Below are 72,089 nucleotides of genomic sequence, written 5' to 3' on the forward strand. Positions count from 1 at the left end.
TCATCAGACTCGTCTAATTTGTCTTGGAAACATTGTGTCCGTGAAGGGGGATGCCAGGACCACCTCGAGTTTGGAGTTTGTGACCTCAGGATGGCAAACCAACCCAGATGACGACGTGTTCCCAGTGCTTAGTTTGACCCAGGCTAGGACAGCAAAGACTCCTTCAAGTGACCGGTGCAAATTCAAAGACAACAACCAAGAGTCACGAAAGCACTCACACCTCGGCCTAGAGAACATACGGTGATTCCAGAAATGCAAAATGAATCACTTGGAATGAAGGGGAACGGACTGATAAGCATGTCTAAGGGGGATAGCTGAGAAATACCATGACGATTCTCCTATGGAAAAGAGACAAAGGTCCCAGAAAATGGAAGGCGAACAGAAATCACCCCTGGATAATCCACAATGAAAGATGATGTCCGTCTTTAGACAGACTCTGCTGGAACGTTTGAAAGGCAGAGAAATTCACAAGCCAAAAGACGGCAGCGAAGGTCAAGGCTGGGCTAAGTGGGAAGGGTGAGCTATGAGACTGCTCCGAGCGGGCCAGGAAACCGTGTGTCCGTGAAGCTTGCCGGGACAGCAGAGACACGATTATGACCAATCCTCTGACATCGCAGTGGACCCGAAAAACAACCTGGCCTCATCTACACAGTGCCAGAGTTGGGCTCAAGTAGCATATTCAAGTCCCATTGCCCTCAACTGCAGGTTGCCAACGGAACATGAAAGGGGCCGGCCGGTGGTGCAGCGGTGAGGTCCGCACCTTCTGGGTCGGTGGCCCGGGGTGGGCCGGGTGGACCCTCGGGTGGGCCTGCTCACCACTGCTTCAGGCATTCTGGGGCAGGCGTCCGAGGTAGTGTAGAGGCAGATGGGAAGGGACGTTAGCCAGGGCCAGACTTCCACAGCAAATACAGGAGCATTGCCAGCAGATGTGAGCTCAGCGATGCACTTCTGCCAGAGCAAAACCGATTCAAAGTTGCAAAGCATAGAGAAACTGAAGCTGAAAAGAAAAAGTGAACAACTGCATGCCAGTGAGAAGGATGAGATCTCTATGAAGAAACTTAGCAAAACAGGTGAAAGCCATGGCAATGGAAAACTAACAAACGTTGGGGGAAAGAAATTCAAGAAGACACAAGGAGAAAGAAGGAGATTCCAGGATCTAGGAGTGGAAGCAGCAACACACTGGAAACGTCCCTACCGGAGCAAGGAATCTCTGGATTCCATGCAATCCCAGTCAAAGTTGCAGCAATGTTTCCCACAGAGACAGAAGAGGGCATCCTAAAGCTTCTAGCCAGCAACAAGAGACCCTGACTAGGCAAAGGAATCCTCAGGAAAACGAAAAAAGCAGGACGTGGCACACTTTCCGATTTCAACATATAGGACGAAGCACTAGGTACCGAGACGGCACAGTCTGGGCCCCAAAACAGGCACACAGACCCATGCAACAGAATCGAGAACCCAGAGCCCAACTCAAACGTACATGGACAGCCCATTTTCGACCAGGGAGCCAAGAGGAGACAGCGGAGAAAGGAGAGTCTCTACCATAAACGGTGCTGGGAAGCCTGCAGAGCCACCTGGAACACAACGACAGTACACCATGATGTTACACCTGGCACACACACCACCTGAAATGGATCAAAGCCTTGAATGGCAGACTTGAAGCCGTGAACCTTGTAGCAGAAGACCTAGGCAGAGTGCTCTTTGCCATCGGTCTGAGCCGCCTGTTTGGAAGAAGCAAGTCCGGCTGGGCCAGGGCAACCAAGTCAACAAGAAACCAACGGGACCACGTCAAATGCGGACGCTTCTGCCCAGTGAAGGAAACCATCGACTGAATGCAAAGATAGCACAACGACTGGGGGAGGATGTTTGCAAACCCCACATCGGACAAGGGGTGAAAAGCCCAAAGATGCAATCAACTCGCACGTCCCCACAAGAAAAAAAAAACAACAAGCCAATGAAAACCTGGGCAGAAGATGGAAACAGAGATTTCTGCCAAGAAGATCGAAAGAGGGCCAACGGGTGCATGAACGCTTGTTCACCGTCATGAAGTCTCAGGCCAATGCAAATGCAAACTGCAAGGGCACAGCAGCTCACTGTGGTCAGAATGGCTATAAGGAAGCAGACAGGAAGCCACAGGTGTCAGAGAGGAGGTGGAGAGAAGGGAAGCCTCCTGCACCGTTGGTGGGAGTGCAGACCGGTGCAGCCACTACGCCAAGCGGTGTGGAACTGCCTCAGAACTTTAAGAATCCATGTCCCATATGATCCAGCTATTCCTCTGCGGCGTGTTGATCCAAAGAACTCGGAAACACTCCTGCCTAAAGACATGTGCACCGCTGAGTTCACCACAGCGTCGCTCCCACTACCCAAGACTTGGAAGCCTCCCTGGAGCCCAGCAAGGGACGAGTGCAGAAGGAAGATGGGCTATAGCCACGCAATGGCATACCAGTCAGCCGGAACCAAGGATGCAATCCAGCCACTTGTGACCACCAGAATGGCTGTGAGGGTTTTAGGGAAGTGAAACAAGCCCCAGGGAGCAAGGCAAGTACCGTAGGACCTCACTTAAGAGGAGAAGGAAAAACAAGCGGTCAGGAACAGGTGGCACGGGACATTTGATTGGGGGTTCCCAGAGACAAAGCGGGGAGGTGTGAGAGGGTGAAACAGATGATGAGGCACAAGTGTGTGGTGAGGGCCTGCTATTAGGCTTACGCAGGGGAAGATGATGTAAGCTACACGGAAGTCTACATCGATGAGGATGCAAATCGGAAAGATATAGGATGTTCTAATGCAGGGTTGCGGCAATAAATTCACCTAAAAGCAAAAAAAATCCAAAATGGGGTCCAGAATGACGGCATAAAGCTTTGGGGCTGAAAGAGATTAGAGAGGGTGAACTTCCAAGGCTGGAAAATCACCTCAAAATGCGTACTGATGCTACAGAAAGGTAGACCCTTCCAAATAGATGAAGAGGAATACTACCCACAGAACATGCTGCCTGCTAAACCCATGCACCAACGGAAAAGGTTACCGTCCAGGATGTTACTACCAATCACCTTCACGAATAATGCAAACAGGCCCACGTGTTCCCAAGCTCAGGCAAAAGGTTGGTCCAAAAGTCCAATTCAGGGCCGGCCCTGTGGCGGAGCGGGTAAGTGCCCACGTTCCGCTTGGCCGGCCCAGGCCTCACTGTTTCACATCACGGGTGCAGATCACATTGGCAGTGTTAGGACATACAGATTTCATGGTACGGTGCGGACAGGGTTCATAAACTAAGTAGCAATGGTGAGGTCACCTTATCAATACGCACCAGAAAAAGAACCGTGAGGCTTTTACAATCCATGAACGCATCTGGTACACTTCCCCAGAGGAAGAAGGAAGGAAAACATGGGACCTGCCAAGGTGGAATCGGCAGAGTGCTAGGAGATGGCACGATCACTGCGCATCAGAGGACTGCCCGGGCAACTTCAACTTGGGAGGGAGTCCAGGACTTTCTCTGGGGAACGTCCACCCACTTGGCCATCTACATAAAATGTAAGAGGTAAAACCCAGGATAATCTTACAGGACAGAAACCAGTGTCTAGAGAGAATGTAGCAGGCCTTCCAAAGTTCGAGGAGCAAGACAGAAACCGACAAGAAATCGAGAAAAAGGAAAACTATCCTACCAGGAAAGGGTGAGGAGTCGGACTGGCCTGAGATGGCTCTGAAACTCTGTGTGCACGCAGGTTGTCAGGACAACTTCGAATTTTGAGGTTGTTTATGACATCACGAGGATCCTGTCCGCCAAGATGGCCGCACGGTTACAGACCGAGGATTGGCCTAGGCTAGGCTATTACAGGGAGGGATACCCAGAAACAGCTTTGAGAAACAGAAAGCGGACACAGAAACTGGAAGACATAAAACAGACGCTGATTCGAGGGGTAAGAAAGGGATCCTTGGCAAGAAGCGAGAATAGAGGGACAAGCCCCGAGAGGAGAACGTTGTCATCTATTCAAGTCTATGGGGAGGCCATGCTGATTCAAGCTTGCAACTTGATTGGAAGCAAGAGGCCGGACTTGGGCCTTATCAGACCTACGTGGTCCTTCTGCCTTAAGCATAAGCCAAAGTCAAGAATGAGGGCTTGAGGACGTTGAAGAGAAGACTCGATGCCTCCTTTCCTAGGCCCCTGGCATTCTTTGCAGATCAGTCTCACTTTCCATAGCTCTGGCGTCACGGGGGCCCACCGGGTACATGCTAATGTGTCCCAAGAGATGTCTTGGAAGCCTTGAAGGAATGGAGCCCCGTCACGCTTGGGCTACGTCTCTTTGTTTGGAAGTGCTCTACAAGGGTGCTGAAAAGCACCCTTTTCCACAGGGCTTCGTTCCTTCGTGAAGGCTGCCCGCCCAGGCTAGTGTGCTCAGTTTGCCTCCATCGAAATTCTCTCCCCCTACCTCTTGCCGTAGAAGGATTATTGATTATGTGTTTTGACACCACATGTAAGGAAGTGGGCTGAAAATGAGAACATTACAATTCTGTTTCAAGAAAAATAAACAGGCCAGGGCTGAGGATGTAAGGCAAACAAATGGCACAGCCTATAGAAATAAAGTAAGCCCGTATCTAGACGGCACCTGGGGGAACGTCCCAGGATCAGGGGTGAAGTTCGAAACTTCCCAAATCCGGAAAGGAGACAGAAAACTATCTTTCCTGGAGAGAGGGATTCATCAGACTCGTCTAATTTGTCTTGGAAACATTGTGTCCGTGAAGGGGGATGCCAGGACCACCTCGAGTTTGGAGTTTGTGACCTCAGGATGTCAAACCAACCCAGATGACCACGTGTTCCCAGTGCTTAGTTTGACCCAGGCTAGGACAGCAAAGACTCCTTCGAGTGACCGGTGCAAATTCAAAGAAAACAACCAAGAGTCACGAAAGCACTCACACCTCGGCCTAGAGAACATACGGTGATTCCAGAAATGCAAAATGAATCACTTGGAATGAAGGGGAACGGACTGATAAGCATGTCTAAGGGGGATAGCTGAGAAATACCATGACGATTCTCCTATGGAAAAGAGACAAAGGTCCCAGAAAATGGAAGGCGAACAGAAATCACCCCTGGATAATCCACAATGAAAGATGATGTCCGTCTTTAGACAGACTCTGCTGGAACGTTTGAAAGGCAGAGAAATTCACAAGCCAAAAGACGGCAGCGAAGGTCAAGGCTGGGCTAAGTGGGAAGGGTGAGCTATGAGACTGCTCCAAGCGGGCCAGGAAACCGTGTGTCCGTGAAGCTTGCCGGGACAGCAGAGACACGATTATGACCAATCCTCTGACATCGCAGTGGACCCGAAAAACAACCTGGCCTCATCTACACAGTGCCAGAGTTGGGCTCAAGTAGCATATTCAAGTCCCATTGCCCTCAACTGCAGGTTGCCAACGGAACATGAAAGGGGCCGGCCGGTGGTGCAGCGGTGAGGTCCGCACCTTCTGGGTCGGTGGCCCGGGGTGGGCCGGGTGGACCCTCGGGTGGGCCTGCTCACCACTGCTTCAGGCATTCTGGGGCAGGCGTCCGAGGTAGTGTAGAGGCAGATGGGAAGGGACGTTAGCCAGGGCCAGACTTCCACAGCAAATACAGGAGCATTGCCAGCAGATGTGAGCTCAGCGATGCACTTCTGCCAGAGCAAAACCGATTCAAAGTTGCAAAGCATAGAGAAACTGAAGCTGAAAAGAAAAAGTGAACAACTGCATGCCAGTGAGAAGGATGAGATCTCTATGAAGAAACTTAGCAAAACAGGTGAAAGCCATGGCAATGGAAAACTAACAAACGTTGGGGGAAAGAAATTCAAGAAGACACAAGGAGAAAGAAGGAGATTCCAGGATCTAGGAGTGGAAGCAGCAACACACTGGAAACGTCCCTACCGGAGCAAGGAATCTCTGGATTCCATGCAATCCCAGTCAAAGTTGCAGCAATGTTTCCCACAGAGACAGAAGAGGGCATCCTAAAGCTTCTAGCCAGCAACAAGAGACCCTGACTAGGCAAAGGAATCCTCAGGAAAACGAAAAAAGCAGGACGTGGCACACTTTCCGATTTCAACATATAGGACGAAGCACTAGGTACCGAGACGGCACAGTCTGGGCCCCAAAACAGGCACACAGACCCATGCAACAGAATCGAGAACCCAGAGCCCAACTCAAACGTACATGGACAGCCCATTTTCGACCAGGGAGCCAAGAGGAGACAGCGGAGAAAGGAGAGTCTCTACCATAAACGGTGCTGGGAAGCCTGCACAGCCACCTGGAACACAACGACAGTACACCATGATGTTACACCTGGCACACACACCACCTGAAATGGATCAAAGCCTTGAATGGCAGACTTGAAACCGTGAACCTTGTAGCAGAAGACCTAGGCAGAGTGCTCTTTGCCATCGGTCTGAGCCGCCTGTTTGGAAGAAGCAAGTCCGGCTGGGCCAGGGCAACCAAGTCAACAAGAAACCAACGGGACCACGTCAAATGCGGACGCTTCTGCCCAGTGAAGGAAACCATCGACTGAATGCAAAGATAGCACAACGACTGGGGGAGGATGTTTGCAAACCCCACATCGGACAAGGGGTGAAAAGCCCAAAGATGCAATCAACTCGCACGTCCCCACAAGAAAAAGAAAACAACAAGCCAATGAAAACCTGGGCAGAAGATGGAAACAGAGATTTCTGCCAAGAAGATCGAAAGAGGGCCAACGGGTGCATGAACGCTTGTTCACCGTCATGAAGTCTCAGGCCAATGCAAATGCAAACTGCAAGGGCACAGCAGCTCACTGTGGTCAGAATGGCTATAAGGAAGCAGACAGGAAGCCACAGGTGTCAGAGAGGAGGTGGAGAGAAGGGAAGCCTCCTGCACCGTTGGTGGGAGTGCAGACCGGTGCAGCCACTACGCCAAGCGGTGTGGAACTGCCTCAGAACTTTAAGAATCCATGTCCCATATGATCCAGCTATTCCTCTGCGGCGTGTTGATCCAAAGAACTCGGAAACACTCCTGCCTAAAGACATGTGCACCGCTGAGTTCACCACAGCGTCGCTCCCACTACCCAAGACTTGGAAGCCTCCCTGGAGCCCAGCAAGGGACGAGTGCAGAAGGAAGATGGGCTATAGCCACGCAATGGCATACCAGTCAGCCGGAACCAAGGATGCAATCCAGCCACTTGTGACCACCAGAATGGCTGTGAGGGTTTTAGGGAAGTGAAACAAGCCCCAGGGAGCAAGGCAAGTACCGTAGGACCTCACTTAAGAGGAGAAGGAAAAACAAGCGGTCAGGAACAGGTGGCACGGGACATTTGATTGGGGGTTCCCAGAGACAAAGCGGGGAGGTGTGAGAGGGTGAAACAGATGATGAGGCACAAGTGTGTGGTGAGGGCCTGCTATTAGGCTTACGCAGGGGAAGATGATGTAAGCTACACGGAAGTCTACATCGAGGAGGATGCAAATCGGAAAGATATAGGATGTTCTAATGCAGGGTTGCGGCAATAAATTCACCTAAAAGCAAAAAAAATCCAAAATGGGGTCCAGAATGACGGCATAAAGCTTTGGGGCTGAAAGAGATTAGAGAGGGTGAACTTCCAAGGCTGGAAAATCACCTCAAAATGCGTACTGATGCTACAGAAAGGTAGACCATTCCAAATAGATGAAGAGGAATACTACCCACAGAACATGCTGCCTGCTAAACCCATGCACCAACGGAAAAGGTTACCGTCCAGGATGTTACTACCAATCACCTTCACGAATAATGCAAACAGGCCCACGTGTTCCCAAGCTCAGGCAAAAGGTTGGTCCAAAAGTCCAATTCAGGGCCGGCCCTGTGGCGGAGCGGGTAAGTGCCCACGTTCCGCTTGGCCGGCCCAGGCCTCACTGTTTCACATCACGGGTGCAGATCACATTGGCAGTGTTAGGACATACAGATTTCATGGTACGGTGCGGACAGGGTTCATAAACTAAGTAGCAATGGTGAGGTCACCTTATCAATACGCACCAGAAAAAGAACCGTGAGGCTTTTACAATCCATGAACGCATCTGGTACACTTCCCCAGAGGAAGAAGGAAGGAAAACATGGGACCTGCCAAGGTGGAATCGGCAGAGTGCTAGGAGATGGCACGATCACTGCGCATCAGAGGACTGCCCGGGCAACTTCAACTTGGGAGGGAGTCCAGGACTTTCTCTGGGGAACGTCCACCCACTTGGCCATCTACATAAAATGTAAGAGGTAAAACCCAGGATAATCTTACAGGACAGAAACCAGTGTCTAGAGAGAATGTAGCAGGCCTTCCAAAGTTCGAGGAGCAAGACAGAAACCGACAAGAAATCGAGAAAAAGGAAAACTATCCTACCAGGAAAGGGTGAGGAGTCGGACTGGCCTGAGATGGCTCTGAAACTCTGTGTGCACGCAGGTTGTCAGGACAACTTCGAATTTTGAGGTTGTTTATGACATCACGAGGATCCTGTCCGCCAAGATGGCCGCACGGTTACAGACCGAGGATTGGCCTAGGCTAGGCTATTACAGGGAGGGATACCCAGAAACAGCTTTGAGAAACAGAAAGCGGACACAGAAACTGGAAGACATAAAACAGACGCTGATTCGAGGGGTAAGAAAGGGATCCTTGGCAAGAAGCGAGAATAGAGGGACAAGCCCCGAGAGGAGAACGTTGTCATCTATTCAAGTCTATGGGGAGGCCATGCTGATTCAAGCTTGCAACTTGATTGGAAGCAAGAGGCCGGACTTGGGCCTTATCAGACCTACGTGGTCCTTCTGCCTTAAGCATAAGCCAAAGTCAAGAATGAGGGCTTGAGGACGTTGAAGAGAAGACTCGATGCCTCCTTTCCTAGGCCCCTGGCATTCTTTGCAGATCAGTCTCACTTTCCATAGCTCTGGCGTCACGGGGGCCCACCGGGTACATGCTAATGTGTCCCAAGAGATGTCTTGGAAGCCTTGAAGGAATGGAGCCCCGTCACGCTTGGGCTACGTCTCTTTGTTTGGAAGTGCTCTACAAGGGTGCTGAAAAGCACCCTTTTCCACAGGGCTTCGTTCCTTCGTGAAGGCTGCCCGCCCAGGCTAGTGTGCTCAGTTTGCCTCCATCGAAATTCTCTCCCCCTACCTCTTGCCGTAGAAGGATTATTGATTATGTGTTTTGACACCACATGTAAGGAAGTGGGCTGAAAATGAGAACATTACAATTCTGTTTCAAGAAAAATAAACAGGCCAGGGCTGAGGATGTAAGGCAAACAAATGGCACAGCCTATAGAAATAAAGTAAGCCCGTATCTAGACGGCACCTGGGGGAACGTCCCAGGATCAGGGGTGAAGTTCGAAACTTCCCAAATCCGGAAAGGAGACAGAAAACTATCTTTCCTGGAGAGAGGGATTCATCAGACTCGTCTAATTTGTCTTGGAAACATTGTGTCCGTGAAGGGGGATGCCAGGACCACCTCGAGTTTGGAGTTTGTGACCTCAGGATGGCAAACCAACCCAGATGACGACGTGTTCCCAGTGCTTAGTTTGACCCAGGCTAGGACAGCAAAGACTCCTTCAAGTGACCGGTGCAAATTCAAAGACAACAACCAAGAGTCACGAAAGCACTCACACCTCGGCCTAGAGAACATACGGTGATTCCAGAAATGCAAAATGAATCACTTGGAATGAAGGGGAACGGACTGATAAGCATGTCTAAGGGGGATAGCTGAGAAATACCATGACGATTCTCCTATGGAAAAGAGACAAAGGTCCCAGAAAATGGAAGGCGAACAGAAATCACCCCTGGATAATCCACAATGAAAGATGATGTCCGTCTTTAGACAGACTCTGCTGGAACGTTTGAAAGGCAGAGAAATTCACAAGCCAAAAGACGGCAGCGAAGGTCAAGGCTGGGCTAAGTGGGAAGGGTGAGCTATGAGACTGCTCCGAGCGGGCCAGGAAACCGTGTGTCCGTGAAGCTTGCCGGGACAGCAGAGACACGATTATGACCAATCCTCTGACATCGCAGTGGACCCGAAAAACAACCTGGCCTCATCTACACAGTGCCAGAGTTGGGCTCAAGTAGCATATTCAAGTCCCATTGCCCTCAACTGCAGGTTGCCAACGGAACATGAAAGGGGCCGGCCGGTGGTGCAGCGGTGAGGTCCGCACCTTCTGGGTCGGTGGCCCGGGGTGGGCCGGGTGGACCCTCGGGTGGGCCTGCTCACCACTGCTTCAGGCATTCTGGGGCAGGCGTCCGAGGTAGTGTAGAGGCAGATGGGAAGGGACGTTAGCCAGGGCCAGACTTCCACAGCAAATACAGGAGCATTGCCAGCAGATGTGAGCTCAGCGATGCACTTCTGCCAGAGCAAAACCGATTCAAAGTTGCAAAGCATAGAGAAACTGAAGCTGAAAAGAAAAAGTGAACAACTGCATGCCAGTGAGAAGGATGAGATCTCTATGAAGAAACTTAGCAAAACAGGTGAAAGCCATGGCAATGGAAAACTAACAAACGTTGGGGGAAAGAAATTCAAGAAGACACAAGGAGAAAGAAGGAGATTCCAGGATCTAGGAGTGGAAGAAGCAACACACTGGAAACGTCCCTACCGGAGCAAGGAATCTCTGGATTCCATGCAATCCCAGTCAAAGTTGCAGCAATGTTTCCCACAGAGACAGAAGAGGGCATCCTAAAGCTTCTAGCCAGCAACAAGAGACCCTGACTAGGCAAAGGAATCCTCAGGAAAACGAAAAAAGCAGGACGTGGCACACTTTCCGATTTCAACATATAGGACGAAGCACTAGGTACCGAGACGGCACAGTCTGGGCCCCAAAACAGGCACACAGACCCATGCAACAGAATCGAGAACCCAGAGCCCAACTCAAACGTACATGGACAGCCCATTTTCGACCAGGGAGCCAAGAGGAGACAGCGGAGAAAGGAGAGTCTCTACCATAAACGGTGCTGGGAAGCCTGCACAGCCACCTGGAACACAACGACAGTACACCATGATGTTACACCTGGCACACACACCACCTGAAATGGATCAAAGCCTTGAATGGCAGACTTGAAACCGTGAACCTTGTAGCAGAAGACCTAGGCAGAGTGCTCTTTGCCATCGGTCTGAGCCGCCTGTTTGGAAGAAGCAAGTCCGGCTGGGCCAGGGCAACCAAGTCAACAAGAAACCAACGGGACCACGTCAAATGCGGACGCTTCTGCCCAGTGAAGGAAACCATCGACTGAATGCAAAGATAGCACAACGACTGGGGGAGGATGTTTGCAAACCCCACATCGGACAAGGGGTGAAAAGCCCAAAGATGCAATCAACTCGCACGTCCCCACAAGAAAAAAAAAACAACAAGCCAATGAAAACCTGGGCAGAAGATGGAAACAGAGATTTCTGCCAAGAAGATCGAAAGAGGGCCAACGGGTGCATGAACGCTTGTTCACCGTCATGAAGTCTCAGGCCAATGCAAATGCAAACTGCAAGGGCACAGCAGCTCACTGTGGTCAGAATGGCTATAAGGAAGCAGACAGGAAGCCACAGGTGTCAGAGAGGAGGTGGAGAGAAGGGAAGCCTCCTGCACCGTTGGTGGGAGTGCAGACCGGTGCAGCCACTACGCCAAGCGGTGTGGAACTGCCTCAGAACTTTAAGAATCCATGTCCCATATGATCCAGCTATTCCTCTGCGGCGTGTTGATCCAAAGAACTCGGAAACACTCCTGCCTAAAGACATGTGCACCGCTGAGTTCACCACAGCGTCGCTCCCACTACCCAAGACTTGGAAGCCTCCCTGGAGCCCAGCAAGGGACGAGTGCAGAAGGAAGATGGGCTATAGCCACGCAATGGCATACCAGTCAGCCGGAACCAAGGATGCAATCCAGCCACTTGTGACCACCAGAATGGCTGTGAGGGTTTTAGGGAAGTGAAACAAGCCCCAGGGAGCAAGGCAAGTACCGTAGGACCTCACTTAAGAGGAGAAGGAAAAACAAGCGGTCAGGAACAGGTGGCACGGGACATTTGATTGGGGGTTCCCAGAGACAAAGCGGGGAGGTGTGAGAGGGTGAAACAGATGATGAGGCACAAGTGTGTGGTGAGGGCCTGCTATTAGGCTTACGCAGGGGAAGATGATGTAAGCTACACGGAAGTCTACATCGAGGAGGATGCAAATCGGAAAGATATAGGATGTTCTAATGCAGGGTTGCGGCAATAAATTCACCTAAAAGCAAAAAAAATCCAAAATGGGGTCCAGAATGACGGCATAAAGCTTTGGGGCTGAAAGAGATTAGAGAGGGTGAACTTCCAAGGCTGGAAAATCACCTCAAAATGCGTACTGATGCTACAGAAAGGTAGACCCTTCCAAATAGATGAAGAGGAATACTACCCACAGAACATGCTGCCTGCTAAACCCATGCACCAACGGAAAAGGTTACCGTCCAGGATGTTACTACCAATCACCTTCACGAATAATGCAAACAGGCCCACGTGTTCCCAAGCTCAGGCAAAAGGTTGGTCCAAAAGTCCAATTCAGGGCCGGCCCTGTGGCGGAGCGGGTAAGTGCCCACGTTCCGCTTGGCCGGCCCAGGCCTCACTGTTTCACATCACGGGTGCAGATCACATTGGCAGTGTTAGGACATACAGATTTCATGGTACGGTGCGGACAGGGTTCATAAACTAAGTAGCAATGGTGAGGTCACCTTATCAATACGCACCAGAAAAAGAACCGTGAGGCTTTTACAATCCATGAACGCATCTGGTACACTTCCCCAGAGGAAGAAGGAAGGAAAACATGGGACCTGCCAAGGTGGAATCGCCAGAGTGCTAGGAGATGGCACGATCACTGCGCATCAGAGGACTGCCCGGGCAACTTCAACTTGGGAGGGAGTCCAGGACTTTCTCTGGGGAACGTCCACCCACTTGGCCATCTACATAAAATGTAAGAGGTAAAACCCAGGATAATCTTACAGGACAGAAACCAGTGTCTAGAGAGAATGTAGCAGGCCTTCCAAAGTTCGAGGAGCAAGACAGAAACCGACAAGAAATCGAGAAAAAGGAAAACTATCCTACCAGGAAAGGGTGAGGAGTCGGACTGGCCTGAGATGGCTCTGAAACTCTGTGTGCACGCAGGTTGTCAGGACAACTTCGAATTTTGAGGTTGTTTATGACATCACGAGGATCCTGTCCGCCAAGATGGCCGCACGGTTACAGACCGAGGATTGGCCTAGGCTAGGCTATTACAGGGAGGGATACCCAGAAACAGCTTTGAGAAACAGAAAGCGGACACAGAAACTGGAAGACATAAAACAGACGCTGATTCGAGGGGTAAGAAAGGGATCCTTGGCAAGAAGCGAGAATAGAGGGACAAGCCCCGAGAGGAGAACGTTGTCATCTATTCAAGTCTATGGGGAGGCCATGCTGATTCAAGCTTGCAACTTGATTGGAAGCAAGAGGCCGGACTTGGGCCTTATCAGACCTACGTGGTCCTTCTGCCTTAAGCATAAGCCAAAGTCAAGAATGAGGGCTTGAGGACGTTGAAGAGAAGACTCGATGCCTCCTTTCCTAGGCCCCTGGCATTCTTTGCAGATCAGTCTCACTTTCCATAGCTCTGGCGTCACGGGGGCCCACCGGGTACATGCTAATGTGTCCCAAGAGATGTCTTGGAAGCCTTGAAGGAATGGAGCCCCGTCACGCTTGGGCTACGTCTCTTTGTTTGGAAGTGCTCTACAAGGGTGCTGAAAAGCACCCTTTTCCACAGGGCTTCGTTCCTTCGTGAAGGCTGCCCGCCCAGGCTAGTGTGCTCAGTTTGCCTCCATCGAAATTCTCTCCCCCTACCTCTTGCCGTAGAAGGATTATTGATTATGTGTTTTGACACCACATGTAAGGAAGTGGGCTGAAAATGAGAACATTACAATTCTGTTTCAAGAAAAATAAACAGGCCAGGGCTGAGGATGTAAGGCAAACAAATGGCACAGCCTATAGAAATAAAGTAAGCCCGTATCTAGACGGCACCTGGGGGAACGTCCCAGGATCAGGGGTGAAGTTCGAAACTTCCCAAATCCGGAAAGGAGACAGAAAACTATCTTTCCTGGAGAGAGGGATTCATCAGACTCGTCTAATTTGTCTTGGAAACATTGTGTCCGTGAAGGGGGATGCCAGGACCACCTCGAGTTTGGAGTTTGTGACCTCAGGATGGCAAACCAACCCAGATGACGACGTGTTCCCAGTGCTTAGTTTGACCCAGGCTAGGACAGCAAAGACTCCTTCGAGTGACCGGTGCAAATTCAAAGACAACAACCAAGAGTCACGAAAGCACTCACACCTCGGCCTAGAGAACATACGGTGATTCCAGAAATGCAAAATGAATCACTTGGAATGAAGGGGAACGGACTGATAAGCATGTCTAAGGGGGATAGCTGAGAAATACCATGACGATTCTCCTATGGAAAAGAGACAAAGGTCCCAGAAAATGGAAGGCGAACAGAAATCACCCCTGGATAATCCACAATGAAAGATGATGTCCGTCTTTAGACAGACTCTGCTGGAACGTTTGAAAGGCAGAGAAATTCACAAGCCAAAAGACGGCAGCGAAGGTCAAGGCTGGGCTAAGTGGGAAGGGTGAGCTATGAGACTGCTCCGAGCGGGCCAGGAAACCGTGTGTCCGTGAAGCTTGCCGGGACAGCAGAGACACGATTATGACCAATCCTCTGACATCGCAGTGGACCCGAAAAACAACCTGGCCTCATCTACACAGTGCCAGAGTTGGGCTCAAGTAGCATATTCAAGTCCCATTGCCCTCAACTGCAGGTTGCCAACGGAACATGAAAGGGGCCGGCCGGTGGTGCAGCGGTGAGGTCCGCACCTTCTGGGTCGGTGGCCCGGGGTGGGCCGGGTGGACCCTCGGGTGGGCCTGCTCACCACTGCTTCAGGCATTCTGGGGCAGGCGTCCGAGGTAGTGTAGAGGCAGATGGGAAGGGACGTTAGCCAGGGCCAGACTTCCACAGCAAATACAGGAGCATTGCCAGCAGATGTGAGCTCAGCGATGCACTTCTGCCAGAGCAAAACCGATTCAAAGTTGCAAAGCATAGAGAAACTGAAGCTGAAAAGAAAAAGTGAACAACTGCATGCCAGTGAGAAGGATGAGATCTCTATGAAGAAACTTAGCAAAACAGGTGAAAGCCATGGCAATGGAAAACTAACAAACGTTGGGGGAAAGAAATTCAAGAAGACACAAGGAGAAAGAAGGAGATTCCAGGATCTAGGAGTGGAAGAAGCAACACACTGGAAACGTCCCTACCGGAGCAAGGAATCTCTGGATTCCATGCAATCCCAGTCAAAGTTGCAGCAATGTTTCCCACAGAGACAGAAGAGGGCATCCTAAAGCTTCTAGCCAGCAACAAGAGACCCTGACTAGGCAAAGGAATCCTCAGGAAAACGAAAAAAGCAGGACGTGGCACACTTTCCGATTTCAACATATAGGACGAAGCACTAGGTACCGAGACGGCACAGTCTGGGCCCCAAAACAGGCACACAGACCCATGCAACAGAATCGAGAACCCAGAGCCCAACTCAAACGTACATGGACAGCCCATTTTCGACCAGGGAGCCAAGAGGAGACAGCGGAGAAAGGAGAGTCTCTACCATAAACGGTGCTGGGAAGCCTGCACAGCCACCTGGAACACAACGACAGTACACCATGATGTTACACCTGGCACACACACCACCTGAAATGGATCAAAGCCTTGAATGGCAGACTTGAAACCGTGAACCTTGTAGCAGAAGACCTAGGCAGAGTGCTCTTTGCCATCGGTCTGAGCCGCCTGTTTGGAAGAAGCAAGTCCGGCTGGGCCAGGGCAACCAAGTCAACAAGAAACCAACGGGACCACGTCAAATGCGGACGCTTCTGCCCAGTGAAGGAAACCATCGACTGAATGCAAAGATAGCACAACGACTGGGGGAGGATGTTTGCAAACCCCACATCGGACAAGGGGTGAAAAGCCCAAAGATGCAATCAACTCGCACGTCCCCACAAGAAAAAAAAAACAACAAGCCAATGAAAACCTGGGCAGAAGATGGAAACAGAGATTTCTGCCAAGAAGATCGAAAGAGGGCCAACGGGTGCATGAACGCTTGTTCACCGTCATGAAGTCTCAGGCCAATGCAAATGCAAACTGCAAGGGCACAGCAGCTCACTGTGGTCAGAATGGCTATAAGGAAGCAGACAGGAAGCCACAGGTGTCAGAGAGGAGGTGGAGAGAAGGGAAGCCTCCTGCACCGTTGGTGGGAGTGCAGACCGGTGCAGCCACTACGCCAAGCGGTGTGGAACTGCCTCAGAACTTTAAGAATCCATGTCCCATATGATCCAGCTATTCCTCTGCGGCGTGTTGATCCAAAGAACTCGGAAACACTCCTGCCTAAAGACATGTGCACCGCTGAGTTCACCACAGCGTCGCTCCCACTACCCAAGACTTGGAAGCCTCCCTGGAGCCCAGCAAGGGACGAGTGCAGAAGGAAGATGGGCTATAGCCACGCAATGGCATACCAGTCAGCCGGAACCAAGGATGCAATCCAGCCACTTGTGACCACCAGAATGGCTGTGAGGGTTTTAGGGAAGTGAAACAAGCCCCAGGGAGCAAGGCAAGTACCGTAGGACCTCACTTAAGAGGAGAAGGAAAAACAAGCGGTCAGGAACAGGTGGCACGGGACATTTGATTGGGGGTTCCCAGAGACAAAGCGGGGAGGTGTGAGAGGGTGAAACAGATGATGAGGCACAAGTGTGTGGTGAGGGCCTGCTATTAGGCTTACGCAGGGGAAGATGATGTAAGCTACACGGAAGTCTACATCGATGAGGATGCAAATCGGAAAGATATAGGATGTTCTAATGCAGGGTTGCGGCAATAAATTCACCTAAAAGCAAAAAAAATCCAAAATGGGGTCCAGAATGACGGCATAAAGCTTTGGGGCTGAAAGAGATTAGAGAGGGTGAACTTCCAAGGCTGGAAAATCACCTCAAAATGCGTACTGATGCTACAGAAAGGTAGACCCTTCCAAATAGATGAAGAGGAATACTACCCACAGAACATGCTGCCTGCTAAACCCATGCACCAACGGAAAAGGTTACCGTCCAGGATGTTACTACCAATCACCTTCACGAATAATGCAAACAGGCCCACGTGTTCCCAAGCTCAGGCAAAAGGTTGGTCCAAAAGTCCAATTCAGGGCCGGCCCTGTGGCGGAGCGGGTAAGTGCCCACGTTCCGCTTGGCCGGCCCAGGCCTCACTGTTTCACATCACGGGTGCAGATCACATTGGCAGTGTTAGGACATACAGATTTCATGGTACGGTGCGGACAGGGATCATAAACTAAGTAGCAATGGTGAGGTCACCTTATCAATACGCACCAGAAAAAGAACCGTGAGGCTTTTACAATCCATGAACGCATCTGGTACACTTCCCCAGAGGAAGAAGGAAGGAAAACATGGGACCTGCCAAGGTGGAATCGCCAGAGTGCTAGGAGATGGCACGATCACTGCGCATCAGAGGACTGCCCGGGCAACTTCAACTTGGGAGGGAGTCCAGGACTTTCTCTGGGGAACGTCCACCCACTTGGCCATCTACATAAAATGTAAGAGGTAAAACCCAGGATAATCTTACAGGACAGAAACCAGTGTCTAGAGAGAATGTAGCAGGCCTTCCAAAGTTCGAGGAGCAAGACAGAAACCGACAAGGAATCGAGAAAAAGGAAAGCTATCCTACCAGGAAAGGGTGAGGAGTCGGACTGGCCTGAGATGGCTCTGAAACTCTGTGTGCACGCAGGTTGTCAGGACAACTTCGAATTTTGAGGTTGTTTATGACATCACGAGGATCCTGTCCGCCAAGATGGCCGCACGGTTACAGACCGAGGATTGGCCTAGGCTAGGCTATTACAGGGAGGGATACCCAGAAACAGCTTTGAGAAACAGAAAGCGGACACAGAAACTGGAAGACATAAAACAGACGCTGATTCGAGGGGTAAGAAAGGGATCCTTGGCAAGAAGCGAGAATAGAGGGACAAGCCCCGAGAGGAGAACGTTGTCATCTATTCAAGTCTATGGGGAGGCCATGCTGATTCAAGCTTGCAACTTGATTGGAAGCAAGAGGCCGGACTTGGGCCTTATCAGACCTACGTGGTCCTTCTGCCTTAAGCATAAGCCAAAGTCAAGAATGAGGGCTTGAGGACGTTGAAGAGAAGACTCGATGCCTCCTTTCCTAGGCCCCTGGCATTCTTTGCAGATCAGTCTCACTTTCCATAGCTCTGGCGTCACGGGGGCCCACCGGGTACATGCTAATGTGTCCCAAGAGATGTCTTGGAAGCCTTGAAGGAATGGAGCCCCGTCACGCTTGGGCTACGTCTCTTTGTTTGGAAGTGCTCTACAAGGGTGCTGAAAAGCACCCTTTTCCACAGGGCTTCGTTCCTTCGTGAAGGCTGCCCGCCCAGGCTAGTGTGCTCAGTTTGCCTCCATCGAAATTCTCTCCCCCTACCTCTTGCCGTAGAAGGATTATTGATTATGTGTTTTGACACCACATGTAAGGAAGTGGGCTGAAAATGAGAACATTACAATTCTGTTTCAAGAAAAATAAACAGGCCAGGGCTGAGGATGTAAGGCAAACAAATGGCACAGCCTATAGAAATAAAGTAAGCCCGTATCTAGACGGCACCTGGGGGAACGTCCCAGGATCAGGGGTGAAGTTCGAAACTTCCCAAATCCGGAAAGGAGACAGAAAACTATCTTTCCTGGAGAGAGGGATTCATCAGACTCGTCTAATTTGTCTTGGAAACATTGTGTCCGTGAAGGGGGATGCCAGGACCACCTCGAGTTTGGAGTTTGTGACCTCAGGATGGCAAACCAACCCAGATGACCACGTGTTCCCAGTGCTTAGTTTGACCCAGGCTAGGACAGCAAAGACTCCTTCAAGTGACCGGTGCAAATTCAAAGACAACAACCAAGAGTCACGAAAGCACTCACACCTCGGCCTAGAGAACATACGGTGATTCCAGAAATGCAAAATGAATCACTTGGAATGAAGGGGAACGGACTGATAAGCATGTCTAAGGGGGATAGCTGAGAAATACCATGACGATTCTCCTATGGAAAAGAGACAAAGGTCCCAGAAAATGGAAGGCGAACAGAAATCACCCCTGGATAATCCACAATGAAAGATGATGTCCGTCTTTAGACAGACTCTGCTGGAACGTTTGAAAGGCAGAGAAATTCACAAGCCAAAAGACGGCAGCGAAGGTCAAGGCTGGGCTAAGTGGGAAGGGTGAGCTATGAGACTGCTCCAAGCGGGCCAGGAAACCGTGTGTCCGTGAAGCTTGCCGGGACAGCAGAGACACGATTATGACCAATCCTCTGACATCCCAGTGGACCCGAAAAACAACCTGGCCTCATCTACACAGTGCCAGAGTTGGGCTCAAGTAGCATATTCAAGTCCCATTGCCCTCAACTGCAGGTTGCCAACGGAACATGAAAGGGGCCGGCCGGTGGTGCAGCGGTGAGGTCCGCACCTTCTGGGTCGGTGGCCCGGGGTGGGCCGGGTGGACCCTCGGGTGGGCCTGCTCACCACTGCTTCAGGCATTCTGGGGCAGGCGTCCGAGGTAGTGTAGAGGCAGATGGGAAGGGACGTTAGCCAGGGCCAGACTTCCACAGCAAATACAGGACCATTGCCAGCAGATGTGAGCTCAGCGATGCACTTCTGCCAGAGCAAAACCGATTCAAAGTTGCAAAGCATAGAGAAACTGAAGCTGAAAAGAAAAAGTGAACAACTGCATGCCAGTGAGAAGGATGAGATCTCTATGAAGAAACTTAGCAAAACAGGTGAAAGCCATGGCAATGGAAAACTAACAAACGTTGGGGGAAAGAAATTCAAGAAGACACAAGGAGAAAGAAGGAGATTCCAGGATCTAGGAGTGGAAGAAGCAACACACTGGAAACGTCCCTACCGGAGCAAGGAATCTCTGGATTCCATGCAATCCCAGTCAAAGTTGCAGCAATGTTTCCCACAGAGACAGAAGAGGGCATCCTAAAGCTTCTAGCCAGCAACAAGAGACCCTGACTAGGCAAAGGAATCCTCAGGAAAACGAAAAAAGCAGGACGTGGCACACTTTCCGATTTCAACATATAGGACGAAGCACTAGGTACCGAGACGGCACAGTCTGGGCCCCAAAACAGGCACACAGACCCATGCAACAGAATCGAGAACCCAGAGCCCAACTCAAACGTACATGGACAGCCCATTTTCGACCAGGGAGCCAAGAGGAGACAGCGGAGAAAGGAGAGTCTCTACCATAAACGGTGCTGGGAAGCCTGCACAGCCACCTGGAACACAACGACAGTACACCATGATGTTACACCTGGCACACACACCACCTGAAATGGATCAAAGCCTTGAATGGCAGACTTGAAACCGTGAACCTTGTAGCAGAAGACCTAGGCAGAGTGCTCTTTGCCATCGGTCTGAGCCGCCTGTTTGGAAGAAGCAAGTCCGGCTGGGCCAGGGCAACCAAGTCAACAAGAAACCAACGGGACCACGTCAAATGCGGACGCTTCTGCCCAGTGAAGGAAACCATCGACTGAATGCAAAGATAGCACAACGACTGGGGGAGGATGTTTGCAAACCCCACATCGGACAAGGGGTGAAAAGCCCAAAGATGCAATCAACTCGCACGTCCCCACAAGAAAAAAAAAACAACAAGCCAATGAAAACCTGGGCAGAAGATGGAAACAGAGATTTCTGCCAAGAAGATCGAAAGAGGGCCAACGGGTGCATGAACGCTTGTTCACCGTCATGAAGTCTCAGGCCAATGCAAATGCAAACTGCAAGGGCACAGCAGCTCACTGTGGTCAGAATGGCTATAAGGAAGCAGACAGGAAGCCACAGGTGTCAGAGAGGAGGTGGAGAGAAGGGAAGCCTCCTGCACCGTTGGTGGGAGTGCAGACCGGTGCAGCCACTACGCCAAGCGGTGTGGAACTGCCTCAGAACTTTAAGAATCCATGTCCCATATGATCCAGCTATTCCTCTGCGGCGTGTTGATCCAAAGAACTCGGAAACACTCCTGCCTAAAGACATGTGCACCGCTGAGTTCACCACAGCGTCGCTCCCACTACCCAAGACTTGGAAGCCTCCCTGGAGCCCAGCAAGGGACGAGTGCAGAAGGAAGATGGGCTATAGCCACGCAATGGCATACCAGTCAGCCGGAACCAAGGATGCAATCCAGCCACTTGTGACCACCAGAATGGCTGTGAGGGTTTTAGGGAAGTGAAACAAGCCCCAGGGAGCAAGGCAAGTACCGTAGGACCTCACTTAAGAGGAGAAGGAAAAACAAGCGGTCAGGAACAGGTGGCACGGGACATTTGATTGGGGGTTCCCAGAGACAAAGCGGGGAGGTGTGAGAGGGTGAAACAGATGATGAGGCACAAGTGTGTGGTGAGGGCCTGCTATTAGGCTTACGCAGGGGAAGATGATGTAAGCTACACGGAAGTCTACATCGATGAGGATGCAAATCGGAAAGATATAGGATGTTCTAATGCAGGGTTGTGGCAATAAATTCACCTAAAAGCAAAAAAAATCCAAAATGGGGTCCAGAATGACGGCATAAAGCTTTGGGGCTGAAAGAGATTAGAGAGGGTGAACTTCCAAGGCTGGAAAATCACCTCAAAATGCGTACTGATGCTACAGAAAGGTAGACCCTTCCAAATAGATGAAGAGGAATACTACCCACAGAACATGCTGCCTGCTAAACCCATGCACCAACGGAAAAGGTTACCGTCCAGGATGTTACTACTAATCACCTTCACGAATAATGCAAACAGGCCCACGTGTTCCCAAGCTCAGGCAAAAGGTTGGTCCAAAAGTCCAATTCAGGGCCGGCCCTGTGGCGGAGCGGGTAAGTGCCCACGTTCCGCTTGGCCGGCCCAGGCCTCACTGTTTCACATCACGGGTGCAGATCACATTGGCAGTGTTAGGACATACAGATTTCATGGTACGGTGCGGACAGGGATCATAAACTAAGTAGCAATGGTGAGGTCACCTTATCAATACGCACCAGAAAAAGAACCGTGAGGCTTTTACAATCCATGAACGCATCTGGTACACTTCCCCAGAGGAAGAAGGAAGGAAAACATGGGACCTGCCAAGGTGGAATCGGCAGAGTGCTAGGAGATGGCACGATCACTGCGCATCAGAGGACTGCCCGGGCAACTTCAACTTGGGAGGGAGTCCAGGACTTTCTCTGGGGAACGTCCACCCACTTGGCCATCTACATAAAATGTAAGAGGTAAAACCCAGGATAATCTTACAGGACAGAAACCAGTGTCTAGAGAGAATGTAGCAGGCCTTCCAAAGTTCGAGGAGCAAGACAGAAACCGACAAGAAATCGAGAAAAAGGAAAACTATCCTACCAGGAAAGGGTGAGGAGTCGGACTGGCCTGAGATGGCTCTGAAACTCTGTGTGCACGCAGGTTGTCAGGACAACTTCGAATTTTGAGGTTGTTTATGACATCACGAGGATCCTGTCCGCCAAGATGGCCGCACGGTTACAGACCGAGGATTGGCCTAGGCTAGGCTATTACAGGGAGGGATACCCAGAAACAGCTTTGAGAAACAGAAAGCGGACACAGAAACTGGAAGACATAAAACAGACGCTGATTCGAGGGGTAAGAAAGGGATCCTTGGCAAGAAGCGAGAATAGAGGGACAAGCCCCGAGAGGAGAACGTTGTCATCTATTCAAGTCTATGGGGAGGCCATGCTGATTCAAGCTTGCAACTTGATTGGAAGCAAGAGGCCGGACTTGGGCCTTATCAGACCTACGTGGTCCTTCTGCCTTAAGCATAAGCCAAAGTCAAGAATGAGGGCTTGAGGACGTTGAAGAGAAGACTCGATGCCTCCTTTCCTAGGCCCCTGGCATTCTTTGCAGATCAGTCTCACTTTCCATAGCTCTGGCGTCACGGGGGCCCACCGGGTACATGCTAATGTGTCCCAAGAGATGTCTTGGAAGCCTTGAAGGAATGGAGCCCCGTCACGCTTGGGCTACGTCTCTTTGTTTGGAAGTGCTCTACAAGGGTGCTGAAAAGCACCCTTTTCCACAGGGCTTCGTTCCTTCGTGAAGGCTGCCCGCCCAGGCTAGTGTGCTCAGTTTGCCTCCATCGAAATTCTCTCCCCCTACCTCTTGCCGTAGAAGGATTATTGATTATGTGTTTTGACACCACATGTAAGGAAGTGGGCTGAAAATGAGAACATTACAATTCTGTTTCAAGAAAAATAAACAGGCCAGGGCTGAGGATGTAAGGCAAACAAATGGCACAGCCTATAGAAATAAAGTAAGCCCGTATCTAGACGGCACCTGGGGGAACGTCCCAGGATCAGGGGTGAAGTTCGAAACTTCCCAAATCCGGAAAGGAGACAGAAAACTATCTTTCCTGGAGAGAGGGATTCATCAGACTCGTCTAATTTGTCTTGGAAACATTGTGTCCGTGAAGGGGGATGCCAGGACCACCTCGAGTTTGGAGTTTGTGACCTCAGGATGGCAAACCAACCCAGATGACCACGTGTTCCCAGTGCTTAGTTTGACCCAGGCTAGGACAGCAAAGACTCCTTCAAGTGACCGGTGCAAATTCAAAGACAACAACCAAGAGTCACGAAAGCACTCACACCTCGGCCTAGAGAACATACGGTGATTCCAGAAATGCAAAATGAATCACTTGGAATGAAGGGGAACGGACTGATAAGCATGTCTAAGGGGGATAGCTGAGAAATACCATGACGATTCTCCTATGGAAAAGAGACAAAGGTCCCAGAAAATGGAAGGCGAACAGAAATCACCCCTGGATAATCCACAATGAAAGATGATGTCCGTCTTTAGACAGACTCTGCTGGAACGTTTGAAAGGCAGAGAAATTCACAAGCCAAAAGACGGCAGCGAAGGTCAAGGCTGGGCTAAGTGGGAAGGGTGAGCTATGAGACTGCTCCGAGCGGGCCAGGAAACCGTGTGTCCGTGAAGCTTGCCGGGACAGCAGAGACACGATTATGACCAATCCTCTGACATCGCAGTGGACCCGAAAAACAACCTGGCCTCATCTACACAGTGCCAGAGTTGGGCTCAAGTAGCATATTCAAGTCCCATTGCCCTCAACTGCAGGTTGCCAACGGAACATGAAAGGGGCCGGCCGGTGGTGCAGCGGTGAGGTCCGCACCTTCTGGGTCGGTGGCCCGGGGTGGGCCGGGTGGACCCTCGGGTGGGCCTGCTCACCACTGCTTCAGGCATTCTGGGGCAGGCGTCCGAGGTAGTGTAGAGGCAGATGGGAAGGGACGTTAGCCAGGGCCAGACTTCCACAGCAAATACAGGACCATTGCCAGCAGATGTGAGCTCAGCGATGCACTTCTGCCAGAGCAAAACCGATTCAAAGTTGCAAAGCATAGAGAAACTGAAGCTGAAAAGAAAAAGTGAACAACTGCATGCCAGTGAGAAGGATGAGATCTCTATGAAGAAACTTAGCAAAACAGGTGAAAGCCATGGCAATGGAAAACTAACAAACGTTGGGGGAAAGAAATTCAAGAAGACACAAGGAGAAAGAAGGAGATTCCAGGATCTAGGAGTGGAAGCAGCAACACACTGGAAACGTCCCTACCGGAGCAAGGAATCTCTGGATTCCATGCAATCCCAGTCAAAGTTGCAGCAATGTTTCCCACAGAGACAGAAGAGGGCATCCTAAAGCTTCTAGCCAGCAACAAGAGACCCTGACTAGGCAAAGGAATCCTCAGGAAAACGAAAAAAGCAGGACGTGGCACACTTTCCGATTTCAACATATAGGACGAAGCACTAGGTACCGAGACGGCACAGTCTGGGCCCCAAAACAGGCACACAGACCCATGCAACAGAATCGAGAACCCAGAGCCCAACTCAAACGTACATGGACAGCCCATTTTCGACCAGGGAGCCAAGAGGAGACAGCGGAGAAAGGAGAGTCTCTACCATAAACGGTGCTGGGAAGCCTGCACAGCCACCTGGAACACAACGACAGTACACCATGATGTTACACCTGGCACACACACCACCTGAAATGGATCAAAGCCTTGAATGGCAGACTTGAAACCGTGAACCTTGTAGCAGAAGACCTAGGCAGAGTGCTCTTTGCCATCGGTCTGAGCCGCCTGTTTGGAAGAAGCAAGTCCGGCTGGGCCAGGGCAACCAAGTCAACAAGAAACCAACGGGACCACGTCAAATGCGGACGCTTCTGCCCAGTGAAGGAAACCATCGACTGAATGCAAAGATAGCACAACGACTGGGGGAGGATGTTTGCAAACCCCACATCGGACAAGGGGTGAAAAGCCCAAAGATGCAATCAACTCGCACGTCCCCACAAGAAAAAAAAAACAACAAGCCAATGAAAACCTGGGCAGAAGATGGAAACAGAGATTTCTGCCAAGAAGATCGAAAGAGGGCCAACGGGTGCATGAACGCTTGTTCACCGTCATGAAGTCTCAGGCCAATGCAAATGCAAACTGCAAGGGCACAGCAGCTCACTGTGGTCAGAATGGCTATAAGGAAGCAGACAGGAAGCCACAGGTGTCAGAGAGGAGGTGGAGAGAAGGGAAGCCTCCTGCACCGTTGGTGGGAGTGCAGACCGGTGCAGCCACTACGCCAAGCGGTGTGGAACTGCCTCAGAACTTTAAGAATCCATGTCCCATATGATCCAGCTATTCCTCTGCGGCGTGTTGATCCAAAGAACTCGGAAACACTCCTGCCTAAAGACATGTGCACCGCTGAGTTCACCACAGCGTCGCTCCCACTACCCAAGACTTGGAAGCCTCCCTGGAGCCCAGCAAGGGACGAGTGCAGAAGGAAGATGGGCTATAGCCACGCAATGGCATACCAGTCAGCCGGAACCAAGGATGCAATCCAGCCACTTGTGACCACCAGAATGGCTGTGAGGGTTTTAGGGAAGTGAAACAAGCCCCAGGGAGCAAGGCAAGTACCGTAGGACCTCACTTAAGAGGAGAAGGAAAAACAAGCGGTCAGGAACAGGTGGCACGGGACATTTGATTGGGGGTTCCCAGAGACAAAGCGGGGAGGTGTGAGAGGGTGAAACAGATGATGAGGCACAAGTGTGTGGTGAGGGCCTGCTATTAGGCTTACGCAGGGGAAGATGATGTAAGCTACACGGAAGTCTACATCGAGGAGGATGCAAATCGGAAAGATATAGGATGTTCTAATGCAGGGTTGCGGCAATAAATTCACCTAAAAGCAAAAAAAATCCAAAATGGGGTCCAGAATGACGGCATAAAGCTTTGGGGCTGAAAGAGATTAGAGAGGGTGAACTTCCAAGGCTGGAAAATCACCTCAAAATGCGTACTGATGCTACAGAAAGGTAGACCCTTCCAAATAGATGAAGAGGAATACTACCCACAGAACATGCTGCCTGCTAAACCCATGCACCAACGGAAAAGGTTACCGTCCAGGATGTTACTACCAATCACCTTCACGAATAATGCAAACAGGCCCACGTGTTCCCAAGCTCAGGCAAAAGGTTGGTCCAAAAGTCCAATTCAGGGCCGGCCCTGTGGCGGAGCGGGTAAGTGCCCACGTTCCGCTTGGCCGGCCCAGGCCTCACTGTTTCACATCACGGGTGCAGATCACATTGGCAGTGTTAGGACATACAGATTTCATGGTACGGTGCGGACAGGGTTCATAAACTAAGTAGCAATGGTGAGGTCACCTTATCAATACGCACCAGAAAAAGAACCGTGAGGCTTTTACAATCCATGAACGCATCTGGTACACTTCCCCAGAGGAAGAAGGAAGGAAAACATGGGACCTGCCAAGGTGGAATCGGCAGAGTGCTAGGAGATGGCACGATCACTGCGCATCAGAGGACTGCCCGGGCAACTTCAACTTGGGAGGGAGTCCAGGACTTTCTCTGGGGAACGTCCACCCACTTGGCCATCTACATAAAATGTAAGAGGTAAAACCCAGGATAATCTTACAGGACAGAAACCAGTGTCTAGAGAGAATGTAGCAGGCCTTCCAAAGTTCGAGGAGCAAGACAGAAACCGACAAGAAATCGAGAAAAAGGAAAACTATCCTACCAGGAAAGGGTGAGGAGTCGGACTGGCCTGAGATGGCTCTGAAACTCTGTGTGCACGCAGGTTGTCAGGACAACTTCGAATTTTGAGGTTGTTTATGACATCACGAGGATCCTGTCCGCCAAGATGGCCGCACGGTTACAGACCGAGGATTGGCCTAGGCTAGGCTATTACAGGGAGGGATACCCAGAAACAGCTTTGAGAAACAGAAAGCGGACACAGAAACTGGAAGACATAAAACAGACGCTGATTCGAGGGGTAAGAAAGGGATCCTTGGCAAGAAGCGAGAATAGAGGGACAAGCCCCGAGAGGAGAACGTTGTCATCTATTCAAGTCTATGGGGAGGCCATGCTGATTCAAGCTTGCAACTTGATTGGAAGCAAGAGGCCGGACTTGGGCCTTATCAGACCTACGTGGTCCTTCTGCCTTAAGCATAAGCCAAAGTCAAGAATGAGGGCTTGAGGACGTTGAAGAGAAGACTCGATGCCTCCTTTCCTAGGCCCCTGGCATTCTTTGCAGATCAGTCTCACTTTCCATAGCTCTGGCGTCACGGGGGCCCACCGGGTACATGCTAATGTGTCCCAAGAGATGTCTTGGAAGCCTTGAAGGAATGGAGCCCCGTCACGCTTGGGCTACGTCTCTTTGTTTGGAAGTGCTCTACAAGGGTGCTGAAAAGCACCCTTTTCCACAGGGCTTCGTTCCTTCGTGAAGGCTGCCCGCCCAGGCTAGTGTGCTCAGTTTGCCTCCATCGAAATTCTCTCCCCCTACCTCTTGCCGTAGAAGGATTATTGATTATGTGTTTTGACACCACATGTAAGGAAGTGGGCTGAAAATGAGAACATTACAATTCTGTTTCAAGAAAAATAAACAGGCCAGGGCTGAGGATGTAAGGCAAACAAATGGCACAGCCTATAGAAATAAAGTAAGCCCGTATCTAGACGGCACCTGGGGGAACGTCCCAGGATCAGGGGTGAAGTTCGAAACTTCCCAAATCCGGAAAGGAGACAGAAAACTATCTTTCCTGGAGAGAGGGATTCATCAGACTCGTCTAATTTGTCTTGGAAACATTGTGTCCGTGAAGGGGGATGCCAGGACCACCTCGAGTTTGGAGTTTGTGACCTCAGGATGGCAAACCAACCCAGATGACGACGTGTTCCCAGTGCTTAGTTTGACCCAGGCTAGGACAGCAAAGACTCCTTCAAGTGACCGGTGCAAATTCAAAGACAACAACCAAGAGTCACGAAAGCACTCACACCTCGGCCTAGAGAACATACGGTGATTCCAGAAATGCAAAATGAATCACTTGGAATGAAGGGGAACGGACTGATAAGCATGTCTAAGGGGGATAGCTGAGAAATACCATGACGATTCTCCTATGGAAAAGAGACAAAGGTCCCAGAAAATGGAAGGCGAACAGAAATCACCCCTGGATAATCCACAATGAAAGATGATGTCCGTCTTTAGACAGACTCTGCTGGAACGTTTGAAAGGCAGAGAAATTCACAAGCCAAAAGACGGCAGCGAAGGTCAAGGCTGGGCTAAGTGGGAAGGGTGAGCTATGAGACTGCTCCGAGCGGGCCAGGAAACCGTGTGTCCGTGAAGCTTGCCGGGACAGCAGAGACACGATTATGACCAATCCTCTGACATCGCAGTGGACCCGAAAAACAACCTGGCCTCATCTACACAGTGCCAGAGTTGGGCTCAAGTAGCATATTCAAGTCCCATTGCCCTCAACTGCAGGTTGCCAACGGAACATGAAAGGGGCCGGCCGGTGGTGCAGCGGTGAGGTCCGCACCTTCTGGGTCGGTGGCCCGGGGTGGGCCGGGTGGACCCTCGGGTGGGCCTGCTCACCACTGCTTCAGGCATTCTGGGGCAGGCGTCCGAGGTAGTGTAGAGGCAGATGGGAAGGGACGTTAGCCAGGGCCAGACTTCCACAGCAAATACAGGAGCATTGCCAGCAGATGTGAGCTCAGCGATGCACTTCTGCCAGAGCAAAACCGATTCAAAGTTGCAAAGCATAGAGAAACTGAAGCTGAAAAGAAAAAGTGAACAACTGCATGCCAGTGAGAAGGATGAGATCTCTATGAAGAAACTTAGCAAAACAGGTGAAAGCCATGGCAATGGAAAACTAACAAACGTTGGGGGAAAGAAATTCAAGAAGACACAAGGAGAAAGAAGGAGATTCCAGGATCTAGGAGTGGAAGCAGCAACACACTGGAAACGTCCCTACCGGAGCAAGGAATCTCTGGATTCCATGCAATCCCAGTCAAAGTTGCAGCAATGTTTCCCACAGAGACAGAAGAGGGCATCCTAAAGCTTCTAGCCAGCAACAAGAGACCCTGACTAGGCAAAGGAATCCTCAGGAAAACGAAAAAAGCAGGACGTGGCACACTTTCCGATTTCAACATATAGGACGAAGCACTAGGTACCGAGACGGCACAGTCTGGGCCCCAAAACAGGCACACAGACCCATGCAACAGAATCGAGAACCCAGAGCCCAACTCAAACGTACATGGACAGCCCATTTTCGACCAGGGAGCCAAGAGGAGACAGTGGAGAAAGGAGAGTCTCTACCATAAACGGTGCTGGGAAGCCTGCACAGCCACCTGGAACACAACGACAGTACACCATGATGTTACACCTGGCACACACACCACCTGAAATGGATCAAAGCCTTGAATGGCAGACTTGAAACCGTGAACCTTGTAGCAGAAGACCTAGGCAGAGTGCTCTTTGCCATCGGTCTGAGCCGCCTGTTTGGAAGAAGCAAGTCCGGCTGGGCCAGGGCAACCAAGTCAACAAGAAACCAACGGGACCACGTCAAATGCGGACGCTTCTGCCCAGTGAAGGAAACCATCGACTGAATGCAAAGATAGCACAACGACTGGGGGAGGATGTTTGCAAACCCCACATCGGACAAGGGGTGAAAAGCCCAAAGATGCAATCAACTCGCACGTCCCCACAAGAAAAAAAAAACAACAAGCCAATGAAAACCTGGGCAGAAGATGGAAACAGAGATTTCTGCCAAGAAGATCGAAAGAGGGCCAACGGGTGCATGAACGCTTGTTCACCGTCATGAAGTCTCAGGCCAATGCAAATGCAAACTGCAAGGGCACAGCAGCTCACTGTGGTCAGAATGGCTATAAGGAAGCAGACAGGAAGCCACAGGTGTCAGAGAGGAGGTGGAGAGAAGGGAAGCCTCCTGCACCGTTGGTGGGAGTGCAGACCGGTGCAGCCACTACGCCAAGCGGTGTGGAACTGCCTCAGAACTTTAAGAATCCATGTCCCATATGATCCAGCTATTCCTCTGCGGCGTGTTGATCCAAAGAACTCGGAAACACTCCTGCCTAAAGACATGTGCACCGCTGAGTTCACCACAGCGTCGCTCCCACTACCCAAGACTTGGAAGCCTCCCTGGAGCCCAGCAAGGGACGAGTGCAGAAGGAAGATGGGCTATAGCCACGCAATGGCATACCAGTCAGCCGGAACCAAGGATGCAATCCAGCCACTTGTGACCACCAGAATGGCTGTGAGGGTTTTAGGGAAGTGAAACAAGCCCCAGGGAGCAAGGCAAGTACCGTAGGACCTCACTTAAGAGGAGAAGGAAAAACAAGCGGTCAGGAACAGGTGGCACGGGACATTTGATTGGGGGTTCCCAGAGACAAAGCGGGGAGGTGTGAGAGGGTGAAACAGATGATGAGGCACAAGTGTGTGGTGAGGGCCTGCTATTAGGCTTACGCAGGGGAAGATGATGTAAGCTACACGGAAGTCTACATCGATGAGGATGCAAATCGGAAAGATATAGGATGTTCTAATGCAGGGTTGTGGCAATAAATTCACCTAAAAGCAAAAAAAATCCAAAATGGGGTCCAGAATGACGGCATAAAGCTTTGGGGCTGAAAGAGATTAGAGAGGGTGAACTTCCAAGGCTGGAAAATCACCTCAAAATGCGTACTGATGCTACAGAAAGGTAGACCCTTCCAAATAGATGAAGAGGAATACTACCCACAGAACATGCTGCCTGCTAAACCCATGCACCAACGGAAAAGGTTACCGTCCAGGATGTTACTACCAATCACCTTCACGAATAATGCAAACAGGCCCACGTGTTCCCAAGCTCAGGCAAAAGGTTGGTCCAAACGTCCAATTCAGGGCCGGCCCTGTGGCGGAGCGGGTAAGTGCCCACGTTCCGCTTGGCCGGCCCAGGCCTCACTGTTTCACATCACGGGTGCAGATCACATTGGCAGTGTTAGGACATACAGATTTCATGGTACGGTGCGGACAGGGATCATAAACTAAGTAGCAATGGTGAGGTCACCTTATCAATACGCACCAGAAAAAGAACCGTGAGGCTTTTACAATCCATGAACGCATCTGGTACACTTCCCCAGAGGAAGAAGGAAGGAAAACATGGGACCTGCCAAGGTGGAATCGGCAGAGTGCTAGGAGATGGCACGATCACTGCGCATCAGAGGACTGCCCGGGCAACTTCAACTTGGGAGGGAGTCCAGGACTTTCTCTGGGGAACGTCCACCCACTTGGCCATCTACATAAAATGTAAGAGGTAAAACCCAGGATAATCTTACAGGACAGAAACCAGTGTCTAGAGAGAATGTAGCAGGCCTTCCAAAGTTCGAGGAGCAAGACAGAAACCGACAAGAAATCGAGAAAAAGGAAAACTATCCTACCAGGAAAGGGTGAGGAGTCGGACTGGCCTGAGATGGCTCTGAAACTCTGTGTGCACGCAGGTTGTCAGGACCACTTCGAATTTTGAGGTTGTTTATGACATCACGAGGATCCTGTCCGCCAAGATGGCCGCACGGTTACAGACCGAGGATTGGCCTAGGCTAGGCTATTACAGGGAGGGATACCCAGAAACAGCTTTGAGAAACAGAAAGCGGACACAGAAACTGGAAGACATAAAACAGACGCTGATTCGAGGGGTAAGAAAGGGATCCTTGGCAAGAAGCGAGAATAGAGGGACAAGCCCCGAGAGGAGAACGTTGTCATCTATTCAAGTCTATGGGGAGGCCATGCTGATTCAAGCTTGCAACTTGATTGGAAGCAAGAGGCCGGACTTGGGCCTTATCAGACCTACGTGGTCCTTCTGCCTTAAGCATAAGCCAAAGTCAAGAATGAGGGCTTGAGGACGTTGAAGAGAAGACTCGATGCCTCCTTTCCTAGGCCCCTGGCATTCTTTGCAGATCAGTCTCACTTTCCATAGCTCTGGCGTCACGGGGGCCCACCGGGTACATGCTAATGTGTCCCAAGAGATGTCTTGGAAGCCTTGAAGGAATGGAGCCCCGTCACGCTTGGGCTACGTCTCTTTGTTTGGAAGTGCTCTACAAGGGTGCTGAAAAGCACCCTTTTCCACAGGGCTTCGTTCCTTCGTGAAGGCTGCCCGCCCAGGCTAGTGTGCTCAGTTTGCCTCCATCGAAATTCTCTCCCCCTACCTCTTGCCGTAGAAGGATTATTGATTATGTGTTTTGACACCACATGTAAGGAAGTGGGCTGAAAATGAGAACATTACAATTCTGTTTCAAGAAAAATAAACAGGCCAGGGCTGAGGATGTAAGGCAAACAAATGGCACAGCCTATAGAAATAAAGTAAGCCCGTATCTAGACGGCACCTGGGGGAACGTCACAGGATCAGGGGTGAAGTTCGAAACTTCCCAAATCCGGAAAGGAGACAGAAAAATATCTTTCCTGGAGAGAGGGATTCATCAGATTCGTCTAATTTGTCTTGGAAACATTGTGTCCGTGAAGGGGGATGCCAGGACCACCTCGAGTTTGGAGTTTGTGACCTCAGGATGGCAAACCAACCCAGATGACCACGTGTTCCCAGTGCTTAGTTTGACCCAGGCTAGGACAGCAAAGACTCCTTCAAGTGACCGGTGCAAATTCAAAGACAACAACCAAGAGTCACGAAAGCACTCACACCTCGGCCTAGAGAACATACGGTGATTCCAGAAATGCCAAATGAATCACTTGGAATGAAGGGGAACGGACTGATAAGCATGTCTAAGGGGGATAGCTGAGAAATACCATGACGATTCTCCTATGGAAAAGAGACAAAGGTCCCGGAAAATGGAAGGCGAACAGAAATCACACCTGGATGATCCACAATGAAAGATGATGTCCGTCTTTAGACAGACTCTGCTGGAACGTTTGAAAGGCAGAGAAATTCACAAGCCAAAAGACGGCAGCGAAGGTCAAGGCTGGGCTAAGTGGGAAGGGTGAGCTATGAGACTGCTCCAAGCGGGCCAGGAAACCGTGTGTCCGTGAAGCTTGCCGGGACAGCAGAGACACGATTATGACCAATCCTCTGACATCGCAGTGGACCCGAAAAACAACCTGGCCTCATCTACACAGTGCCAGAGTTGGGCTCAAGTAGCATATTCAAGTCCCATTGCCCTCAACTGCAGGTTGCCAATGGAACATGAAAGGGGCCGGCCGGTGGTGCAGCGGTGAGGTCCGCACCTTCTGGGTCGGTGGCCCGGGGTGGGCCGGGTGGACCCTCGGGTGAGCCTGCTCACCACTGCTTCAGGCATTCTGGGGCAGGCGTCCGAGGTAGTGTAGAGGCAGATGGGAAGGGACGTTAGCCAGGGCCAGACTTCCACAGCAAATACAGGACCATTGCCAGCAGATGTGAGCTCAGCGATGCACTTCTGCCAGAGCAAAACCGATTCAAAGTTGCAAAGCATAGAGAAACTGAAGCTGAAAAGAAAAAGTGAACAACTGCATGCCAGTGAGAAGGATGAGATCTCTATGAAGAAACTTAGCAAAACAGGTGAAAGCCATGGCAATGGAAAACTAACAAACGTTGGGGGAAAGAAATTCAAGAAGACACAAGGAGAAAGAAGGAGATTCCAGGATCTAGGAGTGGAAGCAGCAACACACTGGAAACGTCCCTACCGGAGCAAGGAATCTCTGGATTCCATGCAATCCCAGTCAAAGTTGCAGCAATGTTTCCCACAGAGACAGAAGAGGGCATCCTAAAGCTTCTAGCCAGCAACAAGAGACCCTGACTAGGCAAAGGAATCCTCAGGAAAACGAAAAAAGCAGGACGTGGCACACTTTCCGATTTCAACATATAGGACGAAGCACTAGGTACCGAGACGGCACAGTCTGGGCCCCAAAACAGGCACACAGACCCATGCAACAGAATCGAGAACCCAGAGCCCAACTCAAACGTACATGGACAGCCCATTTTCGACCAGGGAGCCAAGAGGAGACAGCGGAGAAAGGAGAGTCTCTACCATAAACGGTGCTGGGAAGCCTGCACAGCCACCTGGAACACAACGACAGTACACCATGATGTTACACCTGGCACACACACCACCTGAAATGGATCAAAGCCTTGAATGGCAGACTTGAAACCGTGAACCTTGTAGCAGAAGACCTAGGCAGAGTGCTCTTTGCCATCGGTCTGAGCCGCCTGTTTGGAAGAAGCAAGTCCGGCTGGGCCAGGGCAACCAAGTCAACAAGAAACCAACGGGACCACGTCAAATGCGGACGCTTCTGCCCAGTGAAGGAAACCATCGACTGAATGCAAAGATAGCACAACGACTGGGGGAGGATGTTTGCAAACCACACATCGGACAAGGGGTGAAAAGCCCAAAGATGCAATCAACTCGCACGTCCCCACAAGAAAAAAAAAACAACAAGCCAATGAAAACCTGGGCAGAAGATGGAAACAGAGATTTCTGCCAAGAAGATCGAAAGAGGGCCAACGGGTGCATGAACGCTTGTTCACCGTCATGAAGTCTCAGGCCAATGCAAATGCAAACTGCAAGGGCACAGCAGCTCACTGTGGTCAGAATGGCTATAAGGAAGCAGACAGGAAGCCACAGGTGTCAGAGAGGAGGTGGAGAGAAGGGAAGCCTCCTGCACCGTTGGTGGGAGTGCAGACCGGTGCAGCCACTACGCCAAGCGGTGTGGAACTGCCTCAGAACTTTAAGAATCCATGTCCCATATGATCCAGCTATTCCTCTGCGGCGTGTTGATCCAAAGAACTCGGAAACACTCCTGCCTAAAGACATGTGCACCGCTGAGTTCACCACAGCGTCGCTCCCACTACCCAAGACTTGGAAGCCTCCCTGGAGCCCAGCAAGGGACGAGTGCAGAAGGAAGATGGGCTATAGCCACGCAATGGCATACCAGTCAGCCGGAACCAAGGATGCAATCCAGCCACTTGTGACCACCAGAATGGCTGTGAGGGTTTTAGGGAAGTGAAACAAGCCCCAGGGAGCAAGGCAAGTACCGTAGGACCTCACTTAAGAGGAGAAGGAAAAACAAGCGGTCAGGAACAGGTGGCACGGGACATTTGATTGGGGGTTCCCAGAGACAAAGCGGGGAGGTGTGAGAGGGTGAAACAGATGATGAGGCACAAGTGTGTGGTGAGGGCCTGCTATTAGGCTTACGCAGGGGAAGATGATGTAAGCTACACGGAAGTCTACATCGATGAGGATGCAAATCGGAAAGATATAGGATGTTCTAATGCAGGGTTGTGGCAATAAATTCACCTAAAAGCAAAAAAAATCCAAAATGGGGTCCAGAATGACGGCATAAAGCTTTGGGGCTGAAAGAGATTAGAGAGGGTGAACTTCCAAGGCTGGAAAATCACCTCAAAATGCGTACTGATGCTACAGAAAGGTAGACCCTTCCAAATAGATGAAGAGGAATACTACCCACAGAACATGCTGCCTGCTAAACCCATGCACCAACGGAAAAGGTTACCGTCCAGGATGTTACTACTAATCACCTTCACGAATAATGCAAACAGGCCCACGTGTTCCCAAGCTCAGGCAAAAGGTTGGTCCAAAAGTCCAATTCAGGGCCGGCCCTGTGGCGCAGCGGGTAAGTGCCCACGTTCCACTTGGCCGGCCCAGGCCTCACTGTTTCACATCACGGGTGCAGATCACATTAGCAGTGTTAGGAAATATAGATTTCATGGTACGGTGCGGACAGGGATCATAAACTAAGTAGCAATGGTGAGGTCACCTTATCAATACGCACCAGAAAAAGAACCGTGAGGCTTTTACAATCCAGGAACGCATCTGGTGCACTTCCCCAAAGGAAGAAGGAAGGAAAACTTGGGACCCGCCAAGGTGGAATCGGCAGAGTGCTAGGAGATGACACGATCATTGCGCATCAGAGGACTGCCCCGGCAACTTCAACTTGGGAGGGAGTCCAGGACTTTCTCTGGGGAACGTCCACCCACTTGGCCATCTACATAAAATGTAAGAGGTAAAACCCAGGATAATCTTACAGGACAGAAACCAGTGTCTAGAGAGAATGTAGCAGGCCTTCCAAAGTGCGAGGAGCAAGACAGAAACCGACAAGAAACCGAGAAAAAGGAAAAGTATCCTACCAGGAAAGGGTGAGGAGTCGGACTGGCCTGAGATGGCTCTGAAACTCTGTGTGCACGCAGGTTGTCAGGACAACTTCGAATTTTGAGGTTGTTTATGACATCACGAGGATCATGTCCGCCAAGATGGCCGCACGGTTACAGACTGCGGATTGGCCTAGGCTAGGCTATTAAAGGGAGGGATACCCAGAAACAGCTTTGAGAAACAGAAAGCGGACACAGAAACTGGAAGACATAAAACAGACGCTGATTCGAGGGCTAAGAAAGGGATCCTGGGCAAGAAGCGAGAATAGAGGGACAAGCCCCGAGAGGAGAACGTTGTCATCTATTCAAGTCTATGGGGAGGCCATGCTGATTCAAGCTTGCAACTTGATTGGAAGCAAGAGGCCGGACTTGGGCCTTATCAGACCTACGTGGTCCTTCTGCCTTAAGCATAAGCCAAAGTCAAGAATGAGGTCTTGAGGACGTTGAAGAGAAGACTCGATGCCTCCTTTCCCAGGCCCCTGGCATTCTTTGCAGATCAGTCTCACTTTCCATAGCTCTGGCGTCACGGGGGCCCACTGGGTACATGCTAATGTGTCCCAAGAGATGTCTTGGAAGCCTTGAAGGAATGGAGCCCCGTCACGCTTGGGCTATGTCTCTTTGTTTGGAAGTGCTCTACAAGGGTGCTGAAAAGCACCCTTTTCCACAGGGCTTCGTTCCTTCGTGAGGGCTGCCCTCCCAGGCTAGTGTGCTCAGTTTGCCTCCATCGAAATTCTCTCCCCCTACCTCTTGCCGTAGAAGGATTATGGATTATGTGTTTTGACACCACATGTAAGGAAGTGGGCTGAAAATGAGAACATTACAATTCTGTTGCAAGAAAAAGAAACAGGCCAGGGCTGAGGATGTAAGGCAAACAAATGGCACAGCCCATAGAAATAAAGTAAGCCCGTATCTAGACGGCACCTGGGGGAACGTTCCAGGATCAGGGGTGAAGTTCGAAACTTCCCAAATCCGGAAAGGAGACAGAAAAATATCTTTCCTGGAGAGAGGAATTCATCAGATTCGTCTAATTTGTCTTGGAAACATTGTGTCCGTGAAGGGGGATGCCAGGACCACCTCGAGTTTGGAGTTTCTGACCTCAGGATGTCAAACCAACCCAGATGACCACGTCTTCCCAGTGCTTAGTTTGACCCAGGCTAGGGCAGCAAAGACTCCTTCAAGTGACCGGTGCAAATTCAAAGACAACAACCAAGAGTCACGAAAGCGCTCACACCTCGGCCTAGAGAACATACGGTGATTCCAGAAATGCAAAATGAATCACTTGGAATGAAGGGGAACGGACTGATAAGCATGTCTAAGGGGGATAGCTGAGAAATACCATGACGATTCTCCTATGGAAAAGAGACAAAGGTCCCAGAAAATGGAAGGCGAACAGAAATCACACCTGGACAATCCACAATGAAAGATGATGTCCGTCTTTAGACAGACTCTGCTGGAACGTTTGAAAGGCAGAGAAATCCACAAGCCAAAAGACGGCAGCGAAGGTCAAGGCTGGGCTAAGTGGGAAGGGGGAGTTATGAGACTGCTCCAAGCGGGCCAGGAAACCGTGTGTCCGTGAAGCTTGCCGGGACAGCAGAGACACGATTATGACCAATCCTCTGACATCGCAGTGGACCCGAAAAACAACCTGGCCTCATCTACACAGTGCCAGAGTTGGGCTCAAGTAGCATATTCAAGTCCCATTGCCCTCAACTGCAGGTTGCCAACGGAACATGAAAGGGGCCGGCCGGTGGTGCAGCGGTGAGGTCCGCACCTTCTGGGTCGGTGGCCCGGGGTGGGCCGGGTGGACCCTCGGGTGAGCCTGCTCACCACTGCTTCAGGCATTCTGGGGCAGGCGTCCGAGGTAGTGTAGAGGCAGACGGGAAGGGACGTTAGACAGGGCCAGACTTCCACAGCAAATACAGGAGCATTGCCAGCAGATGTGAGCTCAGCGATGCACTTCTGCCAGAACAAAACCGATTCAAAGTTGCAAAGCATAGAGAAACTGAAGCTGAAAAGAAAAAGTGAAAAACTGCATGCCAGTGAGAAGGATGAGATCTCTATGAAGAAACTTAGCAAAACAGGTGAAAGCCATGGCAATGGAAAGCTAACAAACGTTGGGGGAAAGAAATTCAAGAAGACACAAGGAGAAAGAAGGAGATTCCCGGATCTAGGAGTGGAAGCAGCAACACACTGGAAACGTCCCTACCAGAGCAAGGAATCTCTGGATTCCATGCAATCCCAGTCAAAGTTGCAGCAATGTTTCCCACAGAGACAGAAGAGGGAATCCTAAAGTTCCTAGCCAGCAACAACAGACCCTGACTAGGCAAAGGAATCCTCAGGAAAACGAAAAAAGCAGGACGTGGCACACTTTCCGATTTCAACATATAGGACGAAGCACTAGGTACCGAGACGGCACAGTCTGGGCCCCAAAACAGGCACACAGACCCCTGCAACAGAATCGAGAACCCAGAGCCCAACTCAAACGTACATGGACAGCCCATTTTCGACCAGGGAGCCAAGAGGAGACAGCGGAGAAAGGAGAGTCTCTACCATAAACGGTGCTGGGAAGCCTGCACAGCCACCTGGAACACAACGACAGTACACCATGATGTTACACCTGGCACACACACCACCTGAAATGGATCAAAGCCTTGAATGGCAGACTTGAAACCGTGAACCTTGTAGCAGAAGACCTAGGCAGAGTGCTCTTTGCCATCTGTCTGAGCCGCCTGCTTGGAAGAAGCAAGTCCGACTGGGCCAGGGCAACCAAGTCAACAAGAAACCAACGGGACCACGTCAAATGCGGACGCTTCTGCCCAGTGAAGGAAACCATCGACTGAATGCAAAGATAGCACGACGACTGGGGGAGGATGTTTGCAAACCCCACATCGGACAAGGGGTGAAAAGCCCAAGGATGCAATCAACTCGCACGTCCCCACAAGAAAAAAAAAAAAAAAAAACAAGCCAATGAAAGCCTGGGCAGAAGATGGAAACAGAGATTTCTGCCAAGAAGATCGAAAGAGGGCCAACGGGTGCATGAACACTTGTTCACCGTCATTAAGTCTCAGGCCAATGCAAATGCAAACTGCAAGGGCACAGCAGCTCACTGTGGTCAGAATGGCTATAAGGAAGCAGACAGGAAGCCACAAGTGTCAGAGAGGAGGTGGAGAGAAGGGAAGCCTCCTGCACCGTTGGTGGGAGTGCAGACCGGTGCAGCCACTACGCCAAGCGGTGTGGAACTGCCTCAGAACTTGAAGAATCCATGTCCCATATGATCCAGCTATTCCTCTGCGGCGTGTTGATCCAAAGAACTCGGAAACACTCCTGCATAAAGACATGTGCACCGCTGAGTTCACCACAGCGTCGCTCCCACTACCCAAGACTTGGAAGCCTCCCTGGAGCCCAGCAAGGGACGAGTGCAGAAGGAAGATGGGCTATAGCCACGCAATGGCATACCAGTCAGCCGGAACCAAGGATGCAATCCAGCCATTTGTGACCACCAGAATGGCTGTGAGGGTTTTAGGGAAGTGAAACAAGCCCCAGGGAGCAAGGCAAGTACCGTAGGACCTCACTTAAGAGGAGGAGGAAAAGCAAGCGGTCAGGAACAGGTGGCACGGGACATTTGATTGGGGGTTCCCAGAGACAAAGCGGGGAGGTGTGAGAGGGTGAAACAGATGATGAGGCACAAGTGTGTGGTGAGGGCCTGCTATTAGGCTTACGCAGGGGAAGATGATGTAAGCTACACGGAAGTCTACCTCGAGGAGGATGCAAATCGGAAAGATATAGGATGTTCTAATGCAGGGTTGCGGCAATAAATTCACCTAAAAGCAAAAAAAATCCAAAATGGCGTCCAGAATGACGGCATAAAGCTTTGGGGCTGAAAGAGATTAGAGAAGGTGAACTTCCAAGGCTGGAAAATCACCTCAAAATGCGTACTGATGCTACAGAAAGGTAGACCATTCCAAATAGATGAAGAGGAATACTACCCACAGAACATGCTGCCTGCTAAACCCATGCACCAACGGAAAAGGTTACCGTCCAGGATGTTACTACTAATCACCTTCACGAATAATCCAAACAGGCCCACGTGTTCCCAAGCTCAGGCAAAAGGTTGGTCCATAAGTCCAATTCAGGGCCGGCCCTGTGGGGCAGCGGGTAAGTGCCCACGTTCCGCTTGGCCGGCCCAGGCCTCACTGTTTCACATCACGGGTGCAGATCACATTAGCAGTGTTAGGAAATATAGATTTCATGGTACGGTGCGGACAGGGATCATAAACTAAGTAGCAATGGTGAGGTCACCTTATCAATACGCACCAGAAAAAGAACCGTGAGGCTTTTACAATCCAGGAACGCATCTGGTGCACTTCCCCAAAGGAAGAAGGAAGGAAAACATGGGACCCGCCAAGGTGGAATCGGCAGAGTGCTAGGAGATGACACGATCATTGCGCATCAGAGGACTGCCCCGGCAACTTCAACTTGGGAGGGAGTCCAGGACTTTCTCTGGGGAACGTCCACCCACTTGGCCATCTACATAAAATGTAAGAGGTAAAACCCAGGATAATCTTACAGGACAGAAACCAGTGTCTAGAGAGAATGTAGCAGGCCTTCCAAAGTGCGAGGAGCAAGACAGAAACCGACAAGAAACCGAGAAAAGGAAAAGTATCCTACCAGGAAAGGGTGAGGAGTCGGACTGGCCTGAGATGGCTCTGAAACTCTGTGTGCACGCAGGTTGTCAGGACAACTTCGAATTTTGAGGTTGTTTATGACATCACGAGGATCATGTCCGCCAAGATGGCCGCACGGTTACAGACTGCGGATTGGCCTAGGCTAGGCTATTAAAGGGAGGGATACCCAGAAACAGCTTTGAGAAACAGAAAGCGGACACAGAAACTGGAAGACATAAAACAGACGCTGATTCGAGGGCTAAGAAAGGGATCCTGGGCAAGAAGCGAGAATAGAGGGACAAGCCCCGAGAGGAGAACGTTGTCATCTATTCAAGTCTATGGGGAGGCCATGCTGATTCAAGCTTGCAACTTGATTGGAAGCAAGAGGCCGGACTTGGGCCTTATCAGACCTACGTGGTCCTTCTGCCTTAAGCATAAGCCAAAGTCAAGAATGAGGTCTTGAGGACGTTGAAGAGAAGACTCGATGCCTCCTTTCCCAGGCCCCTGGCATTCTTTGCAGATCAGTCTCACTTTCCATAGCTCTGGCGTCACGGGGGCCCACTGGGTACATGCTAATGTGTCCCAAGAGATGTCTTGGAAGCCTTGAAGGAATGGAGCCCCGTCACGCTTGGGCTATGTCTCTTTGTTTGGAAGTGCTCTACAAGGGTGCTGAAAAGCACCCTTTTCCACAGGGCTTCGTTCCTTCGTGAGGGCTGCCCTCCCAGGCTAGTGTGCTCAGTTTGCCTCCATCGAAATTCTCTCCCCCTACCTCTTGCCGTAGAAGGATTATGGATTATGTGTTTTGACACCACATGTAAGGAAGTGGGCTGAAAATGAGAACATTACAATTCTGTTGCAAGAAAAAGAAACAGGCCAGGGCTGAGGATGTAAGGCAAACAAATGGCACAGCCCATAGAAATAAAGTAAGCCCGTATCTAGACGGCACCTGGGGGAACGTTCCAGGATCAGGGGTGAAGTTCGAAACTTCCCAAATCCGGAAAGGAGACAGAAAAATATCTTTCCTGGAGAGAGGAATTCATCAGATTCGTCTAATTTGTCTTGGAAACATTGTGTCCGTGAAGGGGGATGCCAGGACCACCTCGAGTTTGGAGTTTCTGACCTCAGGATGTCAAACCAACCCAGATGACCACGTCTTCCCAGTGCTTAGTTTGACCCAGGCTAGGGCAGCAAAGACTCCTTCAAGTGACCGGTGCAAATTCAAAGACAACAACCAAGAGTCACGAAAGCGCTCACACCTCGGCCTAGAGAACATACGGTGATTCCAGAAATGCAAAATGAATCACTTGGAATGAAGGGGAACGGACTGATAAGCATGTCTAAGGGGGATAGCTGAGAAATACCATGACGATTCTCCTATGGAAAAGAGACAAAGGTCCCAGAAAATGGAAGGCGAACAGAAATCACACCTGGACAATCCACAATGAAAGATGATGTCCGTCTTTAGACAGACTCTGCTGGAACGTTTGAAAGGCAGAGAAATCCACAAGCCAAAAGACGGCAGCGAAGGTCAAGGCTGGGCTAAGTGGGAAGGGGGAGTTATGAGACTGCTCCAAGCGGGCCAGGAAACCGTGTGTCCGTGAAGCTTGCCGGGACAGCAGAGACACGATTATGACCAATCCTCTGACATCGCAGTGGACCCGAAAAACAACCTGGCCTCATCTACACAGTGCCAGAGTTGGGCTCAAGTAGCATATTCAAGTCCCATTGCCCTCAACTGCAGGTTGCCAACGGAACATGAAAGGGGCCGGCCGGTGGTGCAGCGGTGAGGTCCGCACCTTCTGGGTCGGTGGCCCGGGGTGGGCCGGGTGGACCCTCGGGTGAGCCTGCTCACCACTGCTTCAGGCATTCTGGGGCAGGCGTCCGAGGTAGTGTAGAGGCAGACGGGAAGGGACGTTAGACAGGGCCAGACTTCCACAGCAAATACAGGAGCATTGCCAGCAGATGTGAGCTCAGCGATGCACTTCTGCCAGAACAAAACCGATTCAAAGTTGCAAAGCATAGAGAAACTGAAGCTGAAAAGAAAAAGTGAAAAACTGCATGCCAGTGAGAAGGATGAGATCTCTATGAAGAAACTTAGCAAAACAGGTGAAAGCCATGGCAATGGAAAGCTAACAAACGTTGGGGGAAAGAAATTCAAGAAGACACAAGGAGAAAGAAGGAGATTCCCGGATCTAGGAGTGGAAGCAGCAACACACTGGAAACGTCCCTACCAGAGCAAGGAATCTCTGGATTCCATGCAATCCCAGTCAAAGTTGCAGCAATGTTTCCCACAGAGACAGAAGAGGGAATCCTAAAGTTCCTAGCCAGCAACAACAGACCCTGACTAGGCAAAGGAATCCTCAGGAAAACGAAAAAAGCAGGACGTGGCACACTTTCCGATTTCAACATATAGGACGAAGCACTAGGTACCGAGACGGCACAGTCTGGGCCCCAAAACAGGCACACAGACCCCTGCAACAGAATCGAGAACCCAGAGCCCAACTCAAACGTACATGGACAGCCCATTTTCGACCAGGGAGCCAAGAGGAGACAGCGGAGAAAGGAGAGTCTCTACCATAAACGGTGCTGGGAAGCCTGCACAGCCACCTGGAACACAACGACAGTACACCATGATGTTACACCTGGCACACACACCACCTGAAATGGATCAAAGCCTTGAATGGCAGACTTGAAACCGTGAACCTTGTAGCAGAAGACCTAGGCAGAGTGCTCTTTGCCATCTGTCTGAGCCGCCTGCTTGGAAGAAGCAAGTCCGACTGGGCCAGGGCAAGCAAGTCAACAAGAAACCAACGGGACCACGTCAAATGCGGACGCTTCTGCCCAGTGAAGGAAACCATCGACTGAATGCAAAGATAGCACGACGACTGGGGGAGGATGTTTGCAAACCCCACATCGGACAAGGGGTGAAAAGCCCAAGGATGCAATCAACTCGCACGTCCCCACAAGAAAAAAAAAAAAAAAAACAACAAGCCAATGAAAGCCTGGGCAGAAGATGGAAACAGAGATTTCTGCCAAGAAGATCGAAAGAGGGCCAACGGGTGCATGAACACTTGTTCACCGTCATTAAGTCTCAGGCCAATGCAAATGCAAACTGCAAGGGCACAGCAGCTCACTGTGGTCAGAATGGCTATAAGGAAGCAGACAGGAAGCCACAAGTGTCAGAGAGGAGGTGGAGAGAAGGGAAGCCTCCTGCACCGTTGGTGGGAGTGCAGACCGGTGCAGCCACTACGCCAAGCGGTGTGGAACTGCCTCAGAACTTGAAGAATCCATGTCCCATATGATCCAGCTATTCCTCTGCGGCGTGTTGATCCAAAGAACTCGGAAACACTCCTGCATAAAGACATGTGCACCGCTGAGTTCACCACAGCGTCACTCCCACTACCCAAGACTTGGAAGCCTCCCTGGAGCCCAGCAAGGGACGAGTGCAGAAGGAAGATGGGCTATAGCCACGCAATGGCATACCAGTCAGCCGGAACCAAGGATGCAATCCAGCCATTTGTGACCACCAGAATGGCTGTGAGGGTTTTAGGGAAGTGAAACAAGCCCCAGGGAGCAAGGCAAGTACCGTAGGACCTCACTTAAGAGGAGGAGGAAAAGCAAGCGGTCAGGAACAGGTGGCACGGGACATTTGATTGGGGGTTCCCAGAGACAAAGCGGGGAGGTGTGAGAGGGTGAAACAGATGATGAGGCACAAGTGTGTGGTGAGGGCCTGCTATTAGGCTTACGCAGGGGAAGATGATGTAAGCTACACGGAAGTCTACCTCGAGGAGGATGCAAATCGGAAAGATATAGGATGTTCTAATGCAGGGTTGCGGCAATAAATTCACCTAAAAGCAAAAAAAATCCAAAATGGCGTCCAGAATGACGGCATAAAGCTTTGGGGCTGAAAGAGATTAGAGAAGGTGAACTTCCAAGGCTGGAAAATCACCTCAAAATGCGTACTGATGCTACAGAAAGGTAGACCATTCCAAATAGATGAAGAGGAATACTACCCACAGAACATGCTGCCTGCTAAACCCATGCACCAACGGAAAAGGTTACCGTCCAGGATGTTACTACTAATCACCTTCACGAATAATCCAAACAGGCCCACGTGTTCCCAAGCTCAGGCAAAAGGTTGGTCCATAAGTCCAATTCAGGGCCGGCCCTGTGGGGCAGCGGGTAAGTGCCCACGTTCCGCTTGGCCGGCCCAGGCCTCACTGTTTCACATCACGGGTGCAGATCACATTAGCAGTGTTAGGAAATATAGATTTCATGGTACGGTGCGGACAGGGATCATAAACTAAGTAGCAATGGTGAGGTCACCTTATCAATACGCACCAGAAAAAGAACCGTGAGGCTTTTACAATCCAGGAACGCATCTGGTGCACTTCCCCAAAGGAAGAAGGAAGGAAAACATGGGACCCGCCAAGGTGGAATCGGCAGAGTGCTAGGAGATGACACGATCACTGCGCATCAGAGGACTGCCCCGGCAACTTCAACTTGGGAGGGAGTCCAGGACTTTCTCTGGGGAACGTCCACCCACTTGGCCATCTACATAAAATGTAAGAGGTAAAACCCAGGATAATCTTACAGGACAGAAACCAGTGTCTAGAGAGAATGTAGCAGGCCTTCCAAAGTGCGAGGAGCAAGACAGAAACCGACAAGAAACCGAGAAAAGGAAAAGTATCCTACCAGGAAAGGGTGAGGAGTCGGACTGGCCTGAGATGGCTCTGAAACTCTGTGTGCACGCAGGTTGTCAGGACAACTTCGAATTTTGAGGTTGTTTATGACATCACGAGGATCATGTCCGCCAAGATGGCCGCACGGTTACAGACTGCGGATTGGCCTAGGCTAGGCTATTAAAGGGAGGGATACCCAGAAACAGCTTTGAGAAACAGAAAGCGGACACAGAAACTGGAAGACATAAAACAGACGCTGATTCGAGGGCTAAGAAAGGGATCCTGGGCAAGAAGCGAGAATAGAGGGACAAGCCCCGAGAGGAGAACGTTGTCATCTATTCAAGTCTATGGGGAGGCCATGCTGATTCAAGCTTGCAACTTGATTGGAAGCAAGAGGCCGGACTTGGGCCTTATCAGACCTACGTGGTCCTTCTGCCTTAAGCATAAGCCAAAGTCAAGAATGAGGTCTTGAGGACGTTGAAGAGAAGACTCGATGCCTCCTTTCCCAGGCCCCTGGCATTCTTTGCAGATCAGTCTCACTTTCCATAGCTCTGGCGTCACGGGGGCCCACTGGGTACATGCTAATGTGTCCCAAGAGATGTCTTGGAAGCCTTGAAGGAATGGAGCCCCGTCACGCTTGGGCTATGTCTCTTTGTTTGGAAGTGCTCTACAAGGGTGCTGAAAAGCACCCTTTTCCACAGGGCTTCGTTCCTTCGTGAAGGCTGCCCTCCCAGGCTAGTGTGCTCAGTTTGCCTCCATCGAAATTCTCTCCCCCTACCTCTTGCCGTAGAAGGATTATGGATTATGTGTTTTGACACCACATGTAAGGAAGTGGGCTGAAAATGAGAACATTACAATTCTGTTGCAAGAAAAAGAAACAGGCCAGGGCTGAGGATGTAAGGCAAACAAATGGCACAGCCCATAGAAATAAAGTAAGCCCGTATCTAGACGGCACCTGGGGGAACGTTCCAGGATCAGGGGTGAAGTTCGAAACTTCCCAAATCCGGAAGGGAGACAGAAAAATATCTTTCCTGGAGAGAGGAATTCATCAGATTCGTCTAATTTGTCTTGGAAACATTGTGTCCGTGAAGGGGGATGCCAGGACCACCTCGAGTTTGGAGTTTCTGACCTCAGGATGTCAAACCAACCCAGATGACCACGTGTTCCCAGTGCTTAGTTTGACCCAGGCTAGGGCAGCAAAGACTCCTTCAAGTGACCGGTGCAAATTCAAAGACAACAACCAAGAGTCACGAAAGCGCTCACACCTCGGCCTAGAGAACATGCGGTGATTCCAGAAATGCAAAATGAATCACTTGGAATGAAGGGGAACGGACTGATAAGCATGTCTAAGGGGGATAGCTGAGAAACACCGTGACGATTCTCCTATGGAAAAGAGACAAAGGTCCCAGAAAATGGAAGGCGAACAGAAATCACACCTGGACAATCCACAATGAAAGATGATGTCCGTCTTTAGACAGACTCTGCTGGAACGTTTGAAAGGCAGAGAAATCCACAAGCCAAAAGACGGCAGCGAAGGTCAAGGCTGGGCTAAGTGGGAAGGGGGAGTTATGAGACTGCTCCAAGCGGGCCAGGAAACCGTGTGTCCGTGAAGCTTGCCGGGACAGCAGAGACACGATTATGACCAATCCTCTGACATCGCAGTGGACCCGAAAAACAACCTGGCCTCATCTACACAGTGCCAGAGTTGGGCTCAAGTAGCATATTCAAGTCCCATTGCCCTCAACTGCAGGTTGCCAACGGAACATGAAAGGGGCCGGCCGGTGGTGCAGCGGTGAGGTCCGCACCTTCTGGGTCGGTGGCCCGGGGTGGGCCGGGTGGACCCTCGGGTGAGCCTGCTCACCACTGCTTCAGGCATTCTGGGGCAGGCGTCCGAGGTAGTGTAGAGGCAGACGGGAAGGGACGTTAGACAGGGCCAGACTTCCACAGCAAATACAGGAGCATTGCCAGCAGATGTGAGCTCAGCGATGCACTTCTGCCAGAACAAAACCGATTCAAAGTTGCAAAGCATAGAGAAACTGAAGCTGAAAAGAAAAAGTGAAAAACTGCATGCCAGTGAGAAGGATGAGATCTCTATGAAGAAACTTAGCAAAACAGGTGAAAGCCATGGCAATGGAAAGCTAACAAACGTTGGGGGAAAGAAATTCAAGAAGACACAAGGAGAAAGAAGGAGATTCCCGGATCTAGGAGTGGAAGCAGCAACACACTGGAAACGTCCCTACCAGAGCAAGGAATCTCTGGATTCCATGCAATCCCAGTCAAAGTTGCAGCAATGTTTCCCACAGAGACAGAAGAGGGAATCCTAAAGTTCCTAGCCAGCAACAACAGACCCTGACTAGGCAAAGGAATCCTCAGGAAAACGAAAAAAGCAGGACGTGGCACACTTTCCGATTTCAACATATAGGACGAAGCACTAGGTACCGAGACGGCACAGTCTGGGCCCCAAAACAGGCACACAGACCCCTGCAACAGAATCGAGAACCCAGAGCCCAACTCAAACGTACATGGACAGCCCATTTTCGACCAGGGAGCCAAGAGGAGACAGCGGAGAAAGGAGAGTCTCTACCATAAACGGTGCTGGGAAGCCTGCACAGCCACCTGGAACACAACGACAGTACACCATGATGTTACACCTGGCACACACACCACCTGAAATGGATCAAAGCCTTGAATGGCAGACTTGAAACCGTGAACATTGTAGCAGAAGACCTAGGCAGAGTGCTCTTTGCCATCTGTCTGAGCCGCCTGCTTGGAAGAAGCAAGTCCGACTGGGCCAGGGCAACCAAGTCAACAAGAAACCAACGGGACCACGTCAAATGCGGACGCTTCTGCCCAGTGAAGGAAACCATCGACTGAACGCAAAGATAGCACGACGACTGGGGGAGGATGTTTGCAAACCCCACATCGGACAAGGGGTGAAAAGCCCAAGGATGCAATCAACTCGCACGGCCCCACAAGAAAAAAAAAAAAAAACAAGCCAATGAAAGCCTGGGCAGAAGATGGAAACAGAGATTTCTGCCAAGAAGATCGAAAGAGGGCCAACGGGTGCATGAACACTTGTTCACCGTCATTAAGTCTCAGGCCAATGCAAATGCAAACTGCAAGGGCACAGCAGCTCACTGTGGTCAGAATGGCTATAAGGAAGCAGACAGGAAGCCACAAGTGTCAGAGAGGAGGTGGAGAGAAGGGAAGCCTCCTGCACCGTTGGTGGGAGTGCAGACCGGTGCAGCCACTACGCCAAGCGGTGTGGAACTGCCTCAGAACTTTAAGAATCCATGTCCCATATGATCCAGCTATTCCTCTGCGGCGTGTTGATCCAAAGAACTCGGAAACACTCCTGCATAAAGACATGTGCACCGCTGAGTTCACCACAGCGTCGCTCCCACTACCCAAGACTTGGAAGCCTCCCTGGAGCCCAGCAAGGGACGAGTGCAGAAGGAAGATGGGCTATAGCCACGCAATGGCATACCAGTCAGCCGGAACCAAGGATGCAATCCAGCCATTTGTGACCACCAGAATGGCTGTGAGGGTTTTAGGGAAGTGAAACAAGCCCCAGGGAGCAAGGCAAGTACCGTAGGACCTCACTTAAGAGGAGGAGGAAAAGCAAGCGGTCAGGAACAGGTGGCACGGGACATTTGATTGGGGGTTCCCAGAGACAAAGCGGGGAGGTGTGAGAGGGTGAAACAGATGATGAGGCACAAGTGTGTGGTGAGGGCCTGCTATTAGGCTTACGCAGGGGAAGATGATGTAAGCTACACGGAAGTCTACCTCGAGGAGGATGCAAATCGGAAAGATATAGGATGTTCTAATGCAGGGTTGCGGCAATAAATTCACCTAAAAGCAAAAAAAATCCAAAATGGCGTCCAGAATGACGGCATAAAGCTTTGGGGCTGAAAGAGATTAGAGAAGGTGAACTTCCAAGGCTGGAAAATCACCTCAAAATGCGTACTGATGCTACAGAAAGGTAGACCATTCCAAATAGATGAAGAGGAATACTACCCACAGAACATGCTGCCTGCTAAACCCATGCACCAACGGAAAAGGTTACCGTCCAGGATGTTACTACTAATCACCTTCACGAATAATCCAAACAGGCCCACGTGTTCCCAAGCTCAGGCAAAAGGTTGGTCCAAAAGTCCAATTCAGGGCCGGCCCTGTGGCGCAGCGGGTAAGTGCCCACGTTCCGCTTGGCCGGCCCAGGCCTCACTGTTTCACATCACGGGTGCAGATCACATTAGCAGTGTTAGGAAATATAGATTTCATGGTACGGTGCGGACAGGGATCATAAACTAAGTAGCAATGGTGAGGTCACCTTATCAATACGCACCAGAAAAAGAACCGTGAGGCTTTTACAATCCAGGAACGCATCTGGTGCACTTCCCCAAAGGAAGAAGGAAGGAAAACATGGGACCCGCCAAGGTGGAATCGGCAGAGTGCTAGGAGATGACACGATCATTGCGCATCAGAGGACTGCCCCGGCAACTTCAACTTGGGAGGGAGTCCAGGACTTTCTCTGGGGAACGTCCACCCACTTGGCCATCTACATAAAATGTAAGAGGTAAAACCCAGGATAATCTTACAGGACAGAAACCAGTGTCTAGAGAGAATGTAGCAGGCCTTCCAAAGTGCGAGGAGCAAGACAGAAACCGACAAGAAACCGAGAAAAAGGAAAACTATCCTACCAGGAAAGGGTGAGGAGTCGGACTGGCCTGAGATGGCTCTGAAACTCTGTGTGCACGCAGGTTGTCAGGATAACTTCGAATTTTGAGGTTGTTTATGACATCACGAGGATCATGTCCGCCAAGATGGCCGCACGGTTACAGACTGCGGATTGGCCTAGGCTAGGCTATTAAAGGGAGGGATACCCAGAAACAGCTTTGAGAAACAGAAAGCGGACACAGAAACTGGAAGACATAAAACAGACGCTGATTCGAGGGCTAAGAAAGGGATCCTGGGCAAGAAGCGAGAATAGAGGGACAAGCCCCGAGAGGAGAACGTTGTCATCTATTCAAGTCTATGGGGAGGCCATGCTGATTCAAGCTTGCAACTTGATTGGAAGCAAGAGGCCGGACTTGGGCCTTATCAGACCTACGTGGTCCTTCTGCCTTAAGCATAAGCCAAAGTCAAGAATGAGGGCTTGAGGACGTTGAAGAGAAGACTCGATGCCTCCTTTCCCAGGCCCCTGGCATTCTTTGCAGATCAGTCTCACTTTCCATAGCTCTGGCGTCACGGGGGCCCACTGGGTACATGCTAATGTGTCCCAAGAGATGTCTTGGAAGCCTTGAAGGAATGGAGCCCCGTCACGCTTGGGCTATGTTGTTTGGAAGTGCTCTACAAGGGTGCTGAAAAGCACCCTTTTCCACAGGGCTTCGTTCCTTCGTGAGGGCTGCCCTCCCAGGCTAGTGTGCTCAGTTTGCCTCCATCGAAATTCTCTCCCCCTACCTCTTGCCGTAGAAGGATTATGGATTATGTGTTTTGACACCACATGTAAGGAAGTGGGCTGAAAATGAGAACATTACAATTCTGTTGCAAGAAAAAGAAACAGGCCAGGGCTGAGGATGTAAGGCAAACAAATGGCACAGCCCATAGAAATAAAGTAAGCCCGTATCTAGACGGCACCTGGGGGAACGTTCCAGGATCAGGGGTGAAGTTCGAAACTTCCCAAATCCGGAAGGGAGACAGAAAAATATCTTTCCTGGAGAGAGGAATTCATCAGATTCGTCTAATTTGTCTTGGAAACATTGTGTCCGTGAAGGGGGATGCCAGGACCACCTCGAGTTTGGAGTTTCTGACCTCAGGATGTCAAACCAACCCAGATGACCACGTGTTCCCAGTGCTTAGTTTGACCCAGGCTAGGGCAGCAAAGACTCCTTCAAGTGACCGGTGCAAATTCAAAGACAACAACCAAGAGTCACGAAAGCGCTCACACCTCGGCCTCGAGAACATACGGTGATTCCAGAAATGCAAAATGAATCACTTGGAATGAAGGGGAACGGACTGATAAGCATGTCTAAGGGGGATAGCTGAGAAATACCGTGACGATTCTCCTATGGAAAAGAGACAAAGGTCCCAGAAAATGGAAGGCGAACAGAAATCACACCTGGACAATCCACAATGAAAGATGATGTCCGTCTTTAGACAGACTCTGCTGGAACGTTTGAAAGGCAGAGAAATCCACCAGCCAAAAGACGGCAGCGAAGGTCAAGGCTGGGCTAAGTGGGAAGGGGGAGTTATGAGACTGCTCCAAGCGGGCCAGGAAACCGTGTGTCCGTGAAGCTTGCCGGGACAGCAGAGACACGATTATGACCAATCCTCTGACATCGCAGTGGACCCGAAAAACAACCTGGCCTCATCTACACAGTGCCAGAGTTGGGCTCAAGTAGCATATTCAAGTCCCATTGCCCTCAACTGCAGGTTGCCAACGGAACATGAAAGGGGCCGGCCGGTGGTGCAGCGGTGAGGTCCGCACCTTCTGGGTCGGTGGCCCGGGGTGGGCCGGGTGGACCCTCGGGTGAGCCTGCTCACCACTGCTTCAGGCATTCTGGGGCAGGCGTCCGAGGTAGTGTAGAGGCAGACGGGAAGGGACGTTAGACAGGGCCAGACTTCCACAGCAAATACAGGAGCATTGCCAGCAGATGTGAGCTCAGCGATGCACTTCTGCCAGAACAAAACCGATTCAAAGTTGCAAAGCATAGAGAAACTGAAGCTGAAAAGAAAAAGTGAAAAACTGCATGCCAGTGAGAAGGATGAGATCTCTATGAAGAAACTTAGCAAAACAGGTGAAAGCCATGGCAATGGAAAGCTAACAAACGTTGGGGGAAAGAAATTCAAGAAGACACAAGGAGAAAGAAGGAGATTCCCGGATCTAGGAGTGGAAGCAGCAACACACTGGAAACGTCCCTACCAGAGCAAGGAATCTCTGGATTCCATGCAATCCCAGTCAAAGTTGCAGCAATGTTTCCCACAGAGACAGAAGAGGGAATCCTAAAGTTCCTAGCCAGCAACAACAGACCCTGACTAGGCAAAGGAATCCTCAGGAAAACGAAAAAAGCAGGACGTGGCACACTTTCCGATTTCAACATATAGGACGAAGCACTAGGTACCGAGACGGCACAGTCTGGGCCCCAAAACAGGCACACAGACCCCTGCAACAGAATCGAGAACCCAGAGCCCAACTCAAACGTACATGGACAGCCCATTTTCGACCAGGGAGCCAAGAGGAGACAGCGGAGAAAGGAGAGTCTCTACCATAAACGGTGCTGGGAAGCCTGCACAGCCACCTGGAACACAACGACAGTACACCATGATGTTACACCTGGCACACACACCACCTGAAATGGATCAAAGCCTTGAATGGCAGACTTGAAACCGTGAACCTTGTAGCAGAAGACCTAGGCAGAGTGCTCTTTGCCATCTGTCTGAGCCGCCTGCTTGGAAGAAGCAAGTCCGACTGGGCCAGGGCAACCAAGTCAACAAGAAACCAACGGGACCACGTCAAATGCGGACGCTTCTGCCCAGTGAAGGAAACCATCGACTGAACGCAAAGATAGCACGACGACTGGGGGAGGATGTTTGCAAACCCCACATCGGACAAGGGGTGAAAAGCCCAAGGATGCAATCAACTCGCACGGCCCCACAAGAAAAAAAAAAAAAAACAACAAGCCAATGAAAGCCTGGGCAGAAGATGGAAACAGAGATTTCTGCCAAGAAGATCGAAAGAGGGCCAACGGGTGCATGAACACTTGTTCACCGTCATTAAGTCTCAGGCCAATGCAAATGCAAACTGCAAGGGCACAGCAGCTCACTGTGGTCAGAATGGCTATAAGGAAGCAGACAGGAAGCCACAAGTGTCAGAGAGGAGGTGGAGAGAAGGGAAGCCTCCTGCACCGTTGGTGGGAGTGCAGACCGGTGCAGCCACTACGCCAAGCGGTGTGGAACTGCCTCAGAACTTTAAGAATCCATGTCCCATATGATCCAGCTATTCCTCTGCGGCGTGTTGATCCAAAGAACTCGGAAACACTCCTGCATAAAGACATGTGCACCGCTGAGTTCACCACAGCGTCGCTCCCACTACCCAAGACTTGGAAGCCTCCCTGGAGCCCAGCAAGGGACGAGTGCAGAAGGAAGATGGGCTATAGCCACGCAATGGCATACCAGTCAGCCGGAACCAAGGATGCAATCCAGCCATTTGTGACCACCAGAATGGCTGTGAGGGTTTTAGGGAAGTGAAACAAGCCCCAGGGAGCAAGGCAAGTACCGTAGGACCTCACTTAAGAGGAGGAGGAAAAGCAAGCGGTCAGGAACAGGTGGCACGGGACATTTGATTGGGGGTTCCCAGAGACAAAGCGGGGAGGTGTGAGAGGGTGAAACAGATGATGAGGCACAAGTGTGTGGTGAGGGCCTGCTATTAGGCTTACGCAGGGGAAGATGATGTAAGCTACACGGAAGTCTACCTCGAGGAGGATGCAAATCGGAAAGATATAGGATGTTCTAATGCAGGGTTGCGGCAATAAATTCACCTAAAAGCAAAAAAAATCCAAAATGGCGTCCAGAATGACGGCATAAAGCTTTGGGGCTGAAAGAGATTAGAGAAGGTGAACTTCCAAGGCTGGAAAATCACCTCAAAATGCGTACTGATGCTACAGAAAGGTAGACCATTCCAAATAGATGAAGAGGAATACTACCCACAGAACATGCTGCCTGCTAAACCCATGCACCAACGGAAAAGGTTACCGTCCAGGATGTTACTACTAATCACCTTCACGAATAATCCAAACAGGCCCACGTGTTCCCAAGCTCAGGCAAAAGGTTGGTCCAAAAGTCCAATTCAGGGCCGGCCCTGTGGCGCAGCGGGTAAGTGCCCACGTTCCGCTTGGCCGGCCCAGGCCTCACTGTTTCACATCACGGGTGCAGATCACATTAGCAGTGTTAGGAAATATAGATTTCATGGTACGGTGCGGACAGGGATCATAAACTAAGTAGCAATGGTGAGGTCACCTTATCAATACGCACCAGAAAAAGAACCGTGAGGCTTTTACAATCCAGGAACGCATCTGGTGCACTTCCCCAAAGGAAGAAGGAAGGAAAACATGGGACCCGCCAAGGTGGAATCGGCAGAGTGCTAGGAGATGACACGATCATTGCGCATCAGAGGACTGCCCCGGCAACTTCAACTTGGGAGGGAGTCCAGGACTTTCTCTGGGGAACGTCCACCCACTTGGCCATCTACATAAAATGTAAGAGGTAAAACCCAGGATAATCTTACAGGACAGAAACCAGTGTCTAGAGAGAATGTAGCAGGCCTTCCAAAGTGCGAGGAGCAAGACAGAAACCGACAAGAAACCGAGAAAAAGGAAAACTATCCTACCAGGAAAGGGTGAGGAGTCGGACTGGCCTGAGATGGCTCTGAAACTCTGTGTGCACGCAGGTTGTCAGGATAACTTCGAATTTTGAGGTTGTTTATGACATCACGAGGATCATGTCCGCCAAGATGGCCGCACGGTTACAGACTGCGGATTGGCCTAGGCTAGGCTATTAAAGGGAGGGATACCCAGAAACAGCTTTGAGAAACAGAAAGCGGACACAGAAACTGGAAGACATAAAACAGACGCTGATTCGAGGGCTAAGAAAGGGATCCTGGGCAAGAAGCGAGAATAGAGGGACAAGCCCTGAGAGGAGAACGTTGTCATCTATTCAAGTCTATGGGGAGGCCATGCTGATTCAAGCTTGCAACTTGATTGGAAGCAAGAGGCCGGACTTGGGCCTTATCAGACCTACGTGGTCCTTCTGCCTTAAGCATAAGCCAAAGTCAAGAATGAGGGCTTGAGGACGTTGAAGAGAAGACTCGATGCCTCCTTTCCCAGGCCCCTGGCATTCTTTGCAGATCAGTCTCACTTTCCATAGCTCTGGCGTCACGGGGGCCCACTGGGTACATGCTAATGTGTCCCAAGAGATGTCTTGGAAGCCTTGAAGGAATGGAGCCCCGTCACGCTTGGGCTATGTTGTTTGGAAGTGCTCTACAAGGGTGCTGAAAAGCACCCTTTTCCACAGGGCTTCGTTCCTTCGTGAGGGCTGCCCTCCCAGGCTAGTGTGCTCAGTTTGCCTCCATCGAAATTCTCTCCCCCTACCTCTTGCCGTAGAAGGATTATGGATTATGTGTTTTGACACCACATGTAAGGAAGTGGGCTGAAAATGAGAACATTACAATTCTGTTGCAAGAAAAAGAAACAGGCCAGGGCTGAGGATGTAAGGCAAACAAATGGCACAGCCCATAGAAATAAAGTAAGCCCGTATCTAGACGGCACCTGGGGGAACGTTCCAGGATCAGGGGTGAAGTTCGAAACTTCCCAAATCCGGAAGGGAGACAGAAAAATATCTTTCCTGGAGAGAGGAATTCATCAGATTCGTCTAATTTGTCTTGGAAACATTGTGTCCGTGAAGGGGGATGCCAGGACCACCTCGAGTTTGGAGTTTCTGACCTCAGGATGTCAAACCAACCCAGATGACCACGTGTTCCCAGTGCTTAGTTTGACCCAGGCTAGGGCAGCAAAGACTCCTTCAAGTGACCGGTGCAAATTCAAAGACAACAACCAAGAGTCACGAAAGCGCTCACACCTCGGCCTCGAGAACATACGGTGATTCCAGAAATGCAAAATGAATCAGTTGGAATGAAGGGGAACGGACTGATAAGCATGTCTAAGGGGGATAGCTGAGAAATACCGTGACGATTCTCCTATGGAAAAGAGACAAAGGTCCCAGAAAATGGAAGGCGAACAGAAATCACACCTGGATAATCCACAATGAAAGATGATGTCCGTCTTTAGACAGACTCTGCTGGAACGTTTGAAAGGCAGAGAAATCCACCAGCCAAAAGACGGCAGCGAAGGTCAAGGCTGGGCTAAGTGGGAAGGGGGAGTTATGAGACTGCTCCAAGCGGGCCAGGAAACCGTGTGTCCGTGAAGCTTGCCGGGACAGCAGAGACACGATTATGACCAATCCTCTGACATCGCAGTGGACCCGAAAAACAACCTGGCCTCATCTACACAGTGCCAGAGTTGGGCTCAAGTAGCATATTCAAGTCCCATTGCCCTCAACTGCAGGTTGCCAACGGAACATGAAAGGGGCCGGCCGGTGGTGCAGCGGTGAGGTCCGCACCTTCTGGGTCGGTGGCCCGGGGTGGGCCGGGTGGACCCTCGGGTGAGCCTGCTCACCACTGCTTCAGGCATTCTGGGGCAGGCGTCCGAGGTAGTGTAGAGGCAGACGGGAAGGGACGTTAGACAGGGCCAGACTTCCACAGCAAATACAGGAGCATTGCCAGCAGATGTGAGCTCAGCGATGCACTTCTGCCAGAACAAAACCGATTCAAAGTTGCAAAGCATAGAGAAACTGAAGCTGAAAATAAAAAGTGAAAAACTGCATGCCAGTGAGAAGGATGAGATCTCTATGAAGAAACTTAGCAAAACAGGTGAAAGCCATGGCAATGGAAAGCTAACAAACGTTGGGGGAAAGAAATTCAAGAAGACACAAGGAGAAAGAAGGAGATTCCCGGATCTAGGAGTGGAAGCAGCAACACACTGGAAACGTCCCTACCAGAGCAAGGAATCTCTGGATTCCATGCAATCCCAGTCAAAGTTGCAGCAATGTTTCCCACAGAGACAGAAGAGGGAATCCTAAAGTTCCTAGCCAGCAACAACAGACCCTGACTAGGCAAAGGAATCCTCAGGAAAACGAAAAAAGCAGGACGTGGCACACTTTCCGATTTCAACATATAGGACGAAGCACTAGGTACCGAGACGGCACAGTCTGGGCCCCAAAACAGGCACACAGACCCCTGCAACAGAATCGAGAACCCAGAGCCCAACTCAAACGTACATGGACAGCCCATTTTCGACCAGGGAGCCAAGAGGAGACAGCGGAGAAAGGAGAGTCTCTACCATAAACGGTGCTGGGAAGCCTGCACAGCCACCTGGAACACAACGACAGTACACCATGATGTTACACCTGGCACACACACCACCTGAAATGGATCAAAGCCTTGAATGGCAGACTTGAAACCGTGAACCTTGTAGCAGAAGACCTAGGCAGAGTGCTCTTTGCCATCTGTCTGAGCCGCCTGCTTGGAAGAAGCAAGTCCGACTGGGCCAGGGCAACCAAGTCAACAAGAAACCAACGGGACCACGTCAAATGCGGACGCTTCTGCCCAGTGAAGGAAACCATCGACTGAACGCAAAGATAGCACAACGACTGGGGGAGGATGTTTGCAAACCCCACATCGGACAAGGGGTGAAAAGCCCAAGGATGCAATCAACTCGCACGGCCCCACAAGAAAAAAAAAAACAACAACAAGCCAATGAAAGCCTGGGCAGAAGATGGAAACAGAGATTTCTGCCAAGAAGATCGAAAGAGGGCCAACGGGTGCATGAACACTTGTTCACCGTCATTAAGTCTCAGGCCAATGCAAATGCAAACTGCAAGGGCACAGCAGCTCACTGTGGTCAGAATGGCTATAAGGAAGCAGACAGGAAGCCACAAGTGTCAGAGAGGAGGTGGAGAGAAGGGAAGCCTCCTGCACCGTTGGTGGGAGTGCAGACCGGTGCAGCCACTAAGCCAAGCGGTGTGGAACTGCCTCAGAACTTGAAGAATCCATGTCCCATATGATCCAGCTATTCCTCTGCGGCGTGTTGATCCAAAGAACTCGGAAACACTCCTGCATAAAGACATGTGCACCGCTGAGTTCACCACAGCGTCGCTCCCACTACCCAAGACTTGGAAGCCTCCCTGGAGCCCAGCAAGGGACGAGTGCAGAAGGAAGATGGGCTATAGCCACGCAATGGCATACCAGTCAGCCGGAACCAAGGATGCAATCCAGCCATTTGTGACCACCAGAATGGCTGTGAGGGTTTTAGGGAAGTGAAACAAGCCCCAGGGAGCAAGGCAAGTACCGTAGGACCTCACTTAAGAGGAGGAGGAAAAGCAAGCGGTCAGGAACAGGTGGCACGGGACATTTGATTGGGGGTTCCCAGAGACAAAGCGGGGAGGTGTGAGAGGGTGAAACAGATGATGAGGCACAAGTGTGTGGTGAGGGCCTGCTATTAGGCTTACGCAGGGGAAGATGATGTAAGCTACACGGAAGTCTACATCGAGGAGGATGCAAATCGGAAAGATATAGGATGTTCTAATGCAGGGTTGCGGCAATAAATTCACCTAAAAGCAAAAAAAATCCAAAATGGGGTCCAGAATGACGGCATAAAGCTTTGGGGCTGAAAGAGATTAGAGAAGGTGAACTTCCAAGGCTGGAAAATCACCTCAAAATGCGTACTGATGCTACAGAAAGGTAGACCATTCCAAATAGATGAAGAGGAATACTACCCACAGAACATGCTGCCTGCTAAACCCATGCACCAACGGAAAAGGTTACCGTCCAGGATGTTACTACTAATCACCTTCACGAATAATCCAAACAGGCCCACGTGTTCCCAAGCTCAGGCAAAAGGTTGGTCCAAAAGTCCAATTCAGGGCCGGCCCTGTGGCGCAGCGGGTAAGTGCCCACGTTCCGCTTGGCCGGCCCAGGCCTCACTGTTTCACATCACGGGTGCAGATCACATTAGCAGTGTTAGGAAATATAGATTTCATGGTACGGTGCGGACAGGGATCATAAACTAAGTAGCAATGGTGAGGTCACGTTATCAATACGCACCAGAAAAAGAACCGTGAGGCTTTTACAATCCAGGAACGCATCTGGTACACTTCCCCAAAGGAAGAAGGAAGGAAAACATGGGACCTGCCAAGGTGGAATCGGCAGAGTGCTAGGAGATGACACGATCATTGCGCATCAGAGGACTGCCCCGGCAACTTCAACTTGGGAGGGAGTCCAGGACTTTCTCTGGGGAACGTCCACCCACTTGGCCATCTACATAAAATGTAAGAGGTAAAACCCAGGATAATCTTACAGGACAGAAACCAGTGTCTAGAGAGAATGTAGCAGGCCTTCCAAAGTGCGAGGAGCAAGACAGAAACCGACAAGAAACCGAGAAAAAGGAAAAGTATCCTACCAGGAAAGGGTGAGGAGTCGGACTGGCCTGAGATGGCTCTGAAACTCTGTGTGCACGCAGGTTGTCAGGACAACTTCGAATTTTGAGGTTGTTTATGACATCACGAGGATCATGTCCGCCAAGATGGCCGCACGGTTACAGACTGCGGATTGGCCTAGGCTAGGCTATTAAAGGGAGGGATACCCAGAAACAGCTTTGAGAAACAGAAAGCGGACACAGAAACTGGAAGACATAAAACAGACGCTGATTCGAGGGCTAAGAAAGGGATCCTGGGCAAGAAGCGAGAATAGAGGGACAAGCCCCGAGAGGAGAACGTTGTCATCTATTCAAGTCTATGGGGAGGCCATGCTGATTCAAGCTTGCAACTTGATTGGAAGCAAGAGGCCGGACTTGGGCCTTATCAGACCTACGTGGTCCTTCTGCCTTAAGCATAAGCCAAAGTCAAGAATGAGGTCTTGAGGACGTTGAAGAGAAGACTCGATGCCTCCTTTCCCAGGCCCCTGGCATTCTTTGCAGATCAGTCTCACTTTCCATAGCTCTGGCGTCACGGGGGCCCACTGGGTACATGCTAATGTGTCCCAAGAGATGTCTTGGAAGCCTTGAAGGAATGGAGCCCCGTCACGCTTGGGCTATGTCTCTTTGTTTGGAAGTGCTCTACAAGGGTGCTGAAAAGCACCCTTTTCCACAGGGCTTCGTTCCTTCGTGAGGGCTGCCCTCCCAGGCTAGTGTGCTCAGTTTGCCTCCATCGAAATTCTCTCCCCCTACCTCTTGCCGTAGAAGGATTATGGATTATGTGTTTTGACACCACATGTAAGGAAGTGGGCTGAAAATGAGAACATTACAATTCTGTTGCAAGAAAAAGAAACAGGCCAGGGCTGAGGATGTAAGGCAAACAAATGGCACAGCCCATAGAAATAAAGTAAGCCCGTATCTAGACGGCACCTGGGGGAACGTTCCAGGATCAGGGGTGAAGTTCGAAACTTCCCAAATCCGGAAAGGAGACAGAAAAATATCTTTCCTGGAGAGAGGAATTCATCAGATTCGTCTAATTTGTCTTGGAAACATTGTGTCCGTGAAGGGGGATGCCAGGACCACCTCGAGTTTGGAGTTTCTGACCTCAGGATGTCAAACCAACCCAGATGACCACGTGTTCCCAGTGCTTAGTTTGACCTAGGCTAGGACAGCAAAGACTCCTTCAAGTGACCGGTGCAAATTCAAAGACAACAACCAAGAGTCACGAAAGCGCTCACACCTCGGCCTAGAGAACATACGGTGATTCCAGAAATGCAAAATGAATCACTTGGAATGAAGGGGAACGGACTGATAAGCATGTCTAAGGGGGATAGCTGAGAAATACCGTGACGATTCTCCTATGGAAAAGAGACAAAGGTCCCAGAAAATGGAAGGCGAACAGAAATCACACCTGGATAATCCACAATGAAAGATGATGTCCGTCTTTAGACAGACTCTGCTGGAACGTTTGAAAGGCAGAGAAATCCACAAGCCAAAAGACGGCAGCGAAGGTCAAGGCTGGGCTAAGTGGGAAGGGGGAGTTATGAGACTGCTCCAAGCGGGCCAGGAAACCGTGTGTCCGTGAAGCTTGCCGGGACAGCAGAGACACGATTATGACCAATCCTCTGACATCGCAGTGGACCCGAAAAACAACCTGGCCTCATCTACACAGTGCCAGAGTTGGGCTCAAGTAGCATATTCAAGTCCCATTGCCCTCAACTGCAGGTTGCCAACGGAACATGAAAGGGGCCGGCCGGTGGTGCAGCGGTGAGGTCCGCACCTTCTGGGTCGGTGGCCCGGGGTGGGCCGGGTGGACCCTCGGGTGAGCCTGCTCACCACTGCTTCAGGCATTCTGGGGCAGGCGTCCGAGGTAGTGTAGAGGCAGACGGGAAGGGACGTTAGACAGGGCCAGACTTCCACAGCAAATACAGGAGCATTGCCAGCAGATGTGAGCTCAGCGATGCACTTCTGCCAGAACAAAACCGATTCAAAGTTGCAAAGCATAGAGAAACTGAAGCTGAAAAGAAAAAGTGAAAAACTGCATGCCAGTGAGAAGGATGAGATCTCTATGAAGAAACTTAGCAAAACAGGTGAAAGCCATGGCAATGGAAAGCTAACAAACGTTGGGGGAAAGAAATTCAAGAAGACACAAGGAGAAAGAAGGAGATTCCCGGATCTAGGAGTGGAAGCAGCAACACACTGGAAACGTCCCTACCAGAGCAAGGAATCTCTGGATTCCATGCAATCCCAGTCAAAGTTGCAGCAATGTTTCCCACAGAGACAGAAGAGGGAATCCTAAAGTTTCTAGCCAGCAACAAGAGGCCCTGACTAGGCAAAGGAATCCTCAGGAAAACGAAAAAAGCAGGACGTGGCACACTTTCCGATTTCAACATATAGGACGAAGCACTAGGTACCGAGACGGCACAGTCTGGGCCCCAAAACAGGCACACAGACCCCTGCAACAGAATCGAGAACCCAGAGCCCAACTCAAACGTACATGGACAGCCCATTTTCGACCAGGGAGCCAAGAGGAGACAGCGGAGAAAGGAGAGTCTCTACCATAAACGGTGCTGGGAAGCCTGCACAGCCACCTGGAACACAACGACAGTACACCATGATGTTACACCTGGCACACACACCACCTGAAATGGATCAAAGCCTTGAATGGCAGACTTGAAACCGTGAACCTTGTAGCAGAAGACCTAGGCAGAGTGCTCTTTGCCATCTGTCTGAGCCGCCTGCTTGGAAGAAGCAAGTCCGACTGGGCCAGGGCAACCAAGTCAACAAGAAACCAACGGGACCACGTCAAATGCGGACGCTTCTGCCCAGTGAAGGAAACCATCGACTGAATGCAAAGATAGCACAACGACTGGGGGAGGATGTTTGCAAACCCCACATCGGACAAGGGGTGAAAAGCCCAAGGATGCAATCAACTCGCACGGCCCCACAAGAAAAAAAAAAACAACAACAAGCCAATGAAAGCCTGGGCAGAAGATGGAAACAGAGATTTCTGCCAAGAAGATCGAAAGAGGGCCAACGGGTGCATGAACACTTGTTCACCGTCATTAAGTCTCAGGCCAATGCAAATGCAAACTGCAAGGGCACAGCAGCTCACTGTGGTCAGAATGGCTATAAGGAAGCAGACAGGAAGCCACAAGTGTCAGAGAGGAGGTGGAGAGAAGGGAAGCCTCCTGCACCGTTGGTGGGAGTGCAGACCGGTGCAGCCACTACGCCAAGCGGTGTGGAACTGCCTCAGAACTTGAAGAATCCATGTCCCATATGATCCAGCTATTCCTCTGCGGCGTGTTGATCCAAAGAACTCGGAAACACTCCTGCATAAAGACATGTGCACCGCTGAGTTCACCACAGCGTCGCTCCCACTACCCAAGACTTGGAAGCCTCCCTGGAGCCCAGCAAGGGACGAGTGCAGAAGGAAGATGGGCTATAGCCACGCAATGGCATAACAGTCAGCCGGAACCAAGGATGCAATCCAGCCATTTGTGACCACCAGAATGGCTGTGAGGGTTTTAGGGAAGTGAAACAAGCCCCAGGGAGCAAGGCAAGTACCGTAGGACCTCACTTAAGAGGAGGAGGAAAAGCAAGCGGTCAGGAACAGGTGGCACGGGACATTTGATTGGGGGTTCCCAGAGACAAAGCGGGGAGGTGTGAGAGGGTGAAACAGATGATGAGGCACAAGTGTGTGGTGAGGGCCTGCTATTAGGCTTACGCAGGGGAAGATGATGTAAGCTACACGGAAGTCTACATCGAGGAGGATGCAAATCGGAAAGATATAGGATGTTCTAATGCAGGGTTGCGGCAATAAATTCACCTAAAAGCAAAAAAATCCAAAATGGGGTCCAGAATGACGGCATAAAGCTTTGGGGCTGAAAGAGATTAGAGAAGGTGAACTTCCAAGGCTGGAAAATCACCTCAAAATGCGTACTGATGCTACAGAAAGGTAGACCATTCCAAATAGATGAAGAGGAATACTACCCACAGAACATGCTGCCTGCTAAACCCATGCACCAACGGAAAAGGTTACCGTCCAGGATGTTACTACTAATCACCTTCACGAATAATCCAAACAGGCCCACGTGTTCCCAAGCTCAGGCAAAAGGTTGGTCCAAAAGTCCAATTCAGGGCCGGCCCTGTGGCGCAGCGGGTAAGTGCCCACGTTCCGCTTGGCCGGCCCAGGCCTCACTGTTTCACACCACGGGTGCAGATCACATTAGCAGTGTTAGGAAATATAGATTTCATGGTACGGTGCGGACAGGGATCATAAACTAAGTAGCAATGGTGAGGTCACGTTATCAATACGCACCAGAAAAAGAACCGTGAGGCTTTTACAATCCAGGAACGCATCTGGTGCACTTCCCCAAAGGAAGAAGGAAGGAAAACATGGGGCCCGCCAAGGTGGAATCGGCAGAGTGCTAGGAGATGACACGATCATTGCGCATCAGAGGACTGCCCCGGCAACTTCAACTTGGGAGGGAGTCCAGGACTTTCTCTGGGGAACGTCCACCCACTTGGCCATCTACATAAAATGTAAGAGGTAAAACCCAGGATAATCTTACAGGACAGAAACCAGTGTCTAGAGAGAATGTAGCAGGCCTTCCAAAGTGCGAGGAGCAAGACAGAAACCGACAAGAAACCGAGAAAAAGGAAAAGTATCCTACCAGGAAAGGGTGAGGAGTCGGACTGGCCTGAGATGGCTCTGAAACTCTGTGTGCACGCAGGTTGTCAGGACAACTTCGAATTTTGAGGTTGTTTATGACATCACGAGGATCATGTCCGCCAAGATGGCCGCACGGTTACAGACTGCGGATTGGCCTAGGCTAGGCTATTAAAGGGAGGGATACCCAGAAACAGCTTTGAGAAACAGAAAGCGGACACAGAAACTGGAAGACATAAAACAGACGCTGATTCGAGGGCTAAGAAAGGGATCCTGGGCAAGAAGCGAGAATAGAGGGACAAGCCCCGAGAGGAGAACGTTGTCATCTATTCAAGTCTATGGGGAGGCCATGCTGATTCAAGCTTGCAACTTGATTGGAAGCAAGAGGCCGGACTTGGGCCTTATCAGACCTACGTGGTCCTTCTGCCTTAAGCATAAGCCTAAGTCGAGAATGAGGTCTTGAGGACGTTGAAGAGAAGACTCGATGCCTCCTTTCCCAGGCCCCTGGCATTCTTTGCAGATCAGTCTCACTTTCCATAGCTCTGGCGTCACGGGGGCCCACTGGGTACATGCTAATGTGTCCCAAGAGATGTCTTGGAAGCCTTGAAGGAATGGAGCCCCGTCACGCTTGGGCTATGTCTCTTTGTTTGGAAGTGCTCTACAAGGGTGCTGAAAAGCACCCTTTTCCACAGGGCTTCGTTCCTTCGTGAGGGCTGCCCTCCCAGGCTAGTGTGCTCAGTTTGCCTCCATCGAAATTCTCTCCCCCTACCTCTTGCCGTAGAAGGATTATGGATTATGTGTTTTGACACCACATGTAAGGAAGTGGGCTGAAAATGAGAACATTACAATTCTTTTGCAAGAAAAAGAAACAGGCCAGGGCTGAGGATGTAAGGCAAACAAATGGCACAGCCCATAGAAATAAAGTAAGCACGTATCTAGACGGCACCTGGGGGAACGTTCCAGGATCAGGGGTGAAGTTCGAAACTTCCAAAATCCGGAAGGGAGACAGAAAAATATATTTCCTGGAGAGAGGAATTCATCAGATTCGTCTAATTTGTCTTGGAAACATTGTGTCCGTGAAGGGGGATGCCAGGACCACCTCGAGTTTGGAGTTTCTGACCTCAGGATGTCAAACCAACCCAGATGACCACGTGTTCCCAGTGCTTAGTTTGACCCAGGCTAGGGCAGCAAAGACTCCTTCAAGTGACTGGTGCAAATTCAAAGACAACAACCAAGAGTCACGAAAGCGCTCACACCTCGGCCTCGAGAACATACGGTGATTCCAGAAATGCAAAATGAATCACTTGGAATGAAGGGGAACGGACTGATAAGCATGTCTAAGGGGGATAGCTGAGAAATACCGTGACGATTCTCCTATGGAAAAGAGACAAAGGTCCCAGAAAATGGAAGGCGAACAGAAATCACACCTGGATAATCCACAATGAAAGATGATGTCCGTCTTTAGACAGACTCTGCTGGAACGTTTGAAAGGCAGAGAAATCCACAAGCCTAAAGACGGCAGCGAAGGTCAAGGCTGGGCTAAGTGGGAAGGGGGAGTTATGAGACTGCTCCAAGCGGGCCAGGAAACCGTGTGTCCGTGAAGCTTGCCGGGACAGCAGAGACACGATTATGACCAATCCTCTGACATCGCAGTGGACCCGAAAAACAACCTGGCCTCATCTACACAGTGCCAGAGTTGGGCTCAAGTAGCATATTCAAGTCCCATTGCCCTCAACTGCAGGTTGCCAACGGAACATGAAAGGGGCCGGCCGGTGGTGCAGCGGTGAGGTCCGCACCTTCTGGGTCGGTGGCCCGGGGTGGGCCGGGTGGACCCTCGGGTGAGCCTGCTCACCACTGCTTCAGGCATTCTGGGGCAGGCGTCCGAGGTAGTGTAGAGGCAGACGGGAAGGGACGTTAGCCAGGGCCAGACTTCCACAGCAAATACAGGAGCATTGCCAGCAGATGTGAGCTCAGCGATGCACTTCTGCCAGAACAAAACCGATTCAAAGTTGCAAAGCATAGAGAAACTGAAGCTGAAAAGAAAAAGTGAAAAACTGCATGCCAGTGAGAAGGATGAGATCTCTATGAAGAAACTTAGCAAAACAGGTGAAAGCCATGGCAATGGAAAACTAACAAACGTTGGGGGAAAGAAATTCAAGAAGACACAAGGAGAAAGAAGGAGATTCCCGGATCTAGGAGTGGAAGCAGCAACACACTGGAAACGTCCCTACCAGAGCAAGGAATCTCTGGATTCCATGCAATCCCAGTCAAAGTTGCAGCAATGTTTCCCACAGAGACAGAAGAGGGAATCCTAAAGTTTCTAGCCAGCAACAAGAGACCCTGACTAGGCAAAGGAATCCTCAGGAAAACGAAAAAAGCAGGACGTGGCACACTTTCCGATTTCAACATATAGGACGAAGCACTAGGTACCGAGACGGCACAGTCTGGGCCCCAAAACAGGCACACAGACCCCTGCAACAGAATCGAGAACCCAGAGCCCAACTCAGACGTACATGGACAGCCCATTTTCGACCAGGGAGCCAAGAGGAGACAGCGGAGAAAGGAGAGTCTCTACCATAAACGGTGCTGGGAAGCCTGCACAGCCACCTGGAACACAACGACAGTACACCATGATGTTACACCTGGCACACACACCACCTGAAATGGATCAAAGCCTTGAATGGCAGACTTGAAACCGTGAACCTTGTAGCAGAAGACCTAGGCAGAGTGCTCTTTGCCATCTGTCTGAGCCGCCTGTTTGGAAGAAGCAAGTCCGACTGGGCCAGGGCAAGCAAGTCAACAAGAAACCAACGGGACCACGTCAAATGCGGACGCTTCTGCCCAGTGAAGGAAACCATCGACTGAACGCAAAGATAGCACAACGACTGGGGGAGCATGTTTGCAAACCCCACATCGGACAAGGGGTGAAAAGCCCAAGGATGCAATCAACTCGCACGGCCCCACAAGAAAAAAAAAAAAAAACAACAAGCCAATGAAAGCCTGGGCAGAAGATGGAAACAGAGATTTCTGCCAAGAAGATCGAAAGAGGGCCAACGGGTGCATGAACACTTGTTCACCGTCATTAAGTCTCAGGCCAATGCAAATGCAAACTGCAAGGGCACAGCAGCTCACTGTGGTCAGAATGGCTATAAGGAAGCAGACAGGAAGCCACAAGTGTCAGAGAGGAGGTGGAGAGAAGGGAAGCCTCCTGCACCGTTGGTGGGAGTGCAGACCGGTGCAGCCACTACGCCAAGCGGTGTGGAACTGCCTCAGAACTTTAAGAATCCATGTCCCATATGATCCAGCTATTCCTCTGCGGCGTGTTGATCCAAAGAACTCGGAAACACTCCTGCATAAAGACATGTGCACCGCTGAGTTCACCACAGCGTCGCTCCCACTACCCAAGACTTGGAAGCCTCCCTGGAGCCCAGCAAGGGACGAGTGCAGAAGGAAGATGGGCTATAGCCACGCAATGGCATACCAGTCAGCCGGAACCAAGGATGCAATCCAGCCATTTGTGACCACCAGAATGGCTGTGAGGGTTTTAGGGAAGTGAAACAAGCCCCAGGGAGCAAGGCAAGTACCGTAGGACCTCACTTAAGAGGAGGAGGAAAAGCAAGCGGTCAGGAACAGGTGGCACGGGACATTTGATTGGGGGTTCCCAGAGACAAAGCGGGGAGTTGTGAGAGGGTGAAACAGATGATGAGGCACAAGTGTGTGGTGAGGGCCTGCTATTAGGCTTACGCAGGGGAAGATGATGTAAGCTACACGGAAGTCTACCTCGAGGAGGATGCAAATCGGAAAGATATAGGATGTTCTAATGCAGGGTTCTGGCAATAAATTCACCTAAAAGCAAAAAAAATCCAAAATGGGGTCCAGAATGACGGCATAAAGCTTTGGGGCTGAAAGAGATTAGAGAAGGTGAACTTCCAAGGCTGGAAAATCACCTCAAAATGCGTACTGATGCTACAGAAAGGTAGACCATTCCAAATAGATGAAGAGGAATACTACCCACAGAACATGCTGCCTGCTAAACCCATGCACCAACGGAAAAGGTTACCGTCCAGGATGTTACTACTAATCACCTTCACGAATAATCCAAACAGGCCCACGTGTTCCCAAGCTCAGGCAAAAGGTTGGTCCAAAAGTCCAATTCAGGGCCGGCCCTGTGGGGCAGCGGGTAAGTGCCCACGTTCCGCTTGGCCGGCCCAGGCCTCACTGTTTCACATCACGGGTGCAGATCACATTAGCAGTGTTAGGAAATATAGATTTCATGGTACGGTGCGGACAGGGATCATAAACTAAGTAGCAATGGTGAGGTCACGTTATCAATACGCACCAGAAAAAGAACCGTGAGGCTTTTACAATCCAGGAACGCATCTGGTACACTTCCCCAAAGGAAGCAGGAGGGAAAACATGGGGCCTGCCAAGGTGGAATCGGCAGAGTGCTAGGAGATGACACGATCATTGCGCATCAGAGGACTGCCCCGGCAACTTCAACTTGGGAGGGAGTCCAGGACTTTCTCTGGGGAACGTCCACCCACTTGGCCATCTACATAAAATGTAAGAGGTAAAACCCAGGATAATCTTACAGGACAGAAACCAGTGTCTAGAGAGAATGTAGCAGGCCTTCCAAAGTGCGAGGAGCAAGACAGAAACCGACAAGAAACCGAGAAAAAGGAAAAGTATCCTACCAGGAAAGGGTGAGGAGTCGGACTGGCCTGAGATGGCTCTGAAACTCTGTGTGCACGCAGGTTGTCAGGACAACTTCGAATTTTGAGGTTGTTTATGACATCACGAGGATCATGTCCGCCAAGATGGCCGCACGGTTACAGACTGCGGATTGGCCTAGGCTAGGCTATTAAAGGGAGGGATACCCAGAAACAGCTTTGAGAAACAGAAAGCGGACACAGAAACTGGAAGACATAAAACAGACGCTGATTCGAGGGCTAAGAAAGGGATCCTGGGCAAGAAGCGAGAATAGAGGGACAAGCCCCGAGAGGAGAACGTTGTCATCTATTCAAGTCTATGGGGAGGCCATGCTGATTCAAGCTTGCAACTTGATTGGAAGCAAGAGGCCGGACTTGGGCCTTATCAGACCTACGTGGTCCTTCTGCCTTAAGCATAAGCCAAAGTCAAGAATGAGGTCTTGAGGACGTTGAAGAGAAGACTCGATGCCTCCTTTCCCAGGCCCCTGGCATTCTTTGCAGATCAGTCTCACTTTCCATAGCTCTGGCGTCACGGGGGCCCACTGGGTACATGCTAATGTGTCCCAAGAGATGTCTTGGAAGCCTTGAAGGAATGGAGCCCCGTCACGCTTGGGCTATGTCTCTTTGTTTGGAAGTGCTCTACAAGGGTGCTGAAAAGCACCCTTTTCCACAGGGCTTCGTTCCTTCGTGAGGGCTGCCCTCCCAGGCTAGTGTGCTCAGTTTGCCTCCATCGAAATTCTCTGCCCCTACCTCTTGCCGTAGAAGGATTATGGATTATGTGTTTTGACACCACATGTAAGGAAGTGGGCTGAAAATGAGAACATTACAATTCTGTTGCAAGAAAAAGAAACAGGCCAGGGCTGAGGATGTAAGGCAAACAAATGGCACAGCCCATAGAAATAAAGTAAGCCCGTATCTAGACGGCACCTGGGGGAACGTTCCAGGATCAGGGGTGAAGTTCGAAACTTCCCAAATCCGGAAGGGAGACAGAAAAATATCTTTCCTGGAGAGAGGAATTCATCAGATTCGTCTAATTTGTCTTGGAAACATTGTGTCCGTGAAGGGGGATGCCAGGACCACCTCGAGTTTGGAGTTTCTGACCTCAGGATGTCAAACCAACCCAGATGACCACGTGTTCCCAGTGCTTAGTTTGACCCAGGCTAGGGCAGCAAAGACTCCTTCAAGTGACCGGTGCAAATTCAAAGACAACAACCAAGAGTCACGAAAGCACTCACACCTCGGCCTAGAGAACATACGGTGATTCCAGAAATGCAAAATGAATCACTTGGAATGAAGGGGAACGGACTGATAAGCATGTCTAAGGGGGATAGCTGAGAAATACCGTGACGATTCTCCTATGGAAAAGAGACAAAGGTCCCAGAAAATGGAAGGCGAACAGAAATCACACCTGGATAATCCACAATGAAAGATGATGTCCGTCTTTAGACAGACTCTGCTGGAACGTTTGAAAGGCAGAGAAATCCACAAGCCAAAAGACGGCAGCGAAGGTCAAGGCTGGGCTAAGTGGGAAGGGGGAGTTATGAGACTGCTCCAAGCGGGCCAGGAAACCGTGTGTCCGTGAAGCTTGCCGGGACAGCAGAGACACGATTCTGACCAATCCTCTGACATCGCAGTGGACCCGAAAAACAACCTGGCCTCATCTACACAGTGCCAGAGTTGGGCTCAAGTAGCATATTCAAGTCCCATTGCCCTCAACTGCAGGTTGCCAACGGAACATGAAAGGGGCCGGCCGGTGGTGCAGCGGTGAGGTCCGCACCTTCTGGGTCGGTGGCCCGGGGTGGGCCGGGTGGACCCTCGGGTGAGCCTGCTCACCACTGCTTCAGGCATTCTGGGGCAGGCGTCCGAGGTAGTGTAGAGGCAGACGGGAAGGGACGTTAGACAGGGCCAGACTTCCACAGCAAATACAGGAGCATTGCCAGCAGATGTGAGCTCAGCGATGCACTTCTGCCAGAACAAAACCGATTCAAAGTTGCAAAGCATAGAGAAACTGAAGCTGAAAAGAAAAAGTGAAAAACTGCATGCCAGTGAGAAGGATGAGATCTCTATGAAGAAACTTAGCAAAACAGGTGAAAGCCATGGCAATGGAAAACTAACAAACGTTGGGGGAAAGAAATTCAAGAAGACACAAGGAGAAAGAAGGAGATTCCCGGATCTAGGAGTGGAAGCAGCAACACACTGGAAACGTCCCTACCAGAGCAAGGAATCTCTGGATTCCATGCAATCCCAGTCAAAGTTGCAGCAATGTTTCCCACAGAGACAGAAGAGGGAATCCTAAAGTTTCTAGCCAGCAACAAGAGACCCTGACTAGGCAAAGGAATCCTCAGGAAAACGAAAAAAGCAGGACGTGGCACACTTTCCGATTTCAACATATAGGACGAAGCACTAGGTACCGAGACGGCACAGTCTGGGCCCCAAAACAGGCACACAGACCCCTGCAACAGAATCGAGAACCCAGAGCCCAACTCAAACGTACATGGACAGCCCATTTTCGACCAGGGAGCCAAGAGGAGACAGCGGAGAAAGGAGAGTCTCTACCATAAACGGTGCTGGGAAGCCTGCACAGCCACCTGGAACACAACGACAGTACACCATGATGTTACACCTGGCACACACACCACCTGAAATGGATCAAAGCCTTGAATGGCAGACTTGAAACCGTGAACCTTGTAGCAGAAGACCTAGGCAGAGTGCTCTTTGCCATCTGTCTGAGCCGCCTGTTTGGAAGAAGCAAGTCCGACTGGGCCAGGGCAAGCAAGTCAACAAGAAACCAACGGGACCACGTCAAATGCGG

This window comes from Equus asinus, chromosome 29, assembly GCF_041296235.1.
Source record: "Equus asinus isolate D_3611 breed Donkey chromosome 29, EquAss-T2T_v2, whole genome shotgun sequence".
NCBI classification, from domain to species: domain Eukaryota; kingdom Metazoa; phylum Chordata; class Mammalia; order Perissodactyla; family Equidae; genus Equus; species Equus asinus.